Below are 72,089 nucleotides of genomic sequence, written 5' to 3'. Positions count from 1 at the left end.
TTCTTATGTAATGTCTGTGTTGTGTGTGTTTTTAATCTCTACTTAGGTTGATCTGACAGTTCAAGAAAAGGAAAAATATCTTAATGTGTCTCGCTGGTTTTGTCACATTCAGCATCACCCAGGGATCAGACAGCATCTGTCCGCTGTTGTCTTCATCAAGAACAGACTATATACTAATTCCCACTAGAAGCTATCCAGGACATACGGAAGCGTGGCTACAAATATTTTAAGTGGAAAGTATATTCTGGACCAGAGGATTAACGTAAACTGATATGCAGTCATTCTTTGTTTGCTGGGGTTGATAGAATAAACTTACCTGAATGTTTTCTGTCTTTAGTTGAAATTTTGCAGCTTTTTTACGTAAAAATTCAACTGTGAAAACTTTGAGTTGAGATCAAGTTATCCATTACCTTGTTTTTATAGATGAAACTTACTTTAGTACAACTTACAAATCAGTGGCTTACTCTTAAGGGAAAAAATAGTCCTTTCAGTGGCTGACATATTTGGCTATTTATTGACCTCTCCCTCGTATTTTAAAATTCATTTTCCGCTTATGGATATTTACAGTAATTTGTTTACTAAAAACTATAATAAATTGTGCCAAGGATACAGAAAGGGAAGACAGATGGATTTGTTTTCAAATATTTATGTGAGCCAGTAAATGTGGTTGAAAAAATCTTTTTTGTTTGTTTCTTTCTTTCCTGTAGTCAGTATTCATTGAGGTGAAACAAACCACTGAAATGCCGTGGAGGGTGCTGGGATGAGATACATTTGGTGAAGTTAATGGTTCTTTTGTTGTTGGGTTTGTTGGAATAGGCAGTGGCTGAAGACACTATGGGAAATTCTTGCTCTCCCACCAATTTTAGACTTGACAACCTACTAGATTTTTCTAAACTAAAAGCCAACTCAGGCTGCTGTTGAAGCACCGTAAAGAACAAAGAGGCACATTATTAACAGATCTGTACATTTTATAATGTACTCGCTGGGTAAATAATCAGTTACTGAGAGCTAAAGAACTTATATTTCCAAATAATAAGAAATATAGAGCCTTGGAGCACTTTACTGTTTAATACTGATATTTTGGTGGTGATGCTGAATCTAAGTAGTATACAGTTCAAAGGTCAAGTGAAAAAAGCAGAGATTTGGGAAATATGCAGCCCTTTGCTTTAGTTCTGCTCTTATCACTTACTAGCTTTATGACCCAAAGCAAATCAGTTGACCATATTTCCTTATCTAGAAAAATAAAGATCACTCTAACTTACAAGGATTAAATGAGATAATATATGTGGAAAAGCCTAACATAGAGCCCATGTCTATCAGTAAAATTTTCTGTTTGTAAGACACTCCCCCCACCTCTATTTTTGTCCTTTATTGTTACTAAGTCAGATTTAAGAGGCCAACTGTGTGAGTACTTTGTAAAACAGGACAGTTTTTATAGGACTAAATCTCAAAATGTATTCCCTTTAGGAGCATTTTGATTTTATAATACTGCCTTTAAATTAGAAACCGTACGCTTGTATTTGCACACTGAGACTCGAGGGCTCAGGTCCGTCTTGGGCGTTAGTGTATGTACAACAGAGGCAGACCCAGGCTGCGACCTTCCATCCAGACCTCTCCTGCAGCCGGGTGGGCCGCAGGCAGTCCGTGTGGTGTGGCACTGCCGCAAATTCCTCTGTCCCCCAGCACTTCTTTCTCTCTTCTGCCCCCAAGACTGCTGGGGGAGTTGAGCAGGCCAGACTGGATAGCTGAGAGATGGGCCACCCAGCTTTCCCGTTCTGGATGTTTCCCTCGTTCCCTTCAGAGTTAGGTCAGCCGTAAGGAAGGGGCAGGAGGACCCCTGTCTACCTCTTTGCTGAATGTGCCCTCCTCCCACATCTACCTGGTGAGTCCTAGGCACCCTTACGTCTGCTGGTCAGGTTTTTATGCAAGTGCACGGTATTGCTTCCACAGATGTTATCCGGTGCTGCTGGGAGCCAGGACTTTGTCACTGACTTGCGTCTAGAGGATGAGGGGATGGCAGAAACGTAAAGACCTGGCTCCAGTAAGCAAAGGTCGGAGAGTGTCCTCAGCTTCTAAAATAGGAACAGTTCATTTCCGTGTAGAAATATTGCCCAGTGCCTCCTAGGTCATTTCTTCTCTGCCAGAGATGCCCTTCTCACCTCTTCTCATACTCTCTTCAGTATTCAACTGTGTCTTGTTCTGAAAGTCAGGTGTATCCTGGCTAACGCACCTCTTCCGACCCCTGATTCTGGCCCTTGACGTTCCTGTACCATTATGATTCTCCCCCTCTTCTGCCGGAGTGTTAATTCCATGAGAGCAGAGACTCTTCTTCGCATATCCAGCCCTCAAAATAACGACTGGCATACAACAACCTTGGCATGTGTTGTTACATAATACTATTTTAAGTCCATTTTGCCAAGACCAAGAAAAGTGTAAGCTGCAATTAAGTACAGTTGTAAGTAGCAGAAAAACCAAGTAACCTCATGAAGTGGTTTGTTCTCTCATGTGGAAGAAGACACACAGTCCACACAGTTGGTATCAGCCAGTTCCCATCTTTCTGCTTCTCAGTACTCAACAGGTAGTTTCCTTTCTCAAGTTCAATTTACAGTCCAAGTTGGCTACCAGAGCCCTAGGCATCAGGGTTCATGATCAAGAACCAAAGAAGAGGGAAGAAAGGAAGGGCAGAAAGACTCTTCTCCCAACCAAGTCAACTGAAGGACCTTTCCTGGAAACTTCTTCAGCACTACCTGTTTATATGTCTGGCCATCCGAGCTGGGAAGAAGGCCAGAAACCTAGTTCTCTTTCCCACACATTATCATCCAGAATAAAATCGGTGCTTTGACAATGAATAAGGGAAAAGGAGACTGGGCAGGCAGTTAGTATCTCTGTCACAGTAAGTCGTGTTTAATTGGGGAAATACCTTCTGAAGGCCAAATTGTAAAAGAATTTTTATTAGTAAATTGTTTATATTCCATGATCATCAATTTGCAAACAATTGAAATACAGTAAGTACTTTCCACTGACCGCAATTTCCATGGTTCAGAAGCTATTTCAAAATTCTGCAATACTCCAGAGTTACCAGGAGGATCTATTAATGCGCTTTTAATAACAATAATAGCTAACAGTTTTTGAGCATTTAGTATGTATCAGGCAGCATTCTGAGTGCTGTAAGTGAATTCACTCCTTTAATGATTATCCTCTTTTGTGCAGTTAATGAATCTGAGGCACAGATTGGTTAAGGAACTTGCCCAAGATCACACAATCAATATCAAGGAGCTGGGATTCAGACAAGAGTTTGGCTCAAACTTAACCTGTAAACTACTTTACCCATGTGCCAGTAAGGTTCTGCTTAAATCAACTGGAGAAATCAGTTTTTACCAACCTTAGGGAAAAAGCTGCCCTAAGCATTAGATAAAATGAATAATTTTAAGAATAAATGAGGTAGTCTGAATATGCTAACGCCCACAGATTTGTACCCTTTAAGTGTGTAAAATGGGTAAACTTTGTAATGTGTTAATTATGGCTCAGTAAAATTTTTTGTTTTTTGTTTGTTTGTTTTAGAAATGGAATCAGGGGACGCCTGGTTGGTTCAGTTGGTTGAACATCTGACTCTTGATTTTGGCTCAGGTCATGATCTCATGGTTCTTGAGTTTGAGCCCCACATCAGGCTCTGTACTGACAGTGTGGAACCTGCTTGGTATTCTCTCTGTCCCTCTCTCTCTCAAAATTAAATATATAAACTTAAAAAAAATGGAATTACACATTAGCCTCACCATATAAGACCTTGAATAAGTCACTGAACATGAAATTCCTCTTAGGAAATATAGATAAAAATTTCTGATCTCATTGTTTAAATTGCAATGAGAATGTATAAACAGTACATAGTATAGTGCCTAGCATACAAAGCTATCAATACAATCTGCTATGGAAAATTATAAAATCATAACCTACAATCTTATAAGGTCAAATTCTTAATCTAATTCTTAAGTCTTTTCCCTTCTGCTGTCCCTGAAACACCGTGCAACACAAGCCCATCTGAGATAAGACAGTTGGGCAGAGCATCTTGTGATTTTGGAAGACATGAATTTGTCATATTACTTACCAATTTAAAAATCTCTGGTCCTCACATCTTTCAAGCTGTTCAAAACAGAGACCATACTATTCATTTTGTTTTGTTTTCTAAAAGATCAGTGAGACTCCTCTAAAAGAAAGTAGGGCAATCTTTGGGCATGTTATTTCTTCTGAAAAGTGAATGCCCCTTTCCAACCATTTTCTGTGATTCGCAGAAGCCTCCACCACTGATCATTCAATAATCCCTCAAATATTTATTTAGCACCTACTATGTATCAGAAACTGCTAGTTCCTGAGGATGACAGTGAAATTAGTGCTCACATTTACAATCAAATGGTCTATGACCAAATTTCTGAAAGCATGTAAAGTTTGGGAGGCCACCATCACTCAACATGGTTGGAAAATAAAAACAATCAGATACTGAATGTCTACTATGTCGCAGGCTCTTTACTAGACACTGCACATTCAAATTATCTCACATTAATTAAGGAGTTAGGATGGGGCATAGACCAATCCGCATGCTAATCAACACCTCAAACTGTCACCGGAGTGTGCAAGAATTGTGCAATTTTAGAGTCAGAGAACATAGTCTATCACCATAGTCTGTTACACGGGTTGATTGGACTGTCCTGTGTGGATACATGGCCATGTCTCCGTATTCCACATGCAACTTTCAAGAACAGATAAATTTCAAATAGTGAAGGATCGTTCTTCAGTCAAGAATCCATGAATTTTTCATTCATTAAAATGAACACTGGTTTTAAAACAAATAGAAATAATAGGACTGGAGGCAATTTCAAAAGGTCATTTGACTTTAGGCACAGTTATATCCAAAACATCCCAGATGTCATGAACTATTTCGTGCGGTTCTGTGGGTATAAATCTCAAGTCGCTGCTGTCACAATATGGTAGAAAAATGTAACATAGCTTCAAGAATGACCTAATCACCTATCCATACCTGACTTGCTGGTTGAAACTCTACTCCCTCCTCACCCAAATTCAGCAATAAGATTATTACATGTAACAGAGGTTTGTACCGAGGTTCTTAACAAATATGTGGGCATTCTCATTTTTACTCCCTGTTAAATGAACGTTCTCCATTGGCTCCACCCAATTAAATCTGAAGCCATAGTTAACCATAGTCAGTGATAAGCTCCTAAGGGCTCCTTCAAGGATGAAGGCAAGAAGGTAGGAGCAGAATGCATGGGAAGATCACCTCCTGCCAGGGCATCATACGAGAGCCCTGCTGAAAGTCCTTCCAGAAAAGCCTGAAGACGTGTTGATAAAAATTTAAGCAGGTCTATTGTTGGGAAAGAACAGAACTCTATTCTAATCAGGTACAGGTACATCCCACTGTAAGATCAAACACACAACTATTTGACAAGTAGTCAAATTAGAATTATTGTGTAGTATAGCTTTTTCATTTATATATTTTTTTCATTTAACTTCATTCCTTTAAAAAAAAAAAAAAAAAGATGTTACCTGAACTTTGATATTAATCTAGCTTTGGCAGAGATGTGGTGGTTTAATGGATCAGAGCATTTAGCTTTTTACCCCAGAGAGCAGTATTTCTTCTTTCTCTCCATAATTAGATAATCTGCTCCTACCCATTACCAGGGCACTAAATTTCAAATTCTCCATACACCTGAGCAGGCTGCTACATATCTGGCCATCTTAATTTTAGTCTTGATTTATTGACGCTGAATTACATTTCTAACTTCCTGGAGCTCTGGGTGAATTTTATTGCAAAAGCAATGGGGAGAAAGTTACCATGATATATCTCTCTTGCTAGGCACAGCTTTTAGATACACAAGGGGCTCTATATCCCACTGCTCCATGTCTTGTATGCTGAATTTATAACACTTTGAAGCCCAGCTCTAGGGTTACATACAGACATATCAGAGATGAGATGGGGAATTTGATTTTGCAATAATGATTACTTGTTGCTGGAGCCCGCATTCCTGCAGGCTCTGCCTTTATTCCCAGTACTGCTGGTGAATAAAACTAATTCCAACTGCTACCTAATCTAGCAAAACTCATCTTTCACTTATGAGAGAGGCCAAAAGAAGGTAGACCAGAAGTCAGGAGCATTTTGAGATGTTGACAGTATTTGCTATCACGTCTCAAGGATTTCTGCTTCCATTATCGTGATTCCTTTAGGAATATTTGAATCTTTTAAACTTTCATTTCTTTGTGGGGAGAATGAAAGCTTTGCATCTCTTCCGGCCTGGTGAGTTAATGCAATGGCTCTTTCGTGCTGTCTCTTCCACTTCAAAGAGACTGGGTCCCTAGGGCTAGCCAATTGTATTATGGATTCTGCAGATTTGGCTTGCCATTCCTGCCGACTGTCATCTGCCTTACAGTCCTGCGGTGGATAATTTTTGTCCTCCGTAACATCATCTGCTTGAGAAATTTGTGCCTGGCAGGCCTGTCTGTCCAAGTTAAGCTTGAAATACAGTAGCCGCACAACTAATTCGACAAGGCATAGCTCTGAACAATAAAACCACAGGCTTGCTTTGACCAAGACCACTAACTTCCAGCCATCTGATTACCAATTCCAGTGTTTCTTTGGTGCGGTCCGTGAACTAGTCTGTTCATTGCACATAGGCTGTCTTTCCTCTACTGGCTCATTTTTCCTGACCTTCTACAACACACACACCCTTATCTTCAAATCCCTTAAGAGATTTTTTAACCCTCTGGTTGGCCTCATCCACTTAGCAGTTTCTGATTGTTTTCAGCATTTGACTTGAGCCCTGTCACTTGGATAAAAGAATCACAGAGTTGACTATCCTTGTCAGAAGGGGAGTGCGTGATAGACGTCGCACCAAAGCAGTAGTTCTCAGACTTCAGCGTGCATGGTCAGTCACCTAGGACTTCTGTACAAGTTGCTGGGCCCCAATCTGTGTTTGTGTGGTTCAAGGGGTCAGGTGTTGACCCTACCCCAAGGGCCACTCTACTACACTTGTCCAAAGATTGGTGACAGTAGGCATAGAGCACTCAACAATGGGTGTTTTTGTCCTTTTGCATAGCTGAGTGGAATTTTCTGGAGGTGTGACCAGCATGCTAGAGCACTCTGTGTTCTGATCCGTTGGCCCTATCAGAGGAGCATGGTTCCTCTTGTGGTGGCTCTGCAGTAAAGCACCGCATGCGCTTCAAGCAATGTAGCTACATTAGAAGCATCTGTAGGGGCAACAAGCAGGATTCAGTACAGAACTATCCAGTGGCTGTCCCCCCAGAAGACGACAAATATCAAAAGAGCCTGCTATGTCCACCAAATGGCCTCTCAAGCCTAGTGTGCCAGGTGAGTTCCCAAAACTTCATGAGATGAATATGCAGTAATATTTACCATCTTACCCCAAAAGGCCCTCTAATCTTTCCTTGTCCTTTGCTTTCATTAGTTTCTTCCATTTTCAGTTGTTTTCATCTGCTTCAAATATAGGCAGAAGGGGATAAACAGTAATGTCAACAGAAAATATTCCAGAGGAAAATCTCATGAAATAGGATAAAAAGCAAACTAGATTTAGGAAGCCCCCTCCCCCAGCGATGCCTATAAGGATGGGCTTATCCCAAGGAATGGATTTCAATTTTGTTCTCAATATGTATATAATTACATGCTCATTTTATTTCTATTTTCTAATTTTCATAGGATCCAATACGGATTTAGCGAATATTACCCTGAAGTCAGAACTTTACTCCTAGGAAATTAACATTATTCCCATGATTTAGATGTCTTAACTCTCATGAAGCACAATAACTGGAAAAATCCCTTGGTAATTACATGGTTTGAAACTGTCTGATATTGAGCCTCTGGAAAATGATCTTGTATTGTGTAATATGAAGGTGAGAACACCTATTCTTAGAAATACAGAAGTACTCAATGTATGATGCCTTGTACATGGTATTTTTTGAAAAGACAGAATCTTAGAAATGGAGGCTATATTATGGATTGCCAGGGATTGGGATGGGGACAGAGAGGAAGGTAGTTGTGGTTACAAAACGGCATCATGGGGGATCCTTATGGCTTTGAAACTGTTCATTATCTTGACTGTGATAAAATTGTATAGAGCCAGGGGCACCTGGATGACTCGGTTGGTTGGGCATCTGACTTCAGCTCAGGTCATGATCTCATGGTTTGTGGGTTCGAACCCCACATCAGGTTCAATCCTGATAGCTCAGAGCCCGGAGCCTGCTTTGGATTCTCTGTCACCCCCCCCTTCTCTCTCTGCCCCTCCCCTGCTCACACTCTGTCTCTTTCTCTCAAAAATAAATAAAAACATTTAAAAATTGTATAGAGCCAAATGCATACACACATTCTCTGTCTCTCTGTCTCTCTCTCTCTCACACGCACACACACACACACACACACACACACACACACACACACCATGAATATAAGAAAATGAGAAACCTGAATAAGATTGGTAAATTGAATCAATGTCAATATCCTGTTTGTGATATTAACATTTGCAAAATCTTACCATTGGAGGAAAAAGTAGGTGAAGCATACAAGGAATCTCTCTGTATTATTTCTTACAGCTGTGTGAGAATCCATAATTATCTCAAAGTTTCTTTTAAGGATACAGAAAAATCCATCAATGCAGACAACAAGGGTAATACCAGACCTTTGGAAGGATGATAATGGAGTCCAAGCAGCCCTAATCCTAGCCGAAGGTTCCCGATGCAACAGCACTGCTAATGTGACTCTTCTCTGGCTCGTTGCTATGCACCCAACCATCCCAGAGAATGACATAACTCAGTAGTATGTAGACCTATACAAACAGCTGGAACATGGATCTACAGATTATAAGCAACAGAACTGCAGAAGAGTAATTGTACAATGATTTAATAGTGTTCCCTCTGGTAGAGTGTACCCCCGCTGAGAGAAGGAAAAGGCTGAACAGTCTTGCTCACTGGTATGTCTCTGCTCCTAACACTGCACTCGGTACAGAGAAAGTACTCACTACATGCTTGTTAAAGGTGTCTGAATGAAAAGTTTACAGCCCGGGGTGCCTGGGTGGCTCAGTCGGTTAAGCGTCCGACTTCGGCTCAGGTTATGATCTCACAGTTCGTGGGTTCGAGCCCCACGTCAGGCTCTGTGCTGACAGCTAGCTCAGAGCCTGGAGCCTGTTTCAGTTTCTGTATCTCCCTCTCTTTCTGACCCTCCCCTGCTCATGCTGTCTCTCTCAGAAATAAATAAAACATTAAAGAAATTAAAAAAAAAAGTTTACAGCCCATCTGGCTTTTTAGAGGTCGAAAGGCTTCTCTCTCCCCTCCCTCCCAGTCTCCCTTCCCCACTCTCTCCTCCCCCATGAAAATGCCTGCAAAGGGACCAAGGTTGTTTCTGCCACATGCACGTTGGGCAGTCATCTAACCTCTCTGTGCCTCAGCCTCCTCATCTTTAAGATGAGGATAGTAACAATAGTACCTACTTCAAAGGACCAACATGAGGGTTAATTGACTTAGTATGTGTAGAGCACTTACAACATGACCTGGGATACCATGGTTGCCACGTAGGTGTCTGTTCAATTGCAACACAATTCTGACACTGACTACGGGAGTTAGCTCAGACCCCACTGGTGAAGGACCTCCTCCTCTACAAGACTGCCCTCATTTCAGACACCAAGCACAAGCTCCAGGCTCCCAAGCGACCCACGTTTCTGACCAGCTGTCTCCAATTTTGGAGGTGCTCACTCTATCCCCTCAGGTTCAACAATTCCTAGAATGGTTCCTAGAACTCAGGACAATACTGTACTTATGATTCTAGTTCTATTGAAGGGATACAAATCAGGAGCAGCCAAAGGAATACATGCATGGAGTGAGATCTGGGAGAGTCCCAAACACGAAGCTGCTATATACTCAGTATGCCTCACCCTCTAGGCACATCAGTGGGAGATTGCCAGGTAGGAAGCTCACCGGGGGCTTCTGTGTCCAGGAGGTTTTATCTGGGTTTCATTACTTAGGCATGGATGCTTGAATCATTGGCCATGTGATTGAACTCTGTCCCCTGTACCCGTCCCCCTCTCCCCAGAGGTCAGACTGATATTACATAGCACAAAGTCCCAACCCTCTAATCACACGTTGGTCTTTGAACCCCCATCCTGAAACCATCTAAGGGCCCTCGAGAGCCACCTTGTTAGCATAAACTCAGGTCACCATGAATAATAAACACATTGCTATCACTTGAGATATTCCAAAGATTTAGAGCTTATCTCCAAGGAATCAGGAACAGAAATCAGCCAAATTCTTTATTATGCAACATAAATAAAGTTTACTGAACCAAATAGGCAGAAGGGATGAGGAAGGGAGTGTTCAAAGAGAAGAAGCAGACATATGCCCAGCACAGTCACGGCACAGTGGAAAGACCCCCGAGCTGATTGGGCTTTGCTATATTGGAATACACCGACCTGGTAATCTAAAGGCCAGATCTCTGACCATGGTTCTGCTATTTAGTAGCTATGATGTCATCCTGTAAGCCATCTTAAATCCTGTCTACGAGAGGTGGACATAATGGAAACACACAATTTAATAGATTGGTTTACTTACTATTTCTCAAAATTTTATTATTTCTCAAAAATGTACTATTTCTCACCAAATGCACAAGACAGAGTAGGCAGCTTTCTGGCTTCACATGGTGGTATCAGCTTCACAGCCATTTGTGCAACTTCATTCAAAAAGCTGATGGCTCAGATGAAGGAGCCAAGAATGGCTCCCTCGCACTTCCAGGGCCTGGTGCTGACTGCCTGGTGCCTCAGTTCTCACTCACATGGCCTCTCTTTACACGTGCTGTCTCATCTTTCAGGGCCGGAGAGCCTGGACTTGCTGACAAGAGAGCATAAGTAGAAACTTCCAGGTGTCTCAGGGTCCCAAACCAGCACAACATTTTCTTCCACCATGTTCTACTCACCAAAGCAAGTCAAAAAGCCAGTCCAGATTCAAGGGGAGGGGAAACAAACTCCCTGTCTTGTCGGGAAGAGAAGTATGTTGCATGTGTACAGAGTGGGGAAGGAGTCACTACAGTCATCTTCAGAGGCTCTCTACCATATCCTCTGACCCTCGGTTTACTCATCAAAATGGGTATCTTAATAGCTACCTCAACCAGATTCACGAAAAGATTAAGAGACATGTGGCAGATGGTATGTGATAGCATTTTATAAATTGTGAAGTCCTAAAAAAGTACAAGCTATTTTAGTGGTGGGTGATACAGGTGGATTGTAAGAATGAGAGCAGATTATACAAGGCTTTAAAAGGAGATAAGGAGGTTATTGTGATCATAATAACATTTATGGAGCATTTGCTTTGTGCCAGGCATTGTACTAAGCACTTTATAAGTAGTATCTTTTTAAGCATCACAACCTCATAAATGGATATTTTATTGCCATTTTACAGGGAAGGAACTGCAGGCAAATGGCAGAGCCGGAGCTTCAACCCAATTCTGTCTGGTTCTAAAGTCTTAACTACTGCACCTAGAATTCTTCTATCACTTAAATCATTATTAATTGGCAGCTGGGAAAGGGGAGGTAGGAGCTCCCCCAGAACTACTGACACAGAACTTTTGAATATGGAACCCAGAAGCTGCATATGTAACAGCCACATTGATGCTCAAGAAGCATTAACCTCACTGTACCATAGTGAGCCTTTTCAGATTTTTCCCTAATTCAGAGACACTCAACGTTTATCTATTTTCCTGACAGAGAGAGAGAGAGAGAGAGAGAGAGAGAGAGAGAGACTGAATCTGAAGCAGACTCCAGGTTCCGAGCTGACAGCCCAGAGCCCAATGCGGGGCTCGAACCTGTGAGCCACAACATCGAAATTGGACACTTAACCGATTGAGTCACCCAGGAGTGCCACTAATTCGAAGACACTAAGAAGACAAGCTAAGAGAGGAAATTTAAAGAGAGGAAAGCTAAGAGAGGTGCAGAAGAAAATTTGAATGAGAAAAGTACCTAGAAGGGGGTGAAAATAATGAAGGGCTTTAAAAATAATATTTCCTAGAGGTTGATGCTAAAGCTAGGGAAATGAAAGTGAGATGAGAAAGGTTACAAACCAGAGGCAACAACTTGGAGCTAACCAGCTGTACATTTCATGTATATATCTATTTTTATGCCTCTTTGCCTTTGGGCCTGTTATTTCAAAACCACAAGTTCCATCTTCTCTTCACATACCCTGACTGATGTCTCTTCATTTCTGGTCTGAGGACAGATAGGTGCCTCCTCTAGGAAGTCTTTCCTGGCTACCTCCCATTCCGGGGTTGGCCCACACCTACTGCACCTTCCTCCACGCTGTTATTTGTAGGATTTATGTTTTAAATGCTGGTCTATGTCTCTTCAGCACTAGACTGAAAGACCCTTGATGGTAAGGGCTGTACAAAAATGGGGGGGGGGAGGGGGAGAACAGGGGTAGACGTAGAGATGATTCTTAGAACCACTGGATGAACACAGGAGGTGAAGGAGCCATTGCAAAGCTGCACGTTGTCTGTACTTTGAACAGACACGAAGACTTGTTGAGATTCCAAGATAAACGTCATGGAGTTTAACAAAGAGCAGCAATTAGATATATGCATCCCCAAAGCTGACACTTCATAACCACAATTCAAAGCAGCCCAGCAAATCGGTCCCTTTCATAATTACATATATTTTCTCTTAGACCGTATCATATACAACTGGTTGAAAGTTTACAAATACAAATGCCAAGAACAAATTTGTTTTTTCTTCACAGGAGCACGAATGAGTCTAAGTGATTATACTTAGACACAGTTACTTAACCTTTAATCCTATTTCTTCATTTGTTAGAAAGAAATGATAAAATCGTTTCCCCGAGTTGCTATGCAGACCAAACGCATCAATGCACGGCAAAATGCTTTATAATATTGGTGGCAGGTAATAAAAGAAATAATATACTTCTACTATTACTATTATTCTGCGGCTGTATCCCTCTCTCTCAGTCTCTCTAATCCAGAATAAATTCCAGCTGGTTTCAGGTGCAATAACAGAGGTTCACTCTAATTTTAAGGCACGTTCCAACTCCTCCAGCATCTGCCCTAACCCAGCATGGCGGCATCGGCTTCTTCAAGTTTACATCTCTGGCTACACAAACGCAACATGTTGCCCGCCTAGGGGACTCCGCTTCCCCGACGCCCTTTGATGACGCTCCAAACCCGCGCCCGGAAGGCGGGCAGTTCAGGTCTGCGCAGGCGCAACGCGGAGGCGGGTGGGCGGAGCAGGTCGCGATGAGTGGCGGAGGGACGGAGACGCCTGTGGGTTGCGAGGCCTCCCCGGGCGGCGGCGACAAGAAAAAGGACTCGCTGGGGACCTCGGGCTCTCCAGCGCACCTCATTATCAAGGGTACGGAGCGGTGGGGCTGTCGCTCTGGTGGATCCCGGCGCCGCTTCACCTCCGGGGCGGCGCCCTCTGACCCGGGGCCGCTCCCTGGAGCGCCCCCCAGCTCCGGGACTGTCTCGCGTTCGTGGGCGGTGGGGGACTCGTGGCCGGAGTCCGCATGGTTCCCCACGCCAGGTGCCTTCCAGTAACAACCAACCAATTCAGTCCCAGTTACTACTTCGAAAAACCCGCGGACGTGAGTCTTGAGGCCCGCCCCCCTCCCCTTTCCCAAGCCCAGGACCTTTGGGCGCGGAACTTATTTGGACGCCGCCTCCCGACCGTCCTGTAGCGCTTAGAAAAAGCATCGAGGTTGGGGGTCGGGAAGGGTCTGTGGCCCCAGTCAGGTCGCTTAGGGGTTGGGTGACTTTGGGTCGTCCGCTTTACCTACTCTACCTCTGTCTGCTCCTGGATCATGCAAGGAATAAATGAGATAACATAAAAGCAGCTTAAAACATGAAAGCGCCACACACACGTATAGATGTCCATTTGTCTTGTCGGCTTTGCGCTGGGAGAAGGTTACAACCTGGATTCTCATAGAACTTGAATAGGTTTGATTCCAGCTCAAACCCTTTTTCCTGTAGCAGGACCTTTGCCAGTTAGACACTGCACTTTCTCATCTTCATCCTTCCCTAACCCTGTGCTGGTCCTGTCTGCCCCAACATCTTGCAGCATCGAACCCCTTGGAGGGTTCCTGAGTCCCTCAGCACTACCCAGGGAATAACATCCTTCGGTTGCTGCCTGTTTCTTTCTAACCTTATCTGTCAGGATTGTAGACAGCCACAGTTAGCTGGCTGTGGCTATTTCTAGACTTCAGGGTGCCTCTTAAATCTAATTAGGAGTGTCGAGAGTGGTGCGTGGGTGGTAGGGGTAAATTATAAATGTTTATATGTGCGATCTAAGTGAATTACTGAAAAATGTGTTAAATTGCGGTGAAATACTTGTAACATAAAATTTATCTGAACCATTTTTAAGTGTACATCCACATTGTTGTGCAGCCATCACCACCATCCATCTCCATAACTTCATCCTCCCAAACTGAAACTCATTGTACCTATGAAACACTAACTCCCCATCTGGCCCTTCCCTCCAGCCCCTAGCAACCACCATTCTCCTTTCCTTCTTTGTATGTGACTGTTTTTCTAAATCAAATATGTGAAATCCTATAGTATTTGCCCTTTTGTGACTGGCTTATCTCACTTTGAATAATGTCCACATTGTAGTGTGTGTTAGAATATCCTTTAAAAGCTGAATAATATTCCATTGTATGTCTATACCACATATTCTGTGCCCATTCATCTGTGGATGGACCCTTGGGTTATTTCCACTTTTTGGTTATTGTGAGTAATGCTGCTGTGAACAGAGGTATGCAAATACCTGTTTGAGTCCTTGCTTTCAATTCTTTTGAGTATATGCCCGGAACTGGAGTTGCTGGACCAAATGATAATTTTGTTTTTAATTTTTTGACCAGTCACCATTCTGTCTTCATAGTGGCTGCACTATTCACAGTCACATAGTGCACAAGGGTTCCATTTTCTCCATAGCCTCACCAGCGCTTACAATTTTCTGTACTTTGGTAGTGGCCCTCCTCATGGGTATGAAGTAGTGCCTTGTAATTTTGATTTTCATTTTCCTAATGATTAGTGGTGTTGAGCACATCTTATGTGCTTATTGGCCATTTGTATGTGTTCTTTGGAGAAATGTCTTTTGAAGTCCTGTACCCATTTTTTTGATCAGGTTTTTGTTGGCGAGTTGTAGAAGTTCTCTGTATAGGGGCACCTGGGTGGCTTAGTCGGTTAAGCATCCGACTTTCGCTTAGGTCATGATCTCGCGGTTCTTGGGTTTGAGCCCCGCGTCGGGCTCTGTGCTGACTGCCAGCTCAGAGCCTGGAGCCTGTTTCAGTCTGTGACTCCCTCTCTCTCTGACCCTCCCCTGCTCACGCTGTCACTCTCTCTCCTAGAAATAAATAAAACATTAAAAAAAAAAAGTTAAACAAAAAAGTTCTCTGTATAAGTCTAGATATTAACTCCTTTTCTCATGGATGATTTGCATATATTTTCTCCCTCTCCATGGGTTGCCTTTTTCGTCAGTTGATTGTATCCCTTCACACACAGGTTTTTTTTTTTTTATATTATTTTTTAAAAAAAGATTATTTAGGGAAAGTTTTTCAAGTTAATCGAAAATTGAGTTTTAATTAAAAATATGCCTAGAATTTCCTTGGCTTTTTTTAATGGAACCATTCACTCTTTTCATTCTGAAAATCTGTTTTTAAGTTCATCTTTATTTGAAGACCATTGGTTCTGAACAGATCATTGTTGAATTATATTGTGAAAGTTTAGTGAAAAGGAAACAAATAAATGATTTCACTACTTATGCCCTGGGTCTGTAAGGGTTTCTGGCCCACGGGTGGGTGTTAGGAGGTAAAGACTGGAAAATAGGAAGGGCTTCCTGAACATTGGAGTCAGGAGAAAGGTGTTAGCAGTTAAGAAAAGAAGGCAAGGGTATTTTGAACTTAGTTTGGAACAGCCTGAGCAAAGGGGTGGAGGCCCCAAACAGTATGGCATGTTTAGGAAATTACATGTATTGCTACGGAGTGACTCTCAGAGAGGTGGAGTTTGGTGGAAACCAGACAGGAGAAGACTTGTTGCCTTAGATTGGACATTTTCTTAAATGTTAGGAAACTATTCAGTAAGTATGAGAATCATGGTTAGATTTGTGTTTTTTTAATTTTTAAAAAATGTTTTATTTATTTGGGGGGAGGGGAAGAGCAGAGAGGGGGAGACACAGAATCTGAAGCAGACTCCAGGCTCTGAGCTAGCTGTCAGCACAGAACCCAACACGGGGCTCGAAACCACAAACCGTGAGATCATGACGTGAGCTGAAGTCGAACACTCGGTCGACCAAGCCACCCAGGTGCCCCAGATTTGTATTTTAAATAAAGCATTCAGGCAGGTAACAGTGGATCCTCATCTTGTGAATTAGGTATTTGTGAATTTGCCTAATTGCTAAAATGAATTTGTAACTTCAGAATCAATATTGATGATGCTTTCATGGTCATTCCCACATGCACAGAATAGAGAAAAATTTGAGTTTTCCTACATGCACATTCGTAGTTGAAGCTAAAAGGCAACACTTTGCTTTTTGTTTTAGCTCTCACACCATAAGTGTGTTATTTTTACTTTTTATTTAGTGTCATACTTTTCACGTTTTTGTGCTTTTTGTTGGTGATTTCGCTTTTTCAAGCGATCCCCCTTGTGTGGTGCTGAGTTTTCCGTAAGCACATACAGACTCTGTAGTGTGCCTTACAGAGAAAACATTGTAGAAGACAAGTTTCTTTCAGCGATGAATTACAGTGCCTTTTGCCGTGAGATCAATGTTAATCAGTCAGCAGCCCAGAATAAGGAAGGAGATTCACCAGTGTGTGTGGTAGGCCATTCCAGAAAGTGCCAAAGCAACATTCATAGTGTGTGATGAAGTGATGGGCAGGCAGCTAAATTTGGGGATTCTTGAGGTGGTTGATCAAGTGTAGTAGACAGCATTGTCGTAAAGCTGAAAGCCACAAAAATGTATGATCAGTTGTATAGGGTCAGGAAAACGTTCAACCCTTCTGTCTATTGCAGGCCACACTTTCAAAGGTGGTACAGGATGAAAGTGTTCAACTTGCAGGTGAGGTAGGTTATGCAGGTCAAGGGGCTATGGGAGAACTTTAAGAATACCTGTTAAGTGTTATACAGGAAAAAGGATTCTACCGGAAGAGCAGACTTTGGACACTAAGACTGGCACGGGGATGTTGGTAAACAAACCTGTGTGATACACATGGCATTTTGGTTTGACAAAAATGTGACCAGAAGCTTGCAGAAACCTAACCGTATCATTTTCTGGAGGACCAGTAGTTCAGTGCTTGCTAGTTCAGTGTTTGAGGCAACTTTGTAAGCACTGCTACTGGGAACGACAAGAACTGACTCTGTGTAGAGTGGCTTGTAGAGAGGGGTGACTAGCTGTTCACATAGTCCTAGTGAGACGAGCAGGGATGAAAAAGAGGGAATGGTTTTGAGAAGTGGTGAGGAAGAATAGCATCTCTTTGGTGATGCCCTGGGTGTTATCAGAAACAACTGCAGTAAATTGTTCCTTATGATATTTTAATAAAGGCCTGGACATTCAGGGCCAGAGAATACACTTCTTTTATTAGATAATGAGAGCTCTACAATTTTAGTGGCTTAATTTCTGTAGTAATATGTATGTTCTCCCCAAATCTTTACTATCTTAAATTTTGGGGCACAGAGTTTCAGAAGTGATCACTATCCATTTCTAAATGGAATTGAATTCTCTCTCCAAAGGCCAACTGAATTCTCATGATATCAGGCTGAAAAAGATCTTCCCAAGTCAACAAAGCTTAATAGCTTCTCAGTCATATAGAAAAATAAACGTTAACCCACTTATCCTCTGTGGGTAATACAAGTAATGTCTCTAAGATACTCACTGGAGAAGAGAGAATTTCAGGACAATGAGGTAAGTTGTGTGCTAGAGAAGTAATTGCCCCGAGTGCTTTGGGAGGCATAAAATAGGGGCACTCCTTGAATCCTAGGAGGAAGCTGAATAGAATGAATGAAAATTTCAAGGAAGTGTGATGTGTGTGCAGTTTGGAAGGAAGAGTGGGGACTCAGGAAGGATTCCCGGGGGCGACAAGAGCTAGCACTGTGGCAAGGATGCATGAGGTAGCTCGATGTGGTCGGAAAACAGGAAGTCGTTCACAGTTGTCAACGTGGGAACTAGGCTCGGAACCAGGCGTGGAGGACCGTATGTGGCTACTAGGAGGCTTGCACTTCAGCCTGCTGGCCAGTTGTGTTTTAAAGACACTGGTGTTTGTTGGAATGTGAATAGTCTTTGCCACATAGGTTCTCTTAATCAAATAAGGTCCATAAATTTCTGCACACTGCAGCCTTCACTGCAGCCATTAAGAATTCATATAAATAAACCGTAGGCTCCCAGAAGATCTGAGGGTAAAGATCCTGGCTTACTTACTTAATGTTATCTAATGTTTCCCAAATTTAACTAAGCATAGGCCTCTTTTCTTTTTTCTTGTTTTCTTTTTAAATGAACTATTAGTTTTTTTATAGAAGTGCTCTGTAATTCTAGTAGTGAGTTGTTGAAGAACTTAAGCAAAAGTTATATTTATGTTTACATGTTTTTACTTAGCATACTTCCCAAGATGTATCTTAATAAAACTCCTTAAATAGAGTAATGAAATTTGCACCGTTATGTGTCTGCAAAAATAAAAGATTTGAGGAACAAATTTTACCAGTAAATCAACATGAATGGTGCATGTTCTTATTTGGAGATTTAATTTCCTCCGGGAGTTTTGAGGTTTACCTCTTACACTACATAGTTGTTACAAAGTAGAGTGAATAGATTGACTTACCAAAAAACAGTCGGGGAGCCTGGGTGGCTTAGTCGGTTAAGCGTCCGACTTTCGCTTAGGTCATGATCTCGCGGTTCGTGGGTTCGAGCCCCGCGTCGGGCTCTGTGCTGACTGCCAGCTCAGAGCCTGGAGCCTGTTTCAGTCTGTGACTCCCTCTCTCTCTGACCCTCCCCTGCTCACGCTGTCTCTCTCTCTCTCTCCTAGAAATAAATAAAACATTTAAAAATATATTCATGTTGTCTTCAAATGGATTGGTGATAGAAAGACCCAAGATCTCTGCACATCTCTAACAAGGAATAAATTTCCTGTAATATCACCTGAATCAGTAAAATATTTTATTTATGAAGACCCATGGTCTTATATTATCANCCTCTCTCTCTGACCCTCCCCTGCTCACGCTGTCTCACTCTCTCTGTCTCCTAGAAATAAATAAAACATTTTAAAAAATTAAAAAAAAAACAGTTAAAATTCAGAACTTTTTCCCTTAAGTTTTTCAGACTTATCAAAGAGTATAGAGACCTGTAATGAACACTTTACCCATCTTAATAAACACTCAAAGCCCACTGGGTCCCCTGCTCTAATTGCATTGCCCCCTCTCCTCTCTCAGGGTAACCACTGTCTTGGATTTGCTGTTTACCATTCTCATGTGTTTCTAGTTTTGTTGCTTCTGTATGTGTCCCAAAATTAAGTGTCTTTTGCATGTTTTTTTTAAGTTTAGATAATGCCTTCATTCTTCTGAAACCTGCTTTTCTGTCAAGCATTATATTTGTGGGATTTATCCATATTAATAAATGTAACCTTAATGTATTTGGGTCATTTTCTAAGTTTATTTATTTTGAGAGAGTGTGAATGGGGAAGGGGCAGAGAGAGAGAAAGAGAGAATCCCAAGCAGGCTCTGTGCCGACACAGGGCTCTATCTCACAGACTGAGAGATCCTGACCTGAGCTGAAGTCAAGAGTCAGGTGCTTACCCGACTGAGCCACCCAGGCATTCCAGTGTCTTCATTTTTACTTGCTGATTCATAATATTCCATTGTATGAGTGTGTTTAGATTGTTTCCTTTTTTCTTCTTTTGACATTACACTCACTGTAGTAAACATTTTTAAATGTCTTTCATTTGTGCAAGAGATTTTCTAGGGCACACCGTAGGCATGGAACTGCCAGGGGTGCAGGTCCTAAGCTGTTGCCAAATTTCGATATTGCCAAATTGCTCTCAGAAGTACTTGTACCTATTTACTGGCAGTGGATAAGATTTCCTCTTAATCCAGTCTAAACTAGATTTTAACCTACATGTATTCTTGGGATTTGGGAAGAGTAAATAGAGCTAGAGATTGTGCCACCCAGTGTGGATTAACTTTCAATTTCGTTTTGTCTTTATAGACCTTGGAGAAATTCATTCAAGGCTTTTAGATCACAGACCAGTTATTCAAGGTGAAACCCGTTATTTTGTGAAAGAATTTGAAGTGAGTATTTAAACCTTATTTTGTAAAAATACTGCCCTAGTTGTTAGTGTGTTAATATACAGAAGGGGTATTCTGTGGTTTTAAAATCTCTGATTTCCATTTATGTGTTCATAACATAGGCAAAGTACAGCTCATTAGGAGGCATTACCATTCATGGAAAGAACGTAAGACTAGGCAGCAGGAGACTTGAGCTCAAGTCCTGGTGCCTGCTCTGGGGTATTTCGTGTCTGTTGATCTCAGGCTTTTTCATCTGTAACATGAGATACAGTGAAAAAAAGTTATTTATTTATTTATTTATTCTTAAATAGTTTATTGTCAAGTTGGTTTCCAAATAACACCCAGTGCTCATCCCCACAAGTGCCCTCCTCCATGCCCATCACTCCCCTTCCGCTCCCCGCCACACCCATCAGTCCTCAGTTTGTTCTCAGCATTCAAGAGTCTCTCATGGTTTGCCTCTCTCCCTCTCCCCAACTATTTTTTCCCCTTCTCCTCCCCCATGGTCCTCCGATAAGTTCCTCCTAATACACCTATATGTGCAGACATATGGTATCTGTCCTTCTCTGCCTGACTTATTTCGCTCAGCATAACACTCTCAAGTTCCATCCATGTGTAGCAACACATGGCCAGATTTCATTCTTTCTCATTGCCATGTAGTATTCCATTGTGTAGATAAACCTTATCTTATTGATCCATTTGTCAGTTGATGGACACTTAGGCTTTTTCCATATTTTGGCTATTGTTGAGAGTGCTGCTATGCACATTGGGGTACACATGCCTCTTGCATCAGCACCCCTGTCTCCCTTGGGAAAGAAAAAAAGATTTTAAAGACTGATGGGTATTGGTCTTCCAGATCCATTTTCTATTTTTTTTCTCAGTTGAAGCATCAGCACTCACCCAGAGCACTCAGATTAAAACACGAGACTCATACTTTTGTTGTTCTGACCCGGTTAGGACCCCCATTCAGTGACCATTTCTTTTGGATATTACTCCTTAATCTCCATCCCTTCTGATTTGCGTGTCTGCGTCGTCAGCCCAGTCACATCCAATCTTCACCATGCTGCTGGCGTGTTCTGACATTATTTCACTTTTTAAAACCCTTTGATGATGTTTGCCGCGTACAGGATGAAGTCCACGCATCCTTCTGTGACTGGCCCCTGCCTTGCTGGCTTTTCGTGCTGGGCTCCAGTGATGCTTGTGCACCAGCCTGCCATCCTGTGGTTTCACACATGTACGACTGGTTCATTGTGCATTAAACAGCAGCATCCCAAGCTGCTTTCACATAGGTGGTAAATGGTGTTGCACAAAAAATTTCATGGTTCTGTGTGAGTTGGGGTTCTGTTTTCAAGTGACTCCAAGCAGCAAGTCTAAGCCTGCCAAAAGGAGAGAACCTTTTCATAAATCCTTTAAAACTCCAGAAAGCCTGTGGTACAGAGCACTCAAGATAAAAGGACAGAGTTGCAACATCAGACAGCATTTCTAGGTTCAATAGGCTCGTGCTCAAAATCTGCATAATACCTACCTCATAGGTGGTTGTAAAGATTAAAGATATGCACATTCATACAATGTGTGCATCTGTGTGTGTGTGTCTTAGAACATTATCAGGTACCTGGGAAGAATTAACTGTTAGCTGTCGTCATTATCATTACTGTTGTGGTGGGATATAGATAATCTGGGACACACAGAATATTATCCAGAAATTATCCCCTTATGCTATTTGAAGATTATTGCCACTTCCCAAGTGAGAATAAATTCTGGGCTTCGCGGCTGGGTTCTCTGCTCAGACTCTCTCAAGGTTAAAATCAAGATATGGCTAGACATTGTTCTTATTTGGAGCTCAGAGTCCTCTTCCTAATTGACATGATTGTACCAAAACTCAGTTCTTTGCCCTGATAAAATGAAGTGCCCATTTCCTTATTGGCTGTCAGCCAGGGGCCTCTCTGAACTCCTAGAGAGACCGCTCATGTCCCTTGGCACGTGGCCCCTTCCATCTTCAGAGCCTCAAATCAGTCTCACTCACATGGAGTCCCTCCCTGTCATGCTTGCCAGGAAGAGCCTAGACTTTGTACAGGACTTGCCTGATTAAGTCAGGCCCACTGAAGATAATCTCCCTCCCTTAAAGTCAGCTGATTTGGGGCCTTAGTAAATCTGTAGAATATATATACAGTAGCACCTGGATTAGAGTTTGATTGAATAAGAGAAGGTGCGTGTACACTAGGGGTGGGCCTCGTGGGCCATCCTAGAATTCTGCCTAGCATAAGCTCTTGTAACTACCTGATCTTTTTCTTGTTATTTATTTGTTTATTGCCTGTCCTCCTTCATTCAAATAGAGGTACCATAAGAGTCAGAGCTCCTGATTGTATAAAAATGCCATATTCTCATTATATTAAAAATGGCTAAACCAATGTCCAGTGCATTGTAAGTGCTTAATATGATTCGAAAGAAAAACGGCAGAACCCTGACAAAAACTTGAGTTTTCTGATGTCTAGTGATGTCGTAAGTCATCTTTTTCATAAGTTATCTTTTTCTTCTTTTTGCCAGTCTGATTAATTTGAAATACTCAATAGTTTTTAAAATACAGCTTTAGAGATCTACTTGGTATTAAACATAGAATTTTGGGGTTAAGATGGATTTTCTAGGGGCGCCTGGGTGGCTTAGTCGGTTAAGCGTCCGACTTTCGCTTAGGTCATGATCTCACGGTTCGTGGGTTCGGGCCCCGCGTCGGGCTCTGTGCTGACTGCCAGCTCAGAGCCTTGAGCCTGTTTCAATCTGTGACTCCCTCTCTCTCTGACCCTCTCCTGCTCACGCTGTCTCTCTCTCTCTCTCCTAGAAATAAATAAAACATTTAAAAAAAAAAAAAAGATGGATTTTCTAATCCGACCCCCCACTAACCTTTCACTTCATAGAAACTGAGCCCAGAGATGGAAAGCAACATTAAAAAGTTGCACGTTGCTAATTAGTGGCTGAGTTATCCCTATAATATATGTCATTATACTTATATCAGCATTTAAAAAAAATTTTTTTAATGTTTATTTATTTTAGAGAGAGAGTGAGACACAGAGCATGAGTGGGGGGAGGGGCAGAGAGAGATGGAAACACAGGATCCAAAGCAGGCTCCAGGCTCTGAGCTGTCAGCACAGAGCCTGACGCGGGGCTCGAACTCATGTGCTGTAAGATCATGACCGGAGCCAAAGTCAGACACTTAACCAACTGAGCCACCCAGGAGCCCCTATATCAGCATTCCTTAAATAATGTAGATGGTTTTGTGAAAGGGCTGTCTATACAAGTGAAACTGCATGTGGAATGGAAAATGAAAAAAGTATTACATTTATGCTGTTAAGAGCTCACTTCCTGTTGAAGCCAACACCTCTTTTAATTGGGATAGAAGATAGTTGCCAAGGGAAGATGGGCATGTGTCTCAGGAGAGAAATTACCTGCGTTCCACATTGCGAAGCCTTCCAAGGTCTTTTTGGAAAGGAGGCTATGTTGAGGAATGAATATAACATGGGCCTTGGAGCTTGACTTCTTTGGATTCAAATTCTGCCGCCCTCTTACTAGCTATAATTACTTCTTTACTGAGGTTTAAGTTTCCCACTTAAAAATGGGAAGAACAATATGTACTGTGCAGTTTTTGTGAGGATTTAATGATACATTATTTTTTTTAAATCCCTGATATATGGGTGTTAGACAAATGTTGGTAACTGTTATTATTAAGAGAAAAATGGTGGCAAATACAGTCAAAAAAGTTTTAATTCAGGATTTACAATAATTTGAATGATCTCAGGTTCAATTTTTAATGATTTTAGGGAAAATAGAGTTTTGCTAAGTAGGTGGCAGAACTGCTACCTTAGAAAAAATGTTTATTTTTGGGGGCACCTGGGTGGCTTAGTCAGTTAGGCCTCCAGCTCTTGATTTCCACTCAGGTCATGATCTCACCATTTGTGAAATCATGCCCTTTGTTGGGCTCTGTGCTATCAGTGCACAATCTTGCTTGGGATTCTCACGCTCTCTCTCTGCCCCTACCCCACTCTCTCTCTCTCTCAAAATAAATAAAATTTAGAAAAGTAAAAGATGTTTACTAGAGAATAAAATTATCACACTGGGTATGGTAGAAACAAGCTTGTTTTGCAAGTGTCTCAGGGACTTAGCTTTGTGTGAGACATAACATAGGGACCTGTGCAGCACTGATGAAGAGGACAGACACAGACCCACACTTCACAAAGCAAGATATTCTCCTATTGTCATGAAAGACCTCTGAAGGGCTCAAAAATCTCTTGTCAGCTAAGTTTAACTTGTTATCTTCAACTAAATGTAATATAATTCCTTTTCCTGATCTAGGCTTTTATACCATCACTTCCCCAGTTGATCTTCTTGAGGGTTCAGAGTAGCCTGGAAACTTCCTGTATTTTCTGTGTATTGTATTCTGGCATTTCTCTTCAAATTAGAAGAAAAAAGCTGAAAGCATTTTAGAGGCTTTGGATTTGAATATATATCTGCATTATTTACAGTTCTTTTCTATCTAGGTCCAAATAGTAGCATCCACTAATTCACCCCCAGATGGCCTGGTTGGGCAGAGGAATGGCAGAAGAGAGTTACCAGTATGCTCTAGAACATTCATCTCTCTCACATTTAAGCATAGTTCACCTTAAGAAAACCTGGGTAGTATTTAAAACTACAGTTGTTTAAAACTACAGTTGTTTATAATTCTTATGCTTCAAAAAGTTTATGCACAGGCAGCAATCATCTTTTTCTGTATAAAATTTTATTTCTAAAGGAGAGAGTAAGTGCCACATGGTGGCAGCATTACGTAAAGTATTGAAGTTCTATTATATTTAAGCTCTCTTTTTGTGTTTGTTAGTGTTTCTGGACAGTTGACTGTCTTCCTCCTGACTTTATGCAGATCTTTTATATCCTTGATTCCACTGAACCGAGATCCACGTAGGGCCCTTTCCATGAGCATCGATCCAGTAGTGTCAATGGGTAGAGGCACTACCTGCTGTACATTAGCTTTCTAGCCACAGAGGAGATGTCATGGCGTCTCAGGTGGAAGAGAGGAAACACCCCCGTTAGTGAGCATTTCTGACGTGTTTTGGGGTACAGGGTCCTGCACAAGTTCCTTATTCATTTTTTTTGTTTCATAAGTCTCCTTTTTAATGGAAAAACATTTTTTATCGATTATAGTTGACACATAATGGGATATTAGTTTCAGCTATACAGTGTGGTAATTTAACAAATCTATATATTATTCTGTGCTTCCCACACGTTGCTACCGTCTGTCACCCCACAAGGCTGTTACAGTACCATTGACTATATTCCCTTCTCTGTGCATTTTATCCCCAAGATATTAATTTTGTAACGGGAAGCTTGTGTCCCCCACTGTCCTTGACCCATTTTGCCCATCCCCCAACACCTCCCCTCTGATTGCTTATTTCATTTTTAGCAAATTTTATTCCTTCATTGCTCTATTGAACAGTTGTTGATTATCTACATGTATTAGTATTAGTAAGGAATGTGTTTAGGTACTAGTAATAGATACCCAAAAAATAGTGTCTTTCACAAGTGTTTATTTTTCTCTCACAATACCTGGAGCCTAGGGCTCTATGACGTCAGCGTTCTTCTAGCTTCACCTCTGTCTCCTGCAGTGCTGCTCCTACCCTTAGGCTTCCAGGATGGCTCAGGGAGCTCCCGCCGTGATACCTGCACTTCATGTAGCAAAAAGGAATGCAGATGGGAAACGAGACGCAGTCTGTGGGCACATAGCCCACCTCAAAGAATATTTGGAGACTTCCAGGAAAGAGATCCAGAACTACCTGTCACAGTAGACATATAAAAATAAATGAGAAACAGTCTACCTCCGGGAAGTTGATGGTCTAGGAAGAAGACAGACCTGTAAACAGTGAATTTTCATGAAGGAATTAATAAGATAAAATAAGCACAAAGCACTTGAGATCTCAGGAGGAAACAGCTCCAGAAACCACTCTCCACAGAGCTGGGAAGAAAGTTTTCAGAGAAAGGGTGGTGTTTGAGCTGAGAAAGGAAACTAGATGTTAGCCAGTAGGAAAAAAAATGGAGAAATGATGATTAAAATTAGAGGCTAAAAAAAGGTATTCAAATAAGTACAGTATTCTAGGAGTCAGGAGAGATTGGCTTGATGAGTTGGAATGTGAGTTGAATTCATGAAGAGAAAATCCCTCCAAAGGTAGGTCAGGCTAGAACGTCACTTGATGTCCTAATCTCTCATTTTGGTTAGATTATTAGAGTAACTGGCAGATTATTAAATATCAGGATAAAGCCTGTCCCACGTAGCATGTAATAAACATAGGCATATGCAATATGGTTTTAAAGCTTGTTGGACTGACCAGTTTAGTGATTGAAAAAATTTTTAATTATTATATTGATTTCCCCTTTCCTTTCTTACTATCAAATTACATCTTATTACATCTTAAATATAAAAATTATAGTAACTATACAAATATTAATAATTGCTGGCACCTTTAAGCACATAATGCCAGACACTATTTTAAGAACATTACATGAGCACTTGCTATTAATTTCAACTTAAAAGTTAACTGTATATGTAATTTTGTGGTGTGTTACACATTAGAAGCCAAGCTTCATTATTGCTGAGCTTTGATATTTATGCACCAGAACATGTGTGAATATCTATATACAGTTAAATAGATGTTAAATATTCTTCCTTTTGTAATGAGTGTCAACTGTACACCTTGGTCAAAGATAGCAGCATAAAAACAAGCACATACCAGAGGGTAACTTTAAGGGCGAGACTGTTTCTGATTTCTTTTTTTTTTTTTCTTTTTTTCTTTTTTATTTATTTCTAGGAGAGAGAGAGACAGCATGAGCAGGGGAGGGTCAGAGAGAGAGGGAGACACAGACTCTGAAACAGGCTCCAGGCTCTGAGCTGGCAGTCAGCACAGAGCCCGACGCGGGGCTCGAACCCACAAACCGCGAGATCATGACCTAAGCGAAAGTCGGACGCTTAACCGACTAAGCCACCCAGGTGCCCCAAGACTGTTTCTGATTTCTAACACTATCTTTTGTAACAGTATCATTGGGCCTATATGTTGTTTAAATAAGCGAGGCTATAAACTCCTTTTCTACAGTGTGAGACTCCCAGTTTGCGTGCTAGAAGAAATAACCCTTTAAATAAGTAGTTCTCTTTTATTTTTATTGAAGTATTAACTGACACACCATGTTACATTAATTTCAGGTGTACAAATTAGTAATTCAGCACGTCTGAGTGTTATGCTGCACACACCGTGAGTTTAGCTACCATCTGTCACCATGTGATGCTGTTAATAGTGCCACTGACTGTATTCCCTCTGCTGAGCCTTCTTCCATAAGTAGAAGCCTGTACTTGTCCCCTGTTTTCATTCATTTTGCCCATCCTCCCACCTCCTTCCTTTCTGGCACCCATCTCTTTGTTTTCTTTATTTATGGATCTGTTTCTGCTTTTTGTTTGTTTTGTTTTTTAGATTCCACATATAAGTGAAATCACATGGTAGCTGTCCTTTTCCATCTGACTTACTTTACTTAACATAGTATGCGCTAGGTCCATCCATATCATTGCAAATGCCAAGATCTGATTCTTCTTTATGGGTGAGTGATATTCCACTGTGTGTGTGTGTGTGTGTGTGTGTGTGTGCGTGCGTGCGCACATACACATCCCACATCTTCCGTATCCATTCATCTATTGATGGACACTTGGGTTGCTTCCATATCTGAGCTATTGTAAATAATGCTGTAGTAAATATAGGTGTGTGTGTGTGTGTGTTCATTTTCTTTTTTTAAAAAAAACTTTTTTTAATGTTTATTTTTGAGAGAGTGACAGAGACAGAGCGTGAGCAGGGGAGTAGCAGAGAGAGAGGGAGACACAGAATCCAAAGCAGACTCCAGGCTCTGAGCCATCAGCAAGAGCCTGACACAGGGCTCAAATGCACGAGCTGTGAGATCATGACCTGAGCCAAAGTCAGATGCTTAACTGACTGAGCCACCCAGGCATCCAGTTTTCATTTTCTTTGGGTAAATACTCAGTAGTGGAATTACTGAATTGAATGGTATTTCTATTTTTAGTTTTTTGAGGAATCTCCATAACTGTTTCCCACAGGGGTTGTACCAGTTTACATTCCCACCAGCAGTACATAAGGGTTCCTTTTTCTCCACATCCTTGCCAACACTTGGTGTTTCTTCTTGATTCTAGCTATTCTGACGGGTGTGAGGTTTTGGTTTGCATTTCCCTCATGATTGATGAGTGATGTTGAGCATCTTTTCATGTGTCTGTTGGCCGTCCTTATGTCTTCTTAAAAAGAAGCCTATTTAGGTCCTCTCCCCATTTTTAATTGGATTATTTGTTATTTGCTGTTGAATTGTATATGTTCTTTGTGTATTTTGGATATTAACCCCTTATCAGATATATCATTTGCATATATCTTCTCCCATTTCATAGTTTGCCTTTTCATGTTGTTGATGGTTTCCTTTGCTGTGCAAAAACTTAAAAAAAATTTGTTTTTTTTTAGTGTTTATTATTTTTGAGAGAAAGAGGCAGAGTGTAAGCAGGGGAGGGGCAGGCAAGGAGAGAAGGAGACCCCGAATCTGAAGCAGGCTCCAGGCTCTGAGCTCTTAGCATGGAGCCTGATGTGGGGCTCGAACCCATGAACTGTGAGATGACCTGAGCCAAAGTTGGATGCTTAACTGACTGAGCCACCCAGGCACCCTTGTGCAAAACCATTTTTTTTTTTTTTTTTTTGGTGTAGCCTTATAGTTTATTTTTGCTTTGTTTCTTTTGCCTAAGGCCGATATTAAAGAAATCACTGTATTTTCTGGGATATTTATGGTTTCACGTCTCACATTTTGGTCTTCAGTCCATTTTGAGTGTATTTTTGTTTATCAGGTAAGAAAGTGGTCCAGTTTCCCCAGCACCATTTATTGAGGAGACTATCTTTTCCTCACTGCATATTCTTGCCTCCCTTGCCATAGCTTAATTGATTATATAAGCATGGGTTTATTTCTAGGCTCTCTGTTCTGTTCTATTGATTTAGGAGTCTTTTTGTGTTGATTGCTACAGTTTTCTAGTATATCTTGAAATCTGAGATCATGATACCTCCAGCTTTGTTCTCTCTCAAGACTGTTGGTGTGTGGGATCTTTTGTGGTTCCATACAAAGTTCAGTATTCTTTGTTCTATTTCTGGAAAATGCTGTTCGTGTTTTTAGGGATTCTTAACTTTATATTATAACTTTGATAGTGGTTCTTAACTTCAGTAAGTCAAGATGTCCTTGAAGAATTTTTTTGCCCCAGAAAAATGCATAGAAGACATATATATATTCAATTTCAGTACTATTTCAAGGGGATTCTGGAACCCCAAAGCCTGTCCATGGACCCCCGAGTAAGACCTGGACCCTGAGTAGAACTGCAGAACTCCAGTCTCTGTTCTTCATTGTCTTTGTATTTGAATTGAGAGACCATTCCTTTGCATCTTGACAAAGAAAAGATGCACCATAAGAAATGAATAATCTTTATAGTCTTGATTCATTCAGATTCTAGTGCCATGGGGGATGGCAGCAAGCTTTGACGTAGTTTTCTCTTGTTTTGTTCTGGGTTTGTTCGCTTCAGTCTGTCTATAGAAGCAGAATTACTAGGGTAGCACAATCAGACAACATCTGTCGTAAAACCCCGTAATACCAACGACCCAGTCACCAGCTAAACAGCTAACAAGCCTCTGTGAAATCAGAAACTGGAGCAAGTCATGGACGGATGGCAGGGGGTCTTGTGAAGCCTTGAATGCTATTGCCTATAGTACGGAACCAGTAGACAATAACCAACAAAGTGGAGACCGAGAGTATTCTATAAGGTACTGACACAAATAACCACGAGAACAAAAATGCCAGATTTTTCTCAGCCCTGAAAGATATACCAGAAAAGAACAAATAGACCACATGATCACACAGAGAAAGATTATACACATTGTGTGTGTGTGTATGAATTTCCCTCATAAAGTGAAATAAGAAAAGTCTGTATATCATGTTTACATTTAAGAAGGAAGGAATTGGAAATATATATATATATATATATATATACTTATACACGTGAATACATGCATACATTTATATATGCCTGTGTATGTGTGTATATATATGTATATATGTGGATGTGTATCCTTATTCTTAGACAGTAGTAGGATAAAGTTTTAAAATAATTACCTAAAGAGAGAGGTAGGAGGTAATACAATGCAAAAGACATGCACAGAAGCTAGACTTTTTTTGGATATATATATATTTTTTTAAATATAGTTTTGGAGACATATAAATATTTTACATAATTTAAAAGAAAATTTTTAAGGAACAATCCCTGAAAATCAAGTAAACTGTAAAAAAGCAAACCTATCTTTGGATGGTGGCATTGCCTACCATGCAGAGAGAAATTTTCCCAAGTAACTGTAAAACATGGTAATTTGTGCATATTTAATTGAATATCCCTTCAAAACAGCAACAACAAACCCTTAATTTGTTTTCAGTAATCACTTAGTTGATACTAGTGTTGTTATTGTTGTTTGATTGAAGTAGTGATAAAGTAAATTGTAGTTCTGTTGGTGTTTTGAAAACTGCAAAGAAACATAAGACTGAGAAGTGTAATTAAAAGCCTTATTGTTCTTAATTTGTGGTTATAAACTTAAAATGCATCTTTTTTCTAATGTTTTTATTTCTTTCTGAGAGAGTGAGAGAAAGCTAACAGGAGGGGTAGAGAGAGAGGATGAGAGAAAATCCCAAGCAGGCTCTACACAGTGAGTGCAGAGCCCAATGTGGGACTTGAACCCATGAACCTTGAGATCATGACCTGAGCTGAAATCGTTGGACGTCTAACTGACTGAGCCACCTAGGCACTGTATTAAAATTCATCTCGTAAAAACACATACCTTGGGGCACCTGGGTGGCTCTATAGGTTAAGTGCCTTACTCTTAATTTTGGCTCTGGTCATGATCTCATGGTTTGGTTCATGGGATTGAGTTTTGTGTTGGGCTCTGCACTGTCAGTGAGGAGCCTGCCTCAGGTTCTTTTTCTCCCTCTCTCTCTGCACCTCACACTCTCACATGCACGTTCTCTTGCTCTCTCAAAAAAAAAAAAAAATTAAAAAAAAACACGTATTTCATAGCCTTGTTCACTGAAAGGCCTAGAAATAATGAGTGACACAGTAGCAGTGAGCACCCCCGGTAATCATTCTCTAAGTACGATTTCTAAATAGTGGTGTTTAGAGACCTGCTGATTTTGAGTCCAGAAATGTACAGGTGAGCCTAGAGTACCCAGTCATATCAGAAAGCAGAGAGGCCGCTAAAGAACGTAGAATTTTGTCTAAAGCATCACACAGCCAACTTAACTAGGCTCCCACTGGACAAAAAAATAGGACAGTTTGAGCACCAGTAGGGAAAAATACTGTCATGGCTTGAAGAACTTCAGATATCTTAAATCTGTGAGTCATAGGAATGCATAGGACAAACAGAAGCCTTTAGAGAATACTAGGGAACCAAATCATTCTTTTTAAAACTGTTAAATAAGAGGAAATAATCAAGTGTTTTATTTTGCCTTTCACATGTAAGCATTCCTCAGAGTAACCAAGTAGTTGAGGGGAAATTTCCCTTTACAGAGGTATTCCTGCTGGTAAATGAAGACGGTGCTACCGGCATCCTGCTGAAAGCACACAGCCCACCTCCCTCTGAAATATTCCTGCAAACAGAAAACAAAACAAAACCCTGAATCTGATCAAACCTCTCATTCTAACTACTAATTTACAGGAAGGAGAACAGACAAAGGGAGATGTTAAATTATACCATGGGGATTCCTCCAGCCACATAACAGACTGTGGGAAACTGCAGAACAGATGACTCAACTTTTTTTTCAACAAATTGCAAAGAAAAAAGTGATGGAGGGAAAATCTGTAGATTAAAAAAATTTAAGAAACATGCCGATTGCAATATATGTTTTCCTTAGATTTATGTTTAAATGGGGATAAAAAAATGAATGGGACATTTGAGGAAATGGGAATACTACTTTGATATTTAATGATATTAAAGGATTATTGAGTATGTGTGTGAGTGAGCAGGGGGCAGAGAGGTAGTCTTAATGTATTTTTTTTTTTAAGAAGAGTCTTCGTCTTTTAAAGATACACGTTGAAATATTTATAGTTAAAATGATATGCTGTCCAGAATTTGCTTCGAAAGAATCTAAGATTGTGGGTAGGAGGGTGTATGGAATGTTACAGAGGGAACAAAATCATCCAGGAGTAGAGAATTGTTGATTGTAATAAGTACAGGATTCATTTTTTATTTTTTTTCAACTTTTGTCTAACTTTTTAATTTTTTACTGTGGAAAAATTAGAGTAAAAACCTGGCCGTAGCTGCTCCTTAAGAATGGCTCAAAAGAAAAGAAAAACCCCAGTATCACAATAAACTTCATATTTCCCTACAATCAAGTTTACTCCCTTTTTAAAATAAACTTTTTATTTTGTATTAATTTTAGATTGACAGTAAAGTTGCTCAGGTAGTATAAAGAGTTCTGTACCTTACCCTCACTCAGTTTCTGTCACTATTAATGTCTTAAATTACCATGCTAAACGGGTAAAAACTAAGAAATTAACATTGGTATTTTACTGTTGATGAAATACCAGACTCCATTCAGGTTTCACAAATTTTTCCATTACGGTTCTCTTTTTGTTCTGGGACCTTATCCAGGGTACCACATTACATTTACTTGTTGGGCTCACTGGTGTTCTTTGGTCTGTGACAGTTATCACTTTCCATGTTTTTCATGACTTTTACAATCTTGAATACTGGCCAGTCTCCTGTAGAATGTCCCCCAATCTGGGTTTGTCTGATGTTTTTCTTCAGATTAGACTGGGGTTATGGGTTTGGGGGAAGTACCCTTCTTGTCACATTACATCAGAGGGTACATGTTATCACCATGACATCACAGATGATGTCAACTTTCATTGTCTCCACTGTGAAGTTAATATTTTTCTCTTTCCCCACTCTGTTTTTTGGAACCAAGTCACTGGCCTACCCTCAAGTGTAGTGGTAGGGTAGTGTTAAAGTCTGATTTCTGAAACAGGGTGTGTCAGGGATCAAGACCACATCCAGGTTCAGCGATTGACTACATAGGCCTTAGCATATGGTCATATTGGTGGCTAGGCTTTATTACGGCAAAAGGATACAGAGCAAAATCAATAAGGGGAACAGGTATGTGACAAGAAGTTTGGAGAAAACTAAGCAGAAGCTTCCAAGAGTCCTGTCCCTGTGGAGTCACACAGATGTGCTTTAGTCCCTCATCAGTGAGCTGTGACAGCACATGTGAAATGTCCACCAGAGAATCTACCTGAGTCTAAGAGTCCAGGGATTTGATTGGCGACTGGTCAAGTAGGCAGTCTCTGCCCAGCATGTATCAAAAGTCCAAACTCCCAGAAGAAAGGATATGTCTTATCATTTATAGAAAGTTTTATACCAGTGTAGGGCACTATTTACTGGTCAAGTTCCCAGCCCCCAGCTGAAGGCCAGCCGTGTAAGCAGGCCTTTCTGAGAACAGCGATCAGTGTTAACTCTTTTCTGCACAGGGAACTATTGTTCCCTTTACCACACATTTTTGAGAAAAATGGAATAAGTTTAAAAAACAGTTTAATAATAAGGGCTATTATTATGTATTTGATGTGAAAGCAGCAAAAGAAAATTGGATCAAGGGTGTCCAATTTCTTTGTTTTACAGAATGAAGTATGTGGCAATCTAGGCCTCTTTTTGTTTGTAAATTATTTCTCATGCCCATTAAGAAAATTTATTTTATTTTACTTTTTTATTTCTGAGAGAGAGATCCAGGATGAGCAGGGGAGGGTCAGAAACAGAGGGAGACACAGACTCTGAAACAGGCTCCAGGTTCTGAGCTAGCTGTCAGCACAGAGCCCGATGTGGGGCTCGAACCCACGAGCCATGAGATCATGACCTGAGCCGAAGTTGGGCGCTCAACCGACTGAGCCACCCAAATGTCCCTAAAAAATTTTTTAAATGTTTATTTTTGACAAAGAGGGAGAAAGAGAGGGAGGCGCAGAGAGAGAGAGGGAGACCGAGAATTCCAGGCAGGCTCTGCGCTGACAGCAGAGATCCCAGTGTGAGGCTTGAACTCATGAACCACAAGATCATGACATGAACCGAAGCCAGATGCTTAACCGACTGAGCCACCCAGGCACCCCCATCTCATGCCCATTTTTAAACACTGCTGTAAAAATCTTACATACTGCAACTTTTGAAGCATTTCATAATTAAAAAGTGCCTCCAGGTTGTGACCTCATTTATTGCCAAATAATTGGAAGAAAGCTGTGTAAATTACAGTAATAATGTAACACCCAAAACCTGGGTGGAAATCCCAGAAAGTAGTTACTGAGATTTAAGACACAATATGTATAAATAATTTACTTTCTTTTAATAGGAAAAACGTGGTCTTCGAGAAATGCGAGTTCTTGAAAATTTGAAGAATATGATCCAAGAGACAAATGAACAGACTCTGCCCAAATGTACAGAAATAGTGCAGGACAACTTAAACCAAGTTCTCCAGAGATGTAAGCCGGCAGTTTTTTGGTTTTTTGTTTTTGTTCTAATGCTGTTTTATTTCAAATGAGTGCTGTGCCAAAATGTATTTCCTTCAGTGTTTTGGTGGGAGGTGGGAAGAGAATTCTTAATCGGAACCGATAATAATGGAAGCCCTGTCACAGAGCACATGACTATCCAGTGATTAATGTGTGCAGCCAGGGGTGTTGAGAGCATTAATCTCCAAAGTGAGATGTGGGCATCTGGGGTACACAAGATAATCAGTCCCTTTAGGATGTGAGAAAATTGCAGCATTGTTTACCTTTTTTTTAGTTTAATTATGCATAAGAAGTTTGATGACTAGGAAGTAGGCAATGAAATGAAACTTGATTTTCAACCAGGATACTAGAATTTTTAACTTTTTTAAAAAAAGAATCCCGTCATAAATGTTTGTAAACATTTTATAACTTTTTTCATTGAGCAAAATATTGTAATGTGGAGAGATACTAAAAAAGGATACTTATTAAGCATATAAACTAACAGGAGTTTTACTACTAACTGATTTTAAAATTAGAAGTGTATTGACAACTCAGGGTTGGGTCTAGATCCATAGTGACATATTCAGCATGTCCAAGGGTAGATATGCTGGTAAATAATGATGGATTACTGACGTGCAGAATGAAAAAGTATCTCTTGGGGAGCCGGGGGTGGAGGGGTGGGGGGAGGAGAAAACAGAACTAGCCAGTAAAATAATGACCTGTGAAAGAAAACAGTAGAAAGATTTGGTATTAACCAAATCTTGAAATTAGCAAGTGTTTGTATTCGGGTACCAGTCAGTCTCATGTGCTCTAATGCTAAAAGGGGCTTGGAGAGAATTAATGTCCCAGGATTACGTTTTGGTTTCTTTGAGCGGAACAGTACAAAGTCTAAAATTGACTGTAGGCTTTTGCATTTTACTATATACATCCCTTATTTTCTCAGACTATCACTTTCTTAATCTTAACAAACATTCCAGATGTTCTACTAAAAAACTCAGTTATTAATAAGACTACTTATGTATGCATTTGAGATGTGCCTATAACTTTTCTTTTCTACTCTTTGAGTACATTAAGGTAAATTGGGTAAAATTTGATAAAAATCTATGAATGGTTGTTTTGACTAAATTCATTCTTTGGCTAACATTACTTCTGATGTGAAGACTAGCCTCTTAAAAGCTGTCTCCACAATGAAATAGAAAAGTATTACTAGTAAAATGGAATTCAGACTATAAGTGTATCCTAAAAGGAAGAATTAAAACACATAAAATCCAGAGTTGATAATTAAGGTTTTAAGATCTGTGGACTACTCTGCATGTAATTAGCTCTGTGCAGCTAAGAAATGGCTTTTGGAGGTGTTTTCCTGCTTAGAGGCATGGAAGGCTCAGTAGACTTCAACCCAAATATTTTATGCTAAGTATCATGAGCATGTGTAGAATGGAGAGGATTATGTGCTTTAATTTTAGAGCTTTGAGCTTTGCCTGGGCCCACCTGTCCCCAGTTTCCTGGGGAATTGCCCATTTAAAAATCTGACATTTTAAGGCAGAGTGCTGGCTTGTTTATTTTTGATACTGATTGATCAAGGAATTGTACAGAATCATGCAAGACAGCTTATATGGAATGTAGTGGAACATATTCTGGTCCAAGTAGTACTCTACAGGCCTAGTGATGAGTTAAGTTTTGTTTCGTGCCTGTTAAGACAATTGCCGCATTTTCTTTTCCTGTGCCGCCCAGAACTCTGCAGCTGTGGACTTTCGGCTGCTTATCTCACGTGTGACACAGAATTAGGTAACTCTGGGGCAGTAGGGACATCTTGAATTATTGGAGTGTAGACCTATTATGGAATCCTCAGCTTGGAACTGTTTCCACTTTTGTCTGTGTGGCCACTTGCATAGTGTCTTTGGATTTGGTGACCAGCAGCTTTAGAATAAAAATTTACCTGTGGTTCCTTTAAAAAAAAAAAATCACAAAACGTGAATGAAAGTTCTAGGAGGGGACAAAAAAAGCAACCATAAAGTAATCAAGATACAGCCTTTATGTTATTTTCATCCTGAAAACAGTAGGAGTGTATGCCCTGCTTATTAATTATTTAATAGACTTACGCATTTCACCAAGTTTGTTGTCTGAGTATCTTATCTTGCCTTAGTATTAAGGACCTAGACCTTGATTTTAGAGTAAGGACAGAGCCTGTGGGTTTCCTTACTCACGTTAACTAACACGGTCATAGGAAAATAGTTTTCTCTCCTTCCCTGCCTCCCTCTCTATTTAGAGAGACATGACTTTTTAAAATTATTATTTAAACAGAAGAATGTATGTTTAAGTAATAAGAAAAAAAAAAGAAAACAATAAATCACCTTTAAAAAACTACCTGAAAATAACCATTGCTTTTTAACTTTGGTGAACATCATTTCAGACATCTTTGTGTAAATGCAAATAGAAGGATGGGTGGAGACATGATGGCTGAATGAATAGCTGGGCAGGTATGAGGGGGAGAGGGAGCACTTGATAATGAGATCATACACTTTTTTTTTTAATGTTTATTTTTGAGAGAGAGAAAGAGAGAGAGAGCGAGAGAGAGAGAGCACACACATGAGTGCAGGAGGGGATGAGAGGGAGGGAGACAGAATCCCAAGCAGGCTCCAGCCTCTGAGCTGTCAGCACAGAGCCCAACGCAGGGCTGGAACTCAGGAACCCACGATATCATGACCTTATGGTGAAGTCAAGACACTTAGCCAACTGAGCTATCTAGGCGCCTCTTTTTGTTTGTTTGTTTTTGAGTGTTTTGTTTTGTGTTTTGGGGGGGTCATATACCTTTTAAGCTTAGGTATTAATTCTTAATTTTATTTGAATTTAACAGAACAGACACTAAAAACTAAAGGAAATACCTTAAAATAAGTGTCATTTTTGTATAAAAGATAGTATTTACTAAAAGATCATTCAAAGAAAAATAATTATAAAAAACATTCAGAAGTTAGAGTCATGTTGTTATTATTTCTATGTTGATTAATGCCTTGAGAGTTGGAGGCATTAGGACATTCACAGCTTCCCTCCCTCTCTCTTCCCGAACCTCACTTGTGAATTTTAACCTGATCAAGGTTTACAGTATTTGCTTTCTGTCCTGAAATCCTAATGCTGCCACTTGTTTATTTAGTCTTAGACTCTTGTGTTCCTTCTCATTTATTTACTGGATCTGTAATGATGATGTTAGAGTTCTGTTTGTTTCTTTAGCTCTGCAATTTCAATTTTTAATTTAATGCAATATGTTTGCTCTCTTTTAATAAAGAGAGATTTTGTATAATGGAGCACCTATGGACAATTTTATTAGATTTTCTTGCAGAAGGGACCCAGTGTCTGTTTCGTCTGTCTCTCACATAATATGAGCCTTTATCCACCCCCCACATCGGTTTCGGTACAAATTAAAGCATATTAGAGTTCTAACAATTTTGTCAACTTATTTTCTTTCTCTCACTTTTGAGGGATGAAGTAATTAGGGGTTAGGAGTCTCAGGTCTTGGCCATCATACCACATTTCAAAGTTTATAGTATGCAATTATAATTTTCCCTTGTTAAGTAAATGATGGAATTTTTTACCTTTTATTTTTTTAACTTCTTATTTATTTTGTGAGTGATTTAGGTGATGAAGTTTGTCTGGTTTTGCTTTAGTCTGTCTCTAGCTAGAAATCTTTAAGAATTCAGTGATTTAAAATACCAGTTTTTATTTTTTTATGTTTATTTTTACAAAAATATTTTTTTAATGTTTTATTTGTTTCTGAGAGAGAGAGAGAGAGAGACAGCGTGAGCAGGGGAGGGTCAGAGAGAGAGGGAGATACAGGATCCAAAACAGTCTCCAGGCTCTGAGCTAGCTGTCAGCACAGAGCCCGACGCGGGGCTCAAACCCACAAACTGTGAGATAATGACCTGAGCCGAAGTCGGATGCTTAACTGACTGAGCCACCCAGGCGCCCCTAAAATATCAATTTTTATTTTATTTTAGGGAGACAGAGAAAGAGCGAGCAGGAGAGAGGGGCAGAGGAAGAGAGAGAGAGAGGGAGGGAGAGAGAGGGAGGGAGAGAGAGAATGAATCTTAAGCAGGCTCCACACTCAGGACAGAACTCATCATGAGGCTTCATCCCACGACCCTGGGATCATGACCTGAGCCAAAATCAAGAGTCTGATGCTCAACTGACTGAACTATACAGGCACCCCTAAAATACCAAAACTTTTATAGCGCTTTCCTAGTTAGAATTTTCACCAGCATTCTCTTCACTGACTGCCTCTCCCTCTCCCCATCTTTTTCCTCTACCTTTCCCATTCTCCCCACCTCTGCTCACACGTATCTTACTAACAGATTTTTTGGGCACAACTTTGAGACTATAACCGGGATCTGACCACCCTCACCACTTCACTAACTGCCGTCACCCTGATCTAAGCCACTCTGATCTCTCTGTAGTAACCACATAACTCATCTTTATGTCTTTCCTCCCTATAGTCTGTTCTCCACATAGGAGCTGAATGATCCGTTTGAAATGTAATTTGTCCCTTATCAGTACTATGTCAGAATCTCCTCATCTTGCGTAGAGAACAGCCAGAATCCTCACAGTGGCCTAGATGATTCTACATAATGGCCCCCATTCTGACTTTTATTTCCTTCCATTTTCTTTCCCACACATCAGTCTAGCTACTCTGGCCTCTTCATTCTTCTAATATGTGCCAAATGTGCTTCTATTTCAAGGCCTTTGCACTTGGTGCTGCCTCTGAAATAGTCTTGTCAGATTTTTTTTAAAATTTCTTTTTAATGTTTGTTTATTTTTGAGAAAGAGACAGAACACAAGCAGGGGAGGGGCAGAGAGAGAAAGAGAGAGGGAGACACAGAATCCAAAGCAGGCTGCAGACTGAGCCATCTGCACAGAGCCTGATGTGGGGCTTGAACCCACGGACCACAAGATCATGACCTGAGCCAAAGTCGGAAGCCTAACCGACTGAGCCACTCAGGCGCCCCATTGAATACTCTTGTCAGATTTGTACATTCTCATTTCCCAAAGATCTCTGCTCAGGTGTTAACAGTGAGACCTTCTTAGCTGCTCTGTAATAATCATGTCCCCTCACTCTGGCATTCTCTCTTCTCTTCACCGTGCTTTTTCCTCCACAGTATCCACCACCACCTGACATGCTAAGCATTTATATGCTGTCTATCTGCACAACCAGAATATAAGCTCCCTGAGCTCGGGGACTCTGGTACCCTTGGCACCTAAAACAGTGCCTGGCACATTGTAGTCCTGAAGTAATTATTTGTTCCTTGACATGAATGACTGAGAATTCAGCTAACATCTTCTAATACCAAGCCGAAATTATTTGCTTACATATATATTTGAGGTTCACACTTAACACATCGTTATAGAATGTATTCGTTTCTCTTGTGTGAGGACAGTTGGGACATTGTCACCCATCGTATGTGGCACAATTACTGTATGTGGTGCTAATTTCAAAAAATCTTTTGGCTGAGAGAAAATAATTTGACAATCCTTGACTCTTTAAAATCAGTATTGTGTCCTGGAACACAGACGACAGGGGACACGGCTTCCTACTGCGTTAGGTGCACCCATTAATGAGTGGAAGCGATAGGAAGGCTGAATAATGGGCCTTTTCCTCTCGGGGTCTCTAATCACGAAGAAGGAATGTTTGGTATGGTCACATGATTTTCTTGTATTTTAGAAAAGCTCATTTCATTAAATTTAGAAAGTAAACCTTACTTATTGTGTGGCTAAAGAATTAAAAAATCAGCTACTTCTAAGGCACTGAAATTTCTAAAAATGGGCGTTCTGTCTGAGCACAAAGACAATCCCTATAAGGAACAAAAGTGTGCCTTTGTCAGATGTGTTCTAATTAAATTTTTAAAGGACATAACAGATGACAAAATAATGTCACAGTCTTGTAACTTTTCTCTTAGATTAAGCCCAGAATGATCTGAAAATGATGAAGCACCCAAAGACCACAAGTGAAATTTTTTTTTAAGTTATGTTGAGAGTCAGGGGAAAAAGTCCAATCAGGAAATGATAGAACCATGGCCTGGGGAAAATGATGTAATATTAATATGCCACAGAAAGAAGGCAGATCTAATCAGCTCCCATTTTGTTTTGTTTTCATCTTTTCTGTTAGAACAAACAATGATTGGGAACATAATTTTCAGTCCTCAAACATTATCTTTGATATAACTAAAATAAATGGCTATTGATGAAAACATTACTTTTTAAAAGCAGAATCCTCCTCTTTTACCATATTCTCACAGGGAGGGACCTAACATTTTTCCGAAGGGAAGTCACAGTCCCTGCCCTGCTGTGGAACTTGGGACCTGTTCAGGACTAGGTTTGGGTAGGAGAGGAAGGCAAATTGTAAACCACTACTAAACCTCTGCATAAGCGAAGCAGGATAAAGTGGTGAGATACACACATACCTGATAAAGGAATTTCCAAGAAGAGAAAATCCTTACAGGGCAGGGATTAATCTAGGCGGGCTTTATTATGAAGGCAGGACACCTTGAACTGTTTTTTTAAGACAAGTAGAACATTGTCATTAGGAGACGGGAATAAGGAAAGCATTTTCAGTAGGGATAGTAAGTGGAGTAATAGTAATCACAGCCTTCCTTGACAGCTTACAATGTGTGTGGAACTGCTCTAAGTGGTATTCATGTTTAAATTACTTGTCAGCATAATATCGACTATTATCTCATTTAACGTCAGTTCTGAAGTCCCCTCATTAGTTGTTACGTTCATTTTACAAATGAGGAACTAAGGCGCTGAGGCATTAGGAGGAGCACCAGTGACAGTGCCTGGCTGCTAGCAGATGCTCACTTGGTATTTGACAGATGAACGAGTGAGCAAGCAAACATGCAGTTACACACCTGAGTGCTCAACTCTGCATTTGACTATAGCTCACGGTCACCTGTGTACCTAACAGTGAAGTCAGTGAAAACATTTATGTACAGAAATAAAATGGATCCAATAAATGAAGAGGCCTGAAGAACTGATGGATGGAAACCAGTCTCATTGATGAGATCACAAGAGGAGGATTGTTGTGGGTATGAGCCGCGTCTTTAGAGGCATGAGTCTGATTTTTTATAAAAGTTTCTTCTTTTTTAGAGAGAGAGAGAGTGCAAGTGGGGGAGAGAGAGAGAGGGAGACACAGAATCCAAAGCAGGCTCCAAGCTCTGAGCTGTCAGCACACGCTGCGGGGCTCAAACTCTTGAACTGTGAGATCATGACCTGAACCAAAGTGGACGCTTAACTGACTGAGCCACCCAGGCGCCCCTTAAAACCTGCTTTCTATACTTTTTAGTCATATTACCTATTGTTTATACCTCAAATGCCAAAAATCTGTGAAATGGGATAGTGATTCTCTCCTAATTTAGGAAGATGAGATTAAGAGGGGTGATACATGGAAAGTACTTAGCACAGGTCTGGGCACACAATAATAATAAATAACTATAATAATTACTGTGAACAGACGTTAATTAGAAAGGGAAGTTGCTCAAAGGAAACAGTCCAGAGAAATTTGATAAGTCTGGCTAGAGGTTTGTCAATTTTGTTTATTTTTTCAAAAAACCAACTCTTGGTTTCATTGATCTGTTCAATTGTTTCTTTGGTCTCTATGTTGTTTATTTCTGCTCTAATTTTTACTATTTCTCTTCTTCTACTGGGTTTAGGGCGTTCTTGTTGCTCTGCCTCTAGTTCCTTTAGGTGAGCTGTTAGATTTTGGACTTGCGCTTTTCTAATCTCTTGAAATAGGCCTGGAGAGCAATGTACTTTCCTCTTAGGACTGCCTTTGCCGCATCCCATAGATTTTGGATTATTGTGTTTTCATTTTCATTTGTTTCCATATATTTTTTAATTTCATTTCTAATTGCCTGATTGGCCCATTCATAACAATCCAGAGAAATTTGAATCAGGCAGTGGCAGCCAGGGTGAATTAGCAGACAAGAGTGGAAGCAAGAATAGAAAGTGGTTGAGCATTGTGGGTACCGAGTACTGGCTGCAAGAGAGAAGTTTCTATGAATGAGAAAAAGGGAGAGGGAGGGCTAATGAATCAGACACTGTAGACAAAATGAGAATGTAATGATAAATTTATCCGGCATTTTATGTCTTTTTAGAGAATTCTGAAGTCACTGTTGACAACTTGTCATTGGAATTAGTACTTAATTGTCCTTGGCTTGTCCTTCAAGGCTCCTGAATGAATGATGGCGGTTCTAATTATGAAACCTAAATATATTGGCAAAACTTCTTTTTTCCCTTCTAGCCATTCTATCACAGCCAAAATAGTATCAGGGTTTTTTTTGCATAGTTTCTTGAGATCTGAAATAATTCAACTTTTGGGGGTGTTTTTGTCAGGTAAGTTGTGAACAAGGGCTGCTGATTGAAAACCCTTTGTCTGTTTTATTTCAGTGCAAACAGCTTCTGACGCAGTCTGTAGACTCCAACAGAAGGAGCAGGAACGAAAGAAGGTAAAAGTAGATCATTTGGAAAATGGGGCCCATAACTCTTTTTATCATCATATTATTAGCAGTTGCTTTTTATTAAAAAAGTCTCTGAATTTGTTTTCTTTATGCAGTGATTTTAAAAGATTTAAAAATGGCTAATTCATTGAAGATGTGTTAAAGAGGTATGAGCACATGATTATACCGTCCATAGTTTTATAATTCAAATTGCAGATCTTTTTTTTTTTTTTCCCTTTTCAACATTTCCACCTTTTCCCTCAAAGCAATATTTGTCTTATTGAGGAGAGAGAATAAGACTTTTACTTGGAACAGAAAATACCTACCAGATTGGAAATATAAGTCTTTTCTTTGAGCCTGAAGCACTGATAAGTATGTTATCTATATTTATTCTAGAAAAGGAAGCATTCACGCCCATGGATGGATTACTTAATGAATAGTCATAAGAATATGCAAATCAGTCGCTGGGTAGTGCTTTGCTTATTGAAAGTGTATCTTGGTAAATTCAGATGTAGAAAAACAGCACAAGAATTTAAGGTCCTGTGATAATTTGTTATTTTCACTTACAATTTCCATAAAGTAGTTTTATAACTAATTCATTATTCTAAGCTAATAAAGGTGTACTTTTAAGAAATATTGAAAATATTGAGGTACTCTGAAAATAATGCCATTTATGTTACTATCTCCATTTCTCTAGAATGTGCTGTGGTTACACACAATAACACAATAATAGTTCAGATCTGCACTGTATGTAAAAATACAGTGGAATAAACCTTGCCAGAGGTTATGTTTCTGTACCCTCCACTCAACTCTAAGTATTGATATGGAGTTTAAAATTCAGCAATTTGATGAATTAGGCCTTACTGAAAGGACTTGACTTTTCAAGCAGGTGGGAAGGCCGCCCAAGAGGTGTGAAATCACAGCAGGCTGCGTCAGGAAGGAGGGCTGCTGAGCATGTTGATAAAATGGTGAGGTAGAGCCACGGGCAGGAACGTCTGTTAGGGTATAGTGCTTGCGCCATGCCCAGAGAACACTGTAAAGGCAAGCACTGGACCTTACATGGGCCATGCCAGGCTGAGGGCAGAGATTTTTTTTTAGTTCTCTACTTTGCAAGATGCCAGTGGGGATGAAAGACTTTGTTAAGTGTAAGGCAATTCATTACACTCAGGAACTAACAGTCTAGAAGAGGGAGTCCCAAGCCAGTGACACTGGTGTAATGTAGGAGAAACTAAGAGCTGTGATCAAGTTACAAAGAACTTTGTAGGATCTTGGCAAAAGGACTAATGTATTCAGATGATGGGGACATTCAAGCCCAGCCTTGATTAGTGGGTCGGAATTCAGTTTCGTAGAGGATGGGGAGAAAGATAATGAAGGGCGATGGATACAGTGTAAGCAAAGGTAAAAGGTGGGAGAAGTCCATAGTCTCACGCAGCTGGCATGTGGAGTATCTAAATGGGTATTTCCAGAGATGACTGGAAACTCTTGAATGCTGGATTAGGCAATTTGTTGTTGAGGGCACCAGGAGTATTTCTGTTTTTGAGAAACAGAAACACTAGCTGATAGAACACTGGCTGTACTGACTGTTCCTGTAAATAAGCAGTTCTCTTGGTTTTCAAAGTAAAATAAAGAGTGCTGTGGTAGCACATTGCTATGTGGTTTAAGCAGATTCTCGTGAAAATGCACACACATGTTATGGGTCTTTCTTCCTAAGACATGGTCAGTGCAGTTATGATTGTGATTAAGTGTCAATCCTTGTCATTCCTGAGCAGAACTTACGTAAAATTATAATCAGAATAGTTCCTCTTGTCACTTGGAACTTTTTTCACATTTGGTGTATTAACTGTATACAGGTAGGAAAATGACCAGCGTAGGTGAAAAAATACCTGGCATCTTCTGCTTGTGGGAGTTTCTTTTGTTAGCCAGCTGTATGCCCTTGGGCAAGCCCTTGAGCTTCAGTCTTCTCATCTGCAAAATAAATACGAGTTTTACTTACCTGATAGGTTGATTTTCTACTTACCAGATAAACTATAGTATGTAATCGACGTGAAATGACTTTGCAGATTGCCTCTTGCTCCAAATGGAAGGCGCCATTTCTCCCCGGCCAGCCCAATCATTTGTTTAAGGTGCAGTCATCACTCTACAGATAAGAGCCCTGCTGTGGTCTGGTTAGGTTGGTGAAGCACTGAGAATCCCGCCCTGCCGGGGTCACACTGCAGCTGGTCCAGGGGCCCCTGCAGGATGGACAGTGTCGGCGAGGGAGGGATGAGAGAGCCCCAAGATCCTTTCTGGTCACCAGGCAGGCGTCTCCGCACTGACTGAGACTCAGCTTTATTTATGGTTAAGTGTTTGGGGGACTGCACAGAAGTGGCATTTGCCTTAGACAATGATTTCTGATGATAAATTCCTTTGATATGTAAGAATTTTCCAGAACATAGATTTGTAGAAGACTCATGCATAACCTTTATCAACAGTGATTGATGTAGGTGATTTAGATGCTTATCATATGGGGAAGGAAGGTATCTTTAGCATTCAAATATAAGACCATGTTTTTAGCATAGCAAAGGCAAAAGTTAGTTCTTTGTGAGCAGGGGTCAATAGCCTGTTGACTTAAGGGGAACTATAAGAAAAACAGGATTCTCGGGAAACATAATGTTTGCTCCCATAATCACAAAAGTTCCTACAGTAAGTTCCTTCACAAGGTGCACTCAGCATACCAGGGCCAGAATAAGTCACTCCCAATACCAGTCAACAAGGTGCTTCAGAGGTCGGTGCTCAAGCAAAAACAGTTGAGTGGAAGTGGATATCAGTCATCATCTGACAGCAGGAGACCTTGCAAATCTGCCTTAACCTCACAAGGAGTATTCTCTACCATTGAGTTCAGAATGGCTTCTAACACCGCCCATTCATGATTTTCTAAATTAAAAGATACTAAGATACTGTCACAGGGTTTGAAAAAATAATGGCCTCAAGAAATAATAAAAGCACTTAAATTATGTTTGTCTTAAATATATTTCTTATAGATATTATGCCAGAGAATGTTACTAAACCATTTTTAATGTGCAAAAACATTAAAAATGTGTATTTTAGAATATACTGAAATGTGTCACTAAGAATTAATATGACATTTACGAAACCTACATGTGTAAGAATCTACTCTGATTTTTTTCTCCAGATAATTTAATAAAATTAAATTGAATGTGACACAAAAATGTCTTTCTCAGACACAGCTTAGAGAAAAGTAAAAATTCCTTATATTTTTGCAGGGCAATAAACCTTTAGTCTTTGTTTCTTTTCTGGTACTTCTCTAATTACCAGAATATTTGAAATATGTATCTTTAAGAACTTTTTTTTTTTTTTACTGTTCTATCTGGTTTTTGCCGACATTGCCATGGCAGAGCACTCAGATTACATATATATAAAAGATACAGACATAAAATTTAATGTTTCATCTAGCAAATGTGTACAAAGCAAAATTGACCTGTAGCTTCCTTTTATAATCTACTGGCAATGTTGCCCTTGGTTATACTTTTGGCTACATTTTGTATATTTGAATGGCTCTCAGAACAAAGAAAGATGGGAGTAGTAATGGAATAAAATAGACTATTGCCATTAATCATTAATTCTTTTATGTCAAGACAATTTGTGGAATTCTGTGGGAAGTAAATTATGATAAACGTCATTCATCCAAATTACACTTCCCACAATTGATACCTAAAAGTTCATTCAGAAGAACAATAAATGTACATTCCCCAATTATTTGACATAAGTCTTGAAAAACTACCCACTTATGCAAAGCTGGATTTTGGAAGCTAGCATTAAGAGTAGTGAAATGAAAATAAAACTAGCTTAGAAGATTCACTGACTCTTAAAAATATTCCATCAAGGGAAACGAGCTGTTAATATCTATAAGTAGTTTAAAGTTCGGTTCATGCACAAGTGTCAGTTTTTGAAACCATATTCAACCAGACTAGGGATAATAATGAAATAAACATGAATCATTTGATTCATCTTATCTGCAGAAATTTATTAGATTTGGTTATTACCCTGCATGCTTTTTTTCATGAGAGCAATGAAATAGCGTATACATTATTCTTGATGGAGTTTAAAAATACAAATAGATCAGTGTGTAGTATTCTATTTAAAATCCTTACTGGCGGCTGTTATTCTGACACTTCTCACTAAATGAATTAAGTTCTTTATTTGTCAGTGTAAGGCATAGGTAAAATTAATGACAGTGTATTACTGACAGATGTATGAAAGGGCCTTTTAGACCTTAGTTGGCATATTCAGAGTTTTCCCTTAGACCAGGGTTCCCAACCTCTGCAGTATTGACATTATGGAACAGATAATTCTTTGTTGTGGAAGCTGTCCTGTGCTTTGTGGGATGTTTAGCAGCATCCTTGGCTTTTACCCACTAGATGCCAGTAGGCTTTCCTCCTGTGCTTTGAGGGTTTGAGGGACAAGAGGGTCAAAATCCACACCCCTCCCTGCCAGTTAAGTCACTGACTTAGACATAATATATGCAAAACTTTTCTATTCTGTAGCCCAGAGTTCATTTATAGACCTATTCTTAGACATAGTTTGGCCTCAGGATTGGCTTCTCTTTAAATTTATCTCTAATGAGGTATATGTAAGCCAATTTACTATGTCTCTTGTAGAAAGAGACAAAATCATTATAGCTAAATACTTCTGGTACACAGTTGTGGCTTACTAGTAAACATTCTTTTCCTTTTTTTTTTTTTTTAAATTTTTTAAAGAGAAAGAGACAGAGCATGAGTCGGGGAGGGTCAGAGAGCGAGGGAGACATAGAATCTGAAGCAGGCTCCAGGCTCTGAGCTGTCACCACAGAGCCTGATGCAGGGCTCAAACCCATGGACCATCAGATCCCGACCTGAGCCAAAATCAGATGCTGAACCAACTGAGCCACCCAGGCACCTCTCATTATCTTTTAAAGTTGGCATTTTCTAATTATATCTTAAGGGGAAAAAAAAGTATCCATTTATTTAAGAAAGGCAATTGATTTCATTTAGGAAGAACACTCTGAAACATGCTTTGAGAATTTTTTTGTTGTGGTAAAATACACAGAGCTAAATTTTAACTATTTTTAAGTGTGCACATCTGTGGCATTAAGTGTACTCATATTGTTGTACAACCAGTACTACCATCCATTTCCAGAACTTTTCATCTTCTCCAGCTGAGACTCTGCTCATTAAACACTAACTCCCCATCACCCTCCACCCCCATTCCTGGCAACCACCGCTCTATTTTCGGTCTCTATAATTCGACTACTCTTGGCACAGTTTTTTAGTGGAATCATGCAACATTATCATTTTGTGAGGGGCTTATTTCTCTAACATAGAGTCTTCAAGGTTCATCTGTGTTGTAGCAAGTATCAGAGCTTCTTTCCTTTTTAAGGATGACTAGTATTCCATTATATGTATATTCCATATTTTGTGTATCTGTTCACTTATCTGTGGATACTTGGGTTGCTTCCGCCTTTTTGCTCTTGTGACTAACACTGCTTTTAACATGAGTTCATGATTCTTCTGGGTATATATTCAAAAGCGGACTTACTGGATGAAATGGCAATTCTATGTTTAATTTTCTGAGGCGCCACCATCCTGTTTTCCACAGCAGCTGCACCACTTTGTATTCCCTTCAGCAGTACACAAGGTTCCCTTTTCTCCACATCCTCGTCAGCGCTGTTATTTCCTGTGTCTTTGGTAGCAGCAGTCCTAATGGGTGTGAGATGGTATCTTATTATGGTTTTGATTTGCATTTCTTTAATGATTAGTGATGTTGAGTATCTTTTCCTTTGCTTATTGGCTATGTGTGTATCTTCTTTCCAGAAATGTTCATTCAAGGCCTTTGCCCATTTTTAAAACCTGGTTCTTTGTTCTTGTCATTGAATTGTAGGAGTTCTTTATATATTTTGGATATTAACCCTTTATCATATATGTGATTTACAAATCTGTTCTCCCATTCAGTGAATTGGCATTAACTCTGTTGATAGAGTCCTTTGAGGCACAAAAGGGTTTAATTTTGATGAAGTTCAGTTTATTTTTATTTTTGTTGCCTATCCTTTTGGTGTTATAACAAAGAAATCATTGCCAAATCTAATGTCTCGAAGCTTTCCCTCTCCCATCTTCTAAGAATTTTATAGTTTTAGGTCTTCACATTTACATCTTTGGCCCATTTAGAGTTAATTTTTGTATATGATGCAAGGTAAGGGTCCATTTTCATTTTTATTTGCATGTGGATACCTAGTTTTCCCAGCACCATTGCCCTTTCCCTTTTGGATGGTTTTGACACCCTTATCAAAAATTACTTGACCTTATATGCAAGGGTTTATTTCTAATTCTTCTATTCTGGTGGTCTCTATGTCTATCTGTATGGCAGCACCACACTATTTTGATTATAGTAACTTCGTGGTAAGTTTTGAAATCAGGAAATGTATTTTCTAAAATGAAGGCTTTATTGTTATGCAGATATGGTAAGGCCAACAGATAAGGGGGTGATTGTTATGGAAAGCTGTTTGTTAACTCATAGTTCCCAAGAGGAGGATGCTGCCATGCGCTAGGACCATAGGAGGAAGCACCAGGGCTAGTCAGGAGGCAAAGAGAGAGGGGAAAACAGGTTATTGTAGCTTCAGCAGAAGAAACATGGGAGACAGGATTAGCAGTTTTAGCATTGACTAAATTGAACAATTGCAGCAGACTCTGGGGCATAGAGGCTGTCCCTCGCTATCTGGCCTTGTATGATTAGGACAGTGGCCCAGAGGGTGAGAGCCCAGTAGAGGTGGTTGGGATATGGGCTCTGGACTGGTTAGCTTGCATGTAAAAGGCGTGCTATGGGGGAGTTGTTTACTATCTCTAGGAATAGGCTACCCCTGGGAGGGACAATCTCTCCAGGGTGAAAAGTGATGGTTTTAGTCCCAGATGTCAAAGCCCCATGGACACATGGTTAATACAGTGTGAGACCAACTTCATTCTTTTTTCAGGATTGTTTTGACTATTTGGTGTTGCTTGAGATTTCATATGAATGTTAGGATGGATTCTTCTATTTCTGCAAAAAACATCATTGGGATTTTAATAGCGATGTCATTGACCCCACAGATCACTTTGGATAGCACTGACATCTTAACAGTATTAAGTCTTCCAGTCCATGAACATGAGATGACTTTTCAATGACTGTGTCTTTAATTTCTTTTCCAGGGATGTTCTATAGTTATCAGTGTATATCTTTTTTCTCCCTGGTTAAATTCACTCCCAAATACTTTATTCTTTTCAATACTATTGTAAATGGCATTTTCTTAACACCCTTTTCTGGATTGTTCATTGTTGTAGAGTATAGACATGCAACTAATTTTTGAGTATTGGTTTTGTATCCTACACATTTGCTGAATTTGTTTAGTATTTTGTTGCAGTTTTATGGTTTTCTACATATAATATCATCTTGTCTGTAAGCACAGATAATTGAACTTCTTCCTTTACAATTTGGATGCCTTTTTTCCCCTTTCCATATTGCCCTGGCTAGGACTTCCAATACTATGCTGAATAGAAGTGGTAAAAGCAGAATTGCCTGATACAAGAGGGAAAGCTTTCAGTTTTTCACCACTGGATAGGAGGTTAGCTGTGACTTTTTCACATATGGCCTTTATTATGTTGAAATAGTTTCCTTCTATTGCTAGTTTGTGCAGTATTTTTATCATGTAAAGATCTTGAACTTTGTCAAATGTATTGTCTGCAAAGACTGACAAGATTCTGGTTTTTTTCCCCTTCATTTTGTTGATGTACTGTATTTCATTTGTTGATTTTCATATATTGAAATGCTGTTATATATAATCATATGCTGTTGAATTCAACTTGCTAGTATTTTATTGAGGATCTTATATCAGTATTCATTAGGAATATTGATCTGCAATTCTTTTTTTTTATAGTGTCTTTGTCTGGCTTTGGTCTCAGGATGTTGCTGGCCTCAGAATGAATGAGTTGGGAGGTCTTTCCTCTTCTTCAGTTTTTTGAAGAGCTGGAGAAGAATTAGATTAATGTTCATTCTTCTTTCAACGTTTGGTGGTATTCACCAGTAATCTCATCTGGTCTGGGGTGACTTGATTTTTAATACCACATGCTTTCCCATATGACCTCTTGCTAGAAAAAGAAAAACTAGTGCAAAGTTAGTTCCGCTTTTGTTTTGAAAATTAGCCAGAGCCCGACATGTAAGTCCCTAAGTGGGTGGTTCACAGTGTGTGCCTATGGCTTTTTGTTCTGCCTATTCAGGCATATTCAGCCAGGTTTTTTAAAGCTCTTAATTACTTTTGAAACTGGAATGTGAAGTACTTGTTAGTTTCTGTCATTTTTAAAAGCATTGCCGATCCTGAGAGACTAATAATTTAACATTATTTGGTTTACACAGCATTATATAGCAAAAAGAGTAGAAAACTGGATTTTTACCCCTGATGCTACCCTCTTCTCACTCTGTGACCTTGGAAATAGGTCCATAGGGGCAGTGCATGTACAGTATTTTACACCTAGAATAGACCGTGTTTTAACACTCCCCAAACAAAATTATTTTTAATTAATAAATCTGATGTTAAAGAATAATAACAAGAAAAAAATACAGGCGGTGTTCTCTCTAACTTCATGTATATAGTCCACCAGTAAAAAAAAAATTAAGAACTTAAGAAGCATTACAACACCAAAGGAAAAAAAATGACAGATTAATACATTTAAGTACATCAGTTATTTAAAAAAAAAACAAACCTGTTATCCAAATTGGTCTGTTATGGTAATGAGTAATAATTAAATAGTTTGCTTTTGATTCTTATGCAAATTTATTAATAACTTCATTGAATTTGATCTTTGACTATTCAGACTAAATAGTATACTCAGATTTATCAATCAGTTTTGAGTCATAGTTGATTAAAAATGCTTTTTTTATAATTTTGAAAAATTTCTCTCGCTTGAAGCAATAGATGATGCATAGTTCAGAAAAGTTTTAAGCATAAAGTAAGTCTGGAAGAGCTTTATAAAAATCACATGTCACAATAAATTCCAGAAATTGCAATACTGCCTTTGTTTCTTTGGCAACTATTCTAATGGCTCCCAATGTCCCCACAGTATAATAGTTTAAGTACAGATAAAAACATATGCAAATTTAAGTACCAAAAAGAGATAATGTAGAATAATGCATTTGAACTGATTCAGGTTTTATCTGCGGTTGCTCTACTATCTTGCTCTACTATCATTGTTTAAGTGCAATAGTATTTACTCCCAAGGTGTTTGAGGGGCTGAACATCTAAAGAAAACTTAAATGATTCTGAATTATTAGGAATTTCCTTTTGAAATAAGCATGTATAGCCGACTTCAGTTTTGTCTGGGACGGGTTGCGTAACTGGAAGTCCTCTAAATTAACTTCAGTGTAAAATACAAAATCTTACTAAAGGATAAACAATAGAAATGTGTTAACTTGAAACATTTTATTAAAATTTGTTAATTTGAAACATATTATTAACATTGGCCAATAACCTCAGTAATTATTTAGGGCTCTAGACCAAAGAATGATTTTTGGTTTAGGAATATTTTATCACCAGTATTTTCCAGTTCTGTCAGTGCCTGGTGATGTTAAAAAAAAAAAAAAAAAAAAAAGTCTTTCATTTGTTTGTGTCTTTGATTTAAATTCTGTACAGACAATACACCCTCTTATTGCGTGCACCCAGGGCAGAGCTCTCCCACCCTCCTGCTGGTGCGGGGCCTCTAGTACATATTATTGCCTATTGAAAAGAGAATGCTGTAGACCGTCCTATGTAATATGACCTCATTTTGTTGTTATTAAAGAAATATGTCTGTATAAACATCAGGAAAAAAGTCTTTGGTACTCATTGAACTACTAATGCCAGGAAAAGGGGTCGTAGAAAAAGGATTTGATATGTATGTAGGGGAACTATCACTTCCTATTAGACTTGTATGAACCTGTTTGAATGTAACTATAGTTTGATGGGATTGTTGTTTTTCAGATGTGTTTTAATTAGAGGAATACTTATTTCAGACTAAATCTTTTATAGAACCCCATTAATTGAACATAAAAGCAGAATGGCTGTTTTTGAAAGTGATGGGCAACAGGTGGTGATGGTGTACAGTTAGTTCAGTATTTATAAAAGATTTTTCCTTATTTCTGAGAGTTATTTGTAGCTTTAAACAGATTCAATGGGGTGTCAAATTAAATCTTTGGATTTTATAAGCATATGGACTGGGGCGCATGCTGGCATTAGAATGGCTTTGGTGGCATTGAGGACGTATTGTGACAGTCTGTCAGGCGGCGTATCTGCTGCTTTCGTTGAAGCAGCTGCTCAGCAACTTGTCATTTTGTCCAGTAAGGTCACAGCCTTCCAAGCCACACATCCTCACACCTGGAATAGATACACTCTGGGATAACCTTCACACCTGTTGGCTTAGAACACTTTTTACCTTTTGCTTAAGTGGTATGTAAGAGATAGCTAATTGGGGATTTTTTTTTTTTTTGCTATATTATACAATAAAACCTTATGTGTCTAGGAATCTTAGAAAATGAGCCATTCCATCTAGCCAAGTTTACACAAAGCTGAGGTTTTATCTTCTTTTTTTTTTTTAATTTTTAAAATGTTTTACTTATTTCTGAGAGACAGAGAGACACAGCAGGGGAGGGTCAGAGAAAAAAGGAGACACAGAATCTGAAGCAGGTTCCAGGCTCTGAGCTAGCTGTCAGCACAGAGCCCGACACAGGGCTTGAACCCACAAACCGTGAAATCATGACCTGAGCCAAAGTCGGACACTTAACTAACTGAGCCACGCAGGTGCCCCAGGTTTTATCTTCTTTAAGCACACCACTTTTATAACTTTGTCTTGGATAGAAATCTTTGAAAATGTATTTCATACTTGTCTAAGCAGCTGATGTGTTTTGCCAGATGGACTCTGAGCCCCATGGTCTTTGGGACCTGCAGAGCTCTGAGAGTAGGCGGCAGCCTAGGGAAGGCTGGAGGGTCCATGATGTCCCCGAACCCCCTCCTCTGCCTGCACCTGCTCCATGCTGTGTACATTCACACTGCTTCAAGAAAAAAATAAGTTTAAGAATCTATTTATAGATATATTTCATACTTTAATGGTTTTTTAAAAAATTAAATTTTATAAACTTTGTGAATTAGGAATTACTGAGAATATACAGTTTTATATTATGGTGACTGTGGGGATGTCCTCAGGGAATTAAGAGAAAGAATGTTCTTTTTTAAAATTTAGAAAAAAAAATTTTTTTAGAGAGCAAGAGAGAATATGAGCAGGGGAGGGGGCAAAGGGAGAGGGTTGGAAGGAGAGAGAGATAGAAGGCACAAGCAGGGGAGGGGCAGGGAGAAGGAGAGACAGAATCCCAACTCACAAACTCTGACATCATGACCTGAGCCAAGATCAAGAGATGGACACTTAACTGACTATGCTCCCCAGGCGCCCGAAGAGAGAAAAAATCTTAGCAGACTCTCTGCTCAGCACGGAACCCAACACAGGGCTCAGGCCCACGACTTTGGTATTGTGACCAGAGCTGAAATTAAGAGTCAGATGCTCAACTGACTGAGCTACCCAGGCGCTCCAAGAGAGTGTTTTTCCATACCAAATGCCGTCAAAGACTGTGTTTTAAGTTATTGTTATCTATGTTCTCCTTCCCTGTAAGGCTGATGCCTATCATTTCTTCCTATCTCATTTATCAGCATTTTTTTCTAATTTGTGACATTTAATATGGTGTACATTTGGAAACCAGTTAACTGACATGGTTAGAATTATGTGTAAAGTAAGGTAAGTAGATTCAAAATCAGAAGAGCTTTTCATGAACACTGCAATGTGTGTAATTGGGCTTTTTGGTATCTTTTTTTCTTTTTGATGGATTAAAAGTCTTACCATATAGTTCTCAACTAAATTTCAGGCAGATGTTATTTTCAGGTAGCCAAATTTTATTTATATATATATAAAGAGTATGGTCTTGTCAGTATATGAATATATAAACTGCCCTCTGGTTTTGTTTTGTTTTGTTTACTGATTGCTATGAAGAATGCAAGTTTGCATAGCACTTACTGTTAAAAGTGAGAGGCTAAGAAATAGAGTGAGTTTAAGAATTTCTTGATAAGAAAGCAAGACTAGATTCTCAACTGGGTTAGAGAGTGGTCAGCATTCAACTTCTTTTCACCCGGACTGTGAGGCCAAGACATGATCTGTCTTCTGTGAAAAAGCTAGTTGGGTATATATGTATATTTTAGTCATGATATCCTGAAACTACAAAATGGACATACCGTATTTAGCAACATCTTAAAGTCGTTCCCTAGAACCAGATGGTAAATAGTAGAATCATCGAGGAGGATTGAATTGAGTATAGGAACGGGAAGAGGAAACTCACTTTTATTTGAGTTGTCTGTATGGTTCAAATTATTCCAAGAATCTGTTCCTGAAATTAAATTATTAGAATTAAAGGATGGATGTGGGGGGGAGGGAGGAATGGGCATGAAGGAGGGCACTTTGGGGATGAGCACTGAGTGTTATGTAGAAACTAATTTGACAATAAACTATTTGTAAAAAAAAAAAAAAAAAAAAGAAATACATGTAGATAGACTGGGTTCTCCTTTGGAAAATATAGCACTTGTATTGATAAAAATAAAATAAAATAAAAATAAAAAATAAAAAAAAAAATAAAAATCCCTGAAGAAACTAAAAAAAAAAAAAAAAAAAAGGACAAAAAATGGGGAAGATAAAAAGTGGTTTGATCTGCCTTCTAGATGTTTTGCTTACAATTCATATAAGAGTAATATTAATTTTCATTTCTCCATAGGCAGTGAGCCAGGACCTTGACATGTATTACCTCTGGTCTTTGTAAATATTATTTATTACTGTAAAGTGTTATTCTCCTCATTTCAAAGTTAAAGAAACTTTACCTTGCTCAGGGTCATGCAACTAGTAACAAGTGAACCAGAATTTGAAATGTGCTTCCCAAATCTTTATTTTTCTGTTGAGTTGTGCTGGAAAAAGTGCTCTCTGATGGGAAGTGTCCGGGCTGTTGCCTCGTGGTCCAGATCACAGGGTTGGCTGAGCCAGTTATGGTGCGTGTCGTAAAAGAATAAAATGAAAAGAAAAAGTGATTAAACAGCATCTGAGCATGCATGTTTCATTAGTTATTTTCTGTATTTATTAAAAAATAATTTACAGCTAAAGCAGGATTCCATTTTTGAGGGAGCTTGTTGACATTTTTGTCTCTTTCAGAATATAATATGTTTTGCCAAAGTTCCATGAAAAGAGTTTAAGTCTTCATGTTTTATTCATCTTTTGAAGAATTACAGTCCATGAGGCTGAAAAAATGGATTTTGTTTAACCTGTTTCCCAAATTTATAGCATCAGCATCCCCTCCCCAGCCCACTCTCCCTACCAGTGTAGTGCCTGTGCAGGTCCCAGGGGTCTGGGGCACAGACTTTAAGGGAACCTTTGACTCTACCTCTAACCTCAGCCTCTTTTTGCTTGAAAAGCCTCAGTGAAGAGGAACTTCAGATCAGATTGGCAGAAGAAGCTTTTCTAATAGTTGTTTCGTCTTGCGAGAGAGTCTTCTAGCTACCTGTGCAAACCTTCTGGAAAGATCCAGATAGATCATGATAGAAACGGCCTGCATGGGTCGGGCGTCACAGAGACCTAAGTTTGAATCTACAACTTCATTGCAGAGTGACCATGAGGAAATTAAATGTGGTGTCCTTAAACCTTAATTTCTTCATCAGTAAAGTAGAAGTAATGTGATTTTATAAGAGTGGTTTTTAGAAATAGGTAAGGTAGGCGAAACAGCTGGCCAAAATCGGCGCTTCATAAATACTGAGAGTATGATGGGTCGTCCAGCTTTTCATCCTGCTCATCATGACTCGGATGAGCGAGAAATCAGAGCAGCAAGGACACATGGCCACGGGAAAACACAGTTTCCTTTTTCCCCGTTAGCTAGTGTGACGGTACCTGAGTGTGCCACATGTCCTGTTTTCACTGGAGGGCCTGGAATCAGTGCTGACCTGAGGTGCGCTATAACTTGGTAGGGTCTGCATCGGTCACAGTGCTGTTTGTTTGATAGGACTTAATCTGTGTCAGAACTTAACTTCTGAAGACGTGTGGAGCATTGAAGGCAGGGATAAAGGATGACGTTGGTTTTCATAAACTCTTTTCCTCTCCAGTCTTCTTTGCTGTGCGTCTTCAGAGACAGTAATTTTCATTGTACTAAATCTGTGCCTTTTTGGCCCACACCTTGTTTTATCTTTATTGTTGTGGAACTCAAAGAACATTTTTTCATCTCCCTATAGAAACACTGAGAACATCTCAGGAAGAACTTCAGACATCTGACACAGATGCTTTAGGTGTTTATTTACTTTAAGGAATGGAGTTGAACCAGAAGAGATGTCTTCCGTTCTTTCCCAGTGATTAACAAACTGTACTTTTTTAATGCATCTAAAAAATATTTTAAGACCTGCACTTTAATTTCTTACAATAATGCTGCTTCTTGGCATATATTCTTTAAACTTGATTTAAAAATTATAGGTAGTTAAGTGAAATTTGAGGAGACATAGAGGCATAAAAATTTACTTGGATTGTGTTTGATTTTGTCATTTAAAGATACTAGAGATTTTTGAGATTTCAGAAATATGGTTACCCACGTTCGGTCATGGTAAGAGAAGACTTAGATGTTTCTAATACGTTGTGTTCCTGTTGGACATTAAAACTGTAATGAATGCACTTTTAGCACTGTGACTTTCAAGCCGATTGCTGTAGTAACCAAATATCAAGATGTAAAGTTATGTTTGTCTCTTCTGCATAGAAGAATAATTATCTGGAAAATGTCATGTGACTTTCAAATTTCTTTTCTCAGATTCTTACTGACCATTTAATAGCTAGTGAAAAACAGCATATAATCCAGTGGGAAGATTTCATGAAAGAACAACACAGCAAACAGGCCGAAGTGGATGAAGAACACAGAAAAGCCATGGAGAGACTTAAAGAACAGTACGCCGAGATGGAGAAGGACCTAGCAAAATTTTCAACCTTTTAAGAACTTTAACCGTAAGAGCGACAATGTTTTCATAGGAAAACATTGACTTTCCCCCCCAAAAAAACTGTTCCCACCAAACCATTTAGCCTCTGCTTCAAGCTTAGCAGTAAATTCAGCGGCACTCTTACATCAGAAGGCAGAAAAGTGTTTAATAGAAGAAGAGAGCTACATCTTTCCAGTTTTAAGTGCCTGTATCTCATTATTTGAATGGGGAGGAGTAGCAGGAAAAAATGGCACAAATTTGTTTTTTGTTAATCAGAATTGGGTGTTCTTTCCATTGATTATCTCAGAGAACTGTAAGCACAGACTTTTTAGAACAAATAATTCATTCTTACGCAGGGTGAATAGTAGTTATTTGGCTTAGAAGGCAGATCTAATGGCTGCCTGTCATAATGTCCTTGGCTATTGGAAGACTGTGTACAGTATTATTCCATGAGTAATGTAGACAGAAAAAACTGTCTTTGGAGCAGACATCATATTGAAGAGAGGGGAGTCAAGACCTTGTCTCTGCTGAGGCAAAGATGGCCACGTCGGTCTTTGAACTGCCTGCTGGGAAGGTTACAGACTGTGCAGAACAGCAGAGTGCCGCGTGTGTCACTGAGTGACGAGACACACTTGTTAAGCTTTGTGGCCTTCCGGCACGTAGTATTTTCAACTTTTAAGACATACTTAGAAGGAAAAGCTTACCAAAAATCTATTTGACTTTTAGCCTTTCCAAGAACCATAATCTTGTCTGTTACCTCATTTACCTCGTTTTTGTGTCTGTGTTGCTGTGGGTAAGCTCTGTAAGATAAATAATGTCTATACACGTTTCAACTGTTTAATGAGTAATCAGCAAAATCTGCCAAGGAGTCCCTCTGGAACCATATAAAGACTCTGGCTCTAAATAAACCAGAAGTATTTGCCCACATAGCAAATGATCCGTGTTAAATGTAAATCCTTTTTTAGTGTTCAGTGTCTGTTCTCATAAGCAGGTGTATTATGATGAAACATGTACCAATTCTGTCATCACTGTGATCTTAAAAAAAGTCTGCTTTTAACAGTCTAATTGAGGAACCAAGTTGATTTTTTTATTTGCCATAAACCAAGCAAAATTAAATGCAATAATTTCTTGAGATTTATGGCAAATGGATTTGAGGTATGGGTAAATTTTTCAAGTAGTTTTTAGTGCTCTTCAGTAGAGAAAGGCGCAAGAAAGAAAATACCCAACTCCCTCGTGTTATCTCAGTGTTGCTACTGCAGAAAAGTGACAATGCTTGCTTGTGTAAATTTATGGCTTACTGTCAAAGCTTCATTCTTGGCTCCATGTTGAAAATGTGATTAAAGTTAATAGAGGAGATGAAATAAGTATTTGAGATTTCTTTCAATAACACTGAACTTCTGCCAACTTTCTCTGTCCGCTACTGTGGGCCTGACAGGTCCATCAATCACTCGCTGGTACCTGGACTAAAAAGAGCACTTGCTGACACAAAGGCATGTTGGAATTTTCTTAATTCTCTTTCAGTGCATGAAAAAAAATAAAACCACACTTCCAAAAATAGCCCACACATGAAAAGGGAGGGGAACCTTAAATGAAAATTCCCTTTGTACTGTAGGCAGTTTTTGGAATGCTGTTAATTGCCTGTGCACCATTTGAACAGATGCTAAAACCAAGACGTCAGGACTGTGTGTGAGAGAGCAAATGTCTTAACTCTGGTTCCTCCACTCGTGCAGCAAAGGCTTCTGATAGTGTTTGTTCATCTCATATGAATAATAAATACCATATAAGTTTGTATATTTTACATAAAGATGTAAAGGACTTTGTAAACCAAAATGAACTGGTGGGCATCTTGAACTTTCAGTGTTAAGATAGTACATTCTTTCTTTATAACTTTGTGAGCTAGTCAACATAGTGTGTAAAAGAGATAGTTGGTTTGCCTTCCCCTTAAATTTTTCACTTACATTTCAGTTTCCAAAGCACTTTTGACAGAGATTTTATTTACATATAAAAATTAATTTACAGCATTTCTGTTGTTTATGCGGTTGAGAGAGGTAATATGGATTCTATGTAGCTCACAGGATTATTTTATAATGATCAAATGAAATAATGTTCTGTCCTATCAAAGTGCTATAGCAATATTTGTTTTTAAGGTCTAAGTAGTTTCTATTTTTCATCATGATTTCTTTTTTTGACTTCTATATTTGTGGAGTTTTTCATTTCATAACCTGTAGATTTTTAATTGTCCTTATATGATGGGTTTATGCTGTAATTGGATTATGGTTAGGGAATGGGTCAGTATCAGACTGATATGTTGAAATTTATTTGCTTTATGACCTAAAATATTGTTAGTTTTTGTTAAGTGTTTCATTAGTGCCTGAATGTGTGCTATTTCCAGTTACTGGGTATCCATTAAACCAAACTTATAGTGGTGTTCAAATTATTTCTCTTTTACTGTTTTCCTTCTCAGTGATCCCTCAGATTCTGAGATATGTTGAAATTTCCTACTCTAGTAGATTTTCTAATTCTTCCTGTCATTCTGTCAATTTTTGTTTTCTGTATTTTGAAACTTTCTTATTAGGTACATACAAATTTAACATTTTCTGTCTTCAAAGCTTAGAATTGAATCTCATAGTGTAGCTTCTATTTCTAGTAATGTTTTTTATTTCATTTTGTATTACTTTTAAATCTGTGTTTTTTAACTGAAAAATTCTGACTTTTTTTCTTTCTATCTGATTACCTTTTAACTGGAGGGTTTAATCCACTTAAATTTGTTAAAACTACTAATCTATTAGGATTCATTTATCTCCTCTTCTGTGCTTTTGTGTTTCCTCACTGCCTAGGTTTTGTTGGTTGTTTGTTTTGTTTTGTTTTTTGCCTTCACTTATATTGAGCTTTGTTTCCTTTTTCTTTTTTTTTTTTAATGTTTATTTTTGAGAGAGAAAATGAGAGTGGGGGAACGGAGGGGCAGAGAGAGAGAGGGAGAGAAAGAGAGAAAGAAAGAATCTGAAGCAGGCTCCAGGCTCTGAGCTATCAGCACAGCACCCAATGCAGGACTCAAATTCATGAACCGTGAGATCACAACCTGAGCCAAAGTCAGATGCTTAATTGAGCCACCCAGGTGCCCCTTGTTTTCTTTTTCCATTTACACTCCATCTACTAGTTTAAAAGGTAAAACTTGGGTGCCTGGATGGCACAGTCAGGTAAGCATCCAACTCTTGATCTTGGCTCAGGTCATGATCTCACGGTTCATGAGTTTAAGCCCCACATCAGGCTCTGCTCTGATGATGCAGAGCCAGCTTGGGATTCTGTCTCTCCTCCTCTGTGCCTTTCCCCTTCTCTGTGCCTCTCCTTCACTTGTGCTTTCTCTCTCTCTCTCTCTCTCTCAATGAATAAACATAAAAAATGTTTTTAAGGTAAAATTCAATTTTTAACTTTTAGTTCTTACCAAGAAATTTAACCTGCATAGTTAACAAAATCTAAAATTAGTATCTTTCCTGTTTTCTTAACCAGAGATTTTTGAACAAAGTTTGATTTCCTCAATCAGTTAGTGTCTAGAATTTTAATTTTTTCTCAGTTTAATCCCCAGAATAGCTGTTTTATTTTATACAGTCATTATTTATTTAGATTTATTCAAAACTGTATCATTTTATTATTCTTGAAAGTTAGCTGGCTCTACAATTCTGGATTAATGATTATTTTCTCTCAGAATTTAATGATATTCTTTCATGATCTTGCTTCCATTGTTGCTACTGAAATTACAGTTGTGATCTGATTTGTACTCCTTTGAAGCTAGTCTGTCTTCTTTCTCTGTAAAGATTCTTTACAGTCTATCTTTGGTATTTTACAATTAAAGTCATTATAATACAATGTGTCCATCTGTGGATTTCCTTTTTTATTTTAACTCCAGTATTTTTGACTTTTAAAAATTACTTTTTATTCTTCTGTTGAAATTAATTGAGCTTTCTCAACCTGAAAATTAGTGATTTTCACAATTCTGGAAAATTCTCAACCACTGTCTCTTTAAATACTCCGTATTGCTCATTTTCTCTGTTCTCTCCTTTAGGAAATCAGATTACACTTATGTTTTGTCATCACACTGTTCTTCGTATCCCTTTTATATCTGTTTCATATTTTCTGTTTCATGTCTACAGTGTGTTGCATTCTGAATATTTCTTTAATTCTGTTTTCCAGGTCCCTAGGTCTATGTTCTTGCCCTCTGTAACCTATTTACAAGCTATTGAGTGTTTTCTAACTTTTTAAATATTTATTTAGAGCAGAGGAGAGTGGCAGAGAGAGAGAGAGAGAATCTAAACCCAAAGTGGGGCTCGATCTCATGACCTGAGCCAAAATCAAGAGTCAGACACTAATCCAGCTGAGCCCCTAACCTACTGAGTTTTTAATTACAGTTGTTTTTTTTTTTTTCTTTACCAAAAATCTTATTTCTTTCTTTCTCAAACATTCCTGGTCATTTGGAATAGTTCTATTATTTCCTCTTTTTTCTTTTCCTTTTTTAAAAATGTTTATTTTGAGAGAGAGAAAGAGAGAGAGAGAAAGAGAGAGAGAGAGAGAGAGAGAGAGAGAGAATCCCAAGGAGGCTCTATGCTGCCAGTGCAAAACCCAACTCAAGGGCTCAATCAGGAACCATGAGACACAAGCCGAAATCAGGAGTCAAGTTGGACACTTAACCTACTGAGCCACCCAATCGCCTTGTCCTCTTTTTCTTTTCCTAAAAAAGAGTAAATGTTTATGTTCTCCATGTGATTTCATGTTTTCTCCTTTTTTGTGACTCTAAATCTAGAATTTGCTGTATGTTATTTTGTCTGAAACAAGCTTATTGATTACTTGTTTTCTAATATGACCAGTGATTTTGGTTGTGAGTTGGTATTCCTCTAAACTTTATTTTGGGGAATTTTTATTTAAAATATGTTTCTGTAAAACAGATAGTGTTTTTATTTTTCTCACATTACCAGTTTGTATCTCGTGGCATGACAAACCCTGGATCGCTTCAGTTTTCATCTTGGGTTTCCTGCCTCTCTCTCCCTTGTCCTTCAGGCAGAGACTTTTGTCCCCTTCGTGGATCTACTTGGAGTAAAGAAAGGCACATTTAGGTATTTCCTAGTTTGCTCATGGAGACTGATACCCTTTGGGGGTTCACAAGTCTCTTGCCCATCTAGCTCAGACCATCCAGCTCAGCCCCTGTTGTGAACTGAATTGTGTCCTGCCAAATTCATACGTTGAAGCCCTAACCCCCAATGTGATTGTATTTGGAAATCGGGTGTTACAGAGGGAATTAAGGTTAAATGAAGTCAGAAGGGTGGGGCCCTGATCCCATAACCATGTGCTTATAAAAAGAGGAAGAGACAACAGAGCACTCTCTCCGCTTGCACACAGAGAAAAGTTCATAGGAGGACACAGCAAAAAGGTGGCCATCGGCAAGCCTCACCAGAAGCGGAATTTTCTGGAATCATGATTTTGGACTTTCCGCCTCCAGAACTATGAGAAAACAAATTTGTTTAAACCACCCCATCTGTAGTATTTTGTTATGGCAGAGCAGATGAATACAGTCCTGAACTGTGTAATTACCGTCTCCCAGGTAGACATGGCTTCTTAAACCCGGGGCCCTTTTAGGCCCCAGGGATGGGGAAATGTTTTTAGGACTGTTACCAATTGCCAGTCTAAATGATGCTATGGGATTTCACTTTTTCCTGTCTTGCCTTCAGTTGTTTTCATTATTTTGACATTACTCAGCCATGAATTAAAAAAATAAGTTTTTCTCATTGTTTTTGATATTCGGTATCTACTGAGATTTCTCTGTACAGAAATAGCGTGTTAGACAAATACGTGTTGATTTTATTACATTAAAATTTACCCCCAAGGGGCATCTGGGTGGCCCAGTTGTTTAAGTGTCCAACTCCTGATCTCAGCTCAGGTCATGATCTCAGTTCTGGAGATCCAGGCCCAGTTTAGGCTCTGTGCTGACAGAGCTTGGGATTCTCTCTCTCCCTCTATCTCTGCCCCTCTCATGAGAATTCTCTCTCTTTTTCTCTCTTCCCCCACCAAATAAAAAACAAAAAACTTTTAATGATTTAAAAATTTACCCCCAAAAGAAATGTCCATATTCTAGTATAAAAGGTGATACCTTTCCTTTTAATTACTGTACACTATTCATTTGTTTGTTATCTCTGAACTAATTTGATTGCTTTTATTACTTCTGTGGGAGACTTTCTTCTTACTATTTGTGAGCTATTGAAAACAAATGAGAGTGTAATCTTGTTCTGAGTCACTTTTATCTGAATACATCATTTTGGATTCTTTTCAGGACATTATTGTGGTTTGTGAATATATAGGTAGCTACTATGGATATGTAGATGCAGGTACTAGATGTGTGGTATTGAACCTGAAATGCCACGAAAACCTGGAGGAGTAACAAATGCCTCCAAGATACATAGTAAACTGTCGTCTTTGCTCCTGTAACACATAGGCTTTCCATCTAAACACTTCCATTCACTTTCTCAACTGTTTTTAAAATGTACATGTATTTTGACGTATTAGGTTCCTGTTGCCATTGCAAATTAAAAGTAGAGGGTTTTATTGCTTTGGAATTTAGCATAGCGACTATCTTTCCTGAAAGAGTACCCTAGGAGCTCTTTTTGCAATTTGGGGTTATAAGTCTACATCTCAGGATGAAAAATACCAGAAAAATATTTGAAACATTAATTCAGTTAAAATATTTGAAGCTACCATTCTAGAAAATGTATTTTCTAGTTGTTTGTTCTTAGTCCTTCAGAAAAATTTTATAATCATTACACTAATTTTCAACTTTAGTAAATATGGACGTTAATATTTTATTGACAGTGTAATTCAAGGTTATAGAATGAACCGAGGATCAAAATCGCTCACATCACCGTGTGCCTGCTCTTCCTCTTCCCATTTTAAAATTTTAACTACTAAAAACAGTGCTTTCTTGTGACTGGTCTGGCAAAATTAACAAAGCAGTATGACTTCTGAAATTTTTATATTTATGTTCCATAAACAACAGAAAAGAAACAGATTTTCAAATGTAATGCACTATAAGAGCAATAAATTAATAAGTACACTGACATCTGATTCTCACACAAATTCAAGATCATAATTATTTCTAAAGAAATAATTCAAATCGATTTAAGGTAACTATACATTCCTATAACATAGCTTATAGCTTACAGTGTACATTGTGCTTTTAAGTGCCTTACATGTAATTTAATCTTCATCCTTGTAAGCAAGACATCTACACTGTTCTTTTCGAGAAAAAGTAAAATGGTAGAAATACAGTGTTTTGCTCACTTATCATTGAGTCAGCAGCACATTAGATACATAAATAACACTTAATGGTTTTTAAAAATATCCCATAAATAATATGAAAATCCACAGTACAGACGTGTCCCCCAATTTTTCTTTACCATTACATAGTTTTTTTAAAGAATGTTTCATGTACTACAAACATTAATAAGTCAGTATGTGAAATTTCAATATTCTAAGATATTCTGAATTACTAAAACTATCCACTACTGTTTCATGCTGTGCCATAGGATAGAAAATTATATGAGTGTGGCAAAGGTTAAAAGATAAGTGCCACTAGGGAAGAGACCACTGTATGATTTGAGGTCACTGAGAACAGTCAACACTCAGCAGGCCCAAGTGGCCCAGCCTTTACTTAAATAGCAAAGGATAAAGGGGATATAAGAATCAGCCCTTGGCAGTGCATGGAGCCCTCCTGGCCAGCAAATCCACTCCACAGCCAGCGTGTAGTGAATACAGAATGTGTGGTTCCCATTATTTCTCTGGAGTAGTTGTTTTCCTCCCTTAAACTTAAAAAAGTTTCTTAAAAAAGAAAATCAAGTTTGATTGAGACCAGGCAGGCATGGCAAAGTTTAGACTTCATAGCAGATCTCACCATTTCAGTGAACATTTTCACTGTAAGAGAAGTCAGTGTCATCTGCAAAGAGAGACAATTGTACTTCCTTCATGATATATATAGAAAACCCCTGAATATGTCACCAAAAAACTGTTAGAAATAAAGAATCAACAAATTCAGTCAAGTTATAGGATACAAAATCAATACACAAAAATCAGTTGTTTCTATAGACTAACAAAAGTAAGAGAAATCAAAGTGAAATTAAGAAAACCCACTTATAATTGCATCAAAAAGAATACCTAGGAATAAATTTAACCAGAGATGAAAGATTGATACACAGAAAACTACCAGATGTTGATGAAAGAAATTAAAGAAGATACAAATAAATGGAAAAATGCTCTGTGTTCAAGGTCTGGAAGAATTATAAAATTTATAAAATGTCTGTACTACCCTAATTCAATGCAGTTACTACAGATTCAATGTAGTCCCTAACAAAAGTCCAATGGCATTTTTCACAGAGATCAAATAATCCTAAAAACAGTGTGGAACCACAAAAAACCGAATAGCCAAAGCAATCTTGAGAAAGAAGAACAAGTCTGGAAGCACCACACTTCCTTATTTCAAAATATATTACACAGCTGTAGTACTCAAAACAGTTGATATTGGCATAAAAAACAAACAAATGATTGAAACAGAATATAGAGCCCAGGTATATATATGGTCATTTAATTTATGATGAGAGAGTCAAGAATATACAATGGGGAGGGTCCCTAGGTGGCTCAGTCAGTTGAGCATTTGACTCTCGATTTTGGCTCAGGGCAAGACCTTGCAGTTTATGGGACTGAGCCCTGTGTCCGGTTTTGCATTACGCATGTGGAGCCTGCTTGGGATTCTCTCCCCATCTCTTTTCCTTTCCCCACTGTTCACATGCACACTCTGTCTCGAAATAAATAAACTTAAAAAATATATATATATATATATATGTATATATATACACACACACACACACACAATGGGGAAATGATAGTTTCTTCAATAAATAGTGTTGGGAAAACTGCACAGCCACATGCAGAACAATGAAAGATCACTATTTTACGCCATACACAAAAACTAAAATGGATTAAATAATGTATGACCATAAAACCCCTAGAAGAAGGAAGACAGAGGTAAGCACTTTGAAATTTGATGGTTTTTTTTGGATTTGATACCAAAAACAAAAAGTGGGACTACTTCAAACAAAAGAACTTATTTCTGTACATCAATAAAATGAAAACTAGGGGAGAATTTATTTACAGATCATATCTGATAGGTTAATATCAAAAACATAACTCCTACAACTCAACAGCATAAAAGCAAACAGTTAATTGGAAAATGGTCAGAGGAACTGAATAGACATTTTTTGAAAAAAGTCATACAAATAGCCAACAGTTACATAGAGAAGTGTTCAACACCCCTAATCAGAAAAATGCAAATCAAAACCACAATGGGATATTACCTCATGCCTGTTAGAGTGACTACTATCAAAAAGACAAGAAATAACAAGTATTGGCAAGGATGTGGAGGAAGGGGAGCTCTCATGCACTGTTAGTGGAACTGTAAGTTGGTGCAGCCACCATGGAAAACGGTATGAAGTTTCCCCAAAAAATTAAACCTAGAACTACCATAGGATCTAGCAATTCCACATCTGGGTATATATTTAAAGGGAACGTTATCACTATCTGGAAGAGATCTACACCCGTCTGTTCCCTGTAGTATTTACAATAGCCAAGATGTGGAAACAACCTAAATCCATCAGCGGTTGAATAAGGAAAATGTGATACATATATACACAATGGAGTATTTAGCAGCCATAAAGAAGGTAATCTTGTCATTTGCAAAAACATGGATGAGCCCTTAAGAGTATTATAGGTAAGATAAGTTAGAGAAAGACAAATGCTATATGATCTCACTTATATGCAGAATTAAAAAAAAAAAAAATCAAAGTCAACAGCAACAAATTGGTGGTTTCCAGAGGAGGAGGGTGGGGAGTGAGTGAGTGAAATGGGCAAAGAGGGTCAAAGGTACAAACTTCCAGTTGTAAAATAAATAAGTCATGGGATGTCATGTACAACATGGGGACTATAATAAACAGTACTGTATTGTATATTTGAAAGTTAAGAGAATAGACCTTAAAAGTTCTTATCACAAGAAAAAAGTTATAACTGTGAAGTGATGGATGTTATTGTGGTGACCATTTAGATATATATACATAAATCATGTGGCACACTTTAAGCTAATACCATGTTACATGTCAGTTATATCTCAGTAAAGCTGATCAAAAAAAGTCAATATTGAGATTAGCTAGATTGTGTTTAAAAGTTTCTCTAGGGGCTCCTGGATGACTCAGTTGGTTGAGCATCCGATTTTTGGTTTTGGCTTGGGTTATGATCTCATGGTTCCTGAATTCGAGCCCCACATCAGGGTCAATGCTGGCCACGTGGAACCTGCTTGGGATTCTGTCTCTCCCTATCTCTCTGCTCCTCCCTCCCCTGCTTAAGTGCTCTCTCTCTCTCACTCTCTCTCAAAACAAATATTTTTAAAAAAACTTTCTCTATTGCATAGATGTAATTCTTTTTTTTTTTTAAAGTGTTTTATTTATTTCTGAGAGAAAGAGACAGCGTGAGCAGGGGAGGGTCAGAGAGAGAGGGAGACACAGAATCTGAAACAGGCTCCAGGCTCTGAGCTGTCAGCACAGAGCCCGACGCGGGGCTCAAACCCACGAACCATGAGATAGGACCTGAGCTGAAGTCGGACGCTTAACTGAGCCACCCAGGCGCCCCTGCATAGATGTAATTCTTGACATTTTTTTTTTAATGAAATTGCTTATATTGCTAAAATTACAATTCTACAAAGAAAACATCCTGTAAATGTTTTTAAGATGTAATATAATGCATTCCCTTAAAATATATTTGTAGAGAATTTGGAAAGAAAGCTACAAGTTTTACACTTTTTTAAAAACTTCATGTACTCTGAAAGGTTTAATTAACAGCTTTTTTTGGGAAATGTATCTTTTTTAAGGAAGTAGTTTATAAACTTACAGTGAGATCATTGTCACAAAATATTTAAAAATGTCAATTGCATATTAAATAAATTTGTTTTAAAAATTAAGTATACATCAAAAATAATTTCTTAAACTGGAAAAATTAATGTTTAATTTTATTAAGCAAAATTTTGATTCTAAAGAATGTATCCTTTGCTTGGAATCTAAAATTTATAGCTAAAGCCAGCAGGTGTCACTGTGATAACAGATTTGTTTTCTTTTCCCCTCCTTTTAAGCAGTTCTGTGTACATATGAACAAAGTGTAAGAGATAATGAATTTAAGTTATAGCAGTGAACAAAAATACTAGAATGTAGAAAAGTATGTACAAGATGTCAGGCAGGTTAGGAGTGCTTTTGAGAATTGTATTTTTTCCTAACTTTCTTCCTGTCTCAAACATACATAATTGATGTGAGGGTTTTATCAGCAGTAAAAGTATATAGAAAAAAATCCCAGGTGGTGTTTTGGACTTTATACTGAAGTATATTAACTAGCAAACCGGTGATTGGTTACCTCTGTGTAACCAAAATCAAGAAACAGCATTACCAGGGGTGTCTGCGTGGCTCAGTTCGTTGAGCATCCAACTCTTGATTTCAGCTCAGGTCAAGATCTCACGGTTTGTGGGTTCAAGCCCCACACTGGACTCTGCACTGACTGCGTGGAGCCTGTGTGGGATTCTCTGTCTCCCTCTCTCTCTGCTCCTCTCCCACCCACTCTCTGTCTCATTCTCAGAATAAATAAACATTAAAAAATTAAAATAAAAAAAAGAAACAGCTTTCCCAGGAATGTTTTCAAATGAATTTTGAAAAACTCTTGGTCCTTTACTCCAAATAAAGGGAGAGTTATAATTTCTAAATGAATGTTTAGAGATAAACATGTAATTGGTAGAAAATAGTAGGAATTGAAGAGCTGGTTGTCAGGGTATTTCCCCCCCACCTAGTATGGAAGCCAAAGTAAGATTTAATAAGCATTTATTCCTTGGTGCATTGTGCAGTCTGGACTTGATTCCAAGAGAAATATAATCAATATGGCATTCAATCTTAAAGGAATTTATAATCAAGTTGTACATATATAATACTAGAAAAGCCAAGACTGTAATAATATATCAAAGACCATAATATTATATGTCAAAAAATATATACATACATATATATGTATGTGTGTGTATAGACACACACACACACACACACACACACATACACACACTCCATAATACATAAGTGAATTCCAGGTAGGAGCCATCTTTGTGAATTATGGTCAGAGAATCGTTCTTAATACAGATAAAACTTGAATTCATTAGGTCTTAGAGAATGAAAAGGATGGCAAAATATGTCTGGTTCAGTTTAGTTCAGTAAGCATTTATGGAGCACCTATATTCTAGCCACTCTCTTCCTCAATAGATACTAGGGATAGAGAAGTGAATAAAGGTTCGTTTCTGCCCTTGTTTACCAAAAACACAGATGGAAATACTCCCAGCAAATTCAAAAGAGTAATTCGTAGACTCTTCGATGTTGAAAACAGTGCTAGGGAGGACTAGGTTTTGAAAAGCACACTGGTTTGGGAGCTAAAAGGCCGGCTTTAGTCATACCCTCACTAAATTTATACAGGGACTTAAACACATCACTTAGAAAATTTTCACATCATTTCCAACTTTAGTAATTTGCGTTTACCCTATAGGTAATGAGACTATTAGAATAAGTGGCACTATGAAAGTTACAGGAAGGTTACTCTGTCGACTCAGAGGTATGACTGATTGTTAGAGGAAATTACTAACCTGCTCATAGATCTTGAGAATGTAGCTGAAAACAGCAGTTGCTAGTCTAGACAGGGCAAGGTTAGAAATGAAGATCTTGGTTTGGAATTTAAGGTAGTGGGGATTTTTAACATCCATATATAGATATGTTTATGTGCTATTTGTATTACTTATGCCAATTACTAGCACAGTTTCTGATTTAGATAATCAACCCCATTTCCCTTTTATATGCATTCTTACTTGTTTTCCCAAGTAACTGAATTTTTCTTTTGAGAATATGATCACTATAAATTAGGAAAGTAAAAAAGACATTGAAGGGTCTTTTCTTCATCTTTTAGATATGTTGCTTTTATATAATTAGCGAGAAAATGCTATGGGGTTTTATTAAGCAGCTACCCCTATTTAAGGATTTCCCATTTCCTTTCCCAGAAGACTAAATTGTTCAAGGACAAAGAATGTGTTTTATGCGGTTTTGTGTCCCATGCTGAGAACATGTGCTGACTATGATTTAAAACAAGGGAAATTCTTTTTTTTTAATTTTTTTTTACAAATAGTTGATTGTCAAATTGGTTTCCATATAACACCCAGTGCTCATCCCCACAAGTGCCCTCCTCCATGCCCATCTCCCCCCTCCCTCCCACATCCATCAGTCCTCAGTTTGTTTCTCAGCATTCAAGAGTCTCTCATGGTTTGCCTCTCTCCCTTTCCCCCACCATTTCCCCCCTTCTTCTCCCCCATGGTCCTCAGTTAAGTTCCTCCTAATCCTCCTATACGTGCAAACATGTGATATTTCTCTGCCTGACTTATTTCGCTAAGCATAACACCCTCAAGGTCCATCCATGTTGCTACACATGGCCAGATTTCATTGTTTCTCACTGTCATGTAGTATTCCA

The 72,089-nt window shown here is 38.9% G+C and overlaps 2 protein-coding genes across 2 annotated transcripts in view; both read left to right on the top strand.

Moving 5' to 3' along the window:
• The window catches only part of EEF1E1 (eukaryotic translation elongation factor 1 epsilon 1), a 17,550-nt gene extending 17,218 nt beyond the window's left edge, over nt 1–332 (top strand). The window contains exon 4 of the mRNA XM_039254398.1: nt 47–332. Coding sequence (XP_039110329.1) covers nt 47–187 — 141 coding nt within the window. The 3' untranslated portion in view covers nt 188–332. The remainder of the gene's footprint in view (nt 1–46) is intronic.
• A 12,957-nt stretch (nt 333–13,289) lies between these two features.
• BLOC1S5 (biogenesis of lysosomal organelles complex 1 subunit 5) lies at nt 13,290–60,909 on the top strand. The gene is made up of 5 exons (XM_039254424.1): nt 13,290–13,412; nt 20,244–20,326; nt 34,799–34,928; nt 43,365–43,423; nt 58,313–60,909. Exons 1-5 carry the CDS (start codon nt 13,298–13,300, stop codon nt 58,490–58,492), a joined length of 567 nt encoding a protein of 188 aa, XP_039110355.1. The 5' UTR covers nt 13,290–13,297; the 3' UTR covers nt 58,493–60,909.
• Nucleotides 60,910–72,089: the final 11,180 nt, after the last annotated feature.

Source organism: Hyaena hyaena, unplaced genomic scaffold (assembly GCF_003009895.1).
Source record: "Hyaena hyaena isolate Hyena2069 unplaced genomic scaffold, ASM300989v1 scaffold_481, whole genome shotgun sequence".
Lineage (NCBI taxonomy): Eukaryota > Metazoa > Chordata > Mammalia > Carnivora > Hyaenidae > Hyaena > Hyaena hyaena.
This window is presented reverse-complemented; position numbering and strand designations above follow the sequence as displayed.

Bases quoted from the DNA above. Each gene is read 5' to 3' on its own strand.
- BLOC1S5 (XM_039254424.1), top strand. From the start codon at position 13,298: ATGAGTGGCGGAGGGACGGAGACGCCTGTGGGTTGCGAGGCCTCCCCG. The intron at 20,327-34,798 runs GTGAGTATTTAA...TTCTTTTAATAG, and splicing joins ATTTTGTGAAAGAATTTGAA to GAAAAACGTGGTCTTCGAGA. The intron at 34,929-43,364 runs GTAAGCCGGCAG...GTTTTATTTCAG, and splicing joins AAACCAAGTTCTCCAGAGAT to TGCAAACAGCTTCTGACGCA.